The sequence below is a fragment of the Nicotiana sylvestris genome, chromosome 5 (genome assembly GCF_000393655.2).
Source record: "Nicotiana sylvestris chromosome 5, ASM39365v2, whole genome shotgun sequence".
Classification (NCBI taxonomy): domain Eukaryota; kingdom Viridiplantae; phylum Streptophyta; class Magnoliopsida; order Solanales; family Solanaceae; genus Nicotiana; species Nicotiana sylvestris.
In genome coordinates, this window is record NC_091061.1 from 4,780,248 (window position 1) to 4,852,336 (window position 72,089).

The 72,089-nt window shown below is 39.7% G+C and overlaps 1 long non-coding RNA gene and 1 pseudogene across 1 annotated transcript; both read right to left on the minus strand.

The window, feature by feature from the left end:
• Positions 1–26,289: 26,289 nt before the first annotated feature.
• LOC138891173 (uncharacterized) lies at positions 26,290–39,098 on the minus strand. The gene is made up of 2 exons (XR_011407497.1): positions 38,471–39,098; positions 26,290–26,561 (listed from the first exon to the last, which is right to left on the minus strand). It is a non-coding gene; the product is annotated as an uncharacterized lncRNA (long non-coding RNA).
• Positions 39,099–63,355: 24,257 nt separating this feature from the next.
• The window catches only part of LOC104241429 (S-adenosyl-L-methionine:benzoic acid/salicylic acid carboxyl methyltransferase 3-like), a 13,331-nt pseudogene continuing 4,597 nt past the window's right edge, over positions 63,356–72,089 (minus strand).

Sequence of the window (72,089 nt, forward strand, 5' to 3'; positions counted from 1 at the left end):
TACTGCTAGCTTCTAAGAGTAGAGTATCTTTGGAAGCTCGTTCATTACATTATATACAATCGGAGTCGTGCAAAAGAAGGAAAGGGATAGCCTCACATATCTTATATATACTTCCCCAATCACAAGATATGCAATTGTCACAACTCCTTAGTCTATAATAAGAAAAACGATATTATCGTTATCATTTAAGCGTCATAACTATTATGTATCGACCACAACCTATTTTATGTTGAAATGGACAGCACCTCCCCTATATATATGACTTCACACCATTCAAAAAAATCACCAATTAGCCCAAACAACATCAATAATAAACATATTGAGCCTCCCAAAACAGTCCACGCACAACCTAATTACATCATACATACGACGGCCACCGTAGTCGTGTCAAACGACCCGGAAATATTACGAATAACTATCAGCCCACAACCCTACATATATATGGTATTTATCCACACCCTTCCACCTCCAAAACTCCACAAAATAATAGTAAAACATGAAGCCCAATAGCAACACAAAACAGTCCACAAAACAGTCTGCTACAAGTGAATAACTCGAACTCACGGCTTCCGATCACCGTCCCGTGAGTTCTTACATGTATAGAATGAATTACCATGAATTCACAGCAGAGAAAAATGTATGAAAGATGGAAGTAACTTACCTTACTTTTTGGATAACTCATCCCTTCCCTTGGTTCTTCAAACTCTAGGTTTTACCGTCAAATAGAACTTGAAAGAGAGGGAAAATCGATTAGGGTTTGTATGGGATTTTTGGGGAGGAGTTGCAAGGGTTAACTTTGGTTTTGAGGGTCTGAAATATGGATGAAATAACTGAGTTAATAACCCCTTAAAAGTCCTCTCTTGGCCGACTTAGGTCTTTTAATTTTGTCCTACCATTTTGGCAAGTAGGTAATGCACTTACTTGTCATCTACCAATCTATGTAGGCTTGCAAAAATATGAATATCTCTATACTCCGAGATCGTATTTACAAACGGTTTAATGCGTTGGAAACTAGATTCATAGATCTTTAATTTGGTGAGTAGATAACCCCGTAATTCCTTGTAAATTAGAAGAAAATCTTAGAAACATTTAACCTAATGTTTAAGTAAAATTATGAACCTAAGTTGCGACAACATTTGTTGACTTTTGTTTCATAACTCGTTTGACTTCAAGACTTATGATACGGATATTATATGATTCAAATACCTTAATATATGACCTCTTGAGTGTATTAAGAACCTCTAGGTTTACCTGAAAATACGAGTTACAACATCCTTGATTCGTTTAACTTCTAATACTTGTTAATCACCCTTATACACCCTTGTATCACTTAAGACCAATAGGATTAACTTCTTATCATCTCAAAGGTAATTCCTTCTTGGATTTATGTTAACTAATATATGGCATGAACTAACGCGTGTGGATATGGGTTGTAACATTGTTGATGTTATTTTGGTGATTTGATTGCACGAGCAAGTCCGTATAATGTTTTTAGGTTGGTGTGCATGTTTGGTTTGGAGCCCTGAGGGCTCGAGGTGAGTTTTGGATAGGCCACAGGGTGGATTTTAGACTTGAAAAATTGCAGGCTTCAGCTGTTTCATTGCAGGCCTGCAGACTTCGTATTTGTGAAGCCTGGCTCGTAAATGCGAGTTCGCAAATGAGAGGGCTGAGTCGCAAAAGCGAAACAGCCCAGGACAGCCCTTCCTCACAAATGCGAGATTTCCCTTCGCAAATGTGATGCTCCCCATTTGGGCCTATTAGCGCAAATGCGACTGTATTTTCGCAATTCCGACTCCGTAAATGCAAGCTTAGCAGAGCCTGGGTTCGCAATTGCGATACCTGCAACCTATAAGTTCATAACTTAGATGCATTTTCAACCATTTTTTACATCTTCTCAAAACATAAACTCTCTAGGGCGATTTTTCACAGGCAACTTCTCTTCTTAATCGATTGTAAGTGATTTCTAACTAGTTTTCTTCAATCTTTAACATCTTTTCACACGATTTTAACTCAAAATCAATTATTTTCATGGGAAAAATTGGGTGTTTTGGGTAGAACCTAGGTTTTTCAAAAATAATTGGGGATTTGGACCTCGTTTTGAGGTCCGATTTCAAAATAAACTATATATTTGGGTTCGTGGGGGAATGGATAATCGAGTTTTGGTTCGAACCTCGAGTTTTGACCATGTGGGCCCGGGGGCCATTTTTGACTTTTTGGGTAAAACTTTGGAAAACTTATTTTCATGCATTTAAATCTATTCATTTAGCATTTATTGATGTAATTAAGTAACTTGTGGCTAGATACGAGCGAGTTGGTGGTGGAATCAAGAGGTAAAGCGATAGTTGAGGCTTGAATTGTGTTCATGGCATCGAGGTAAGTGTTTGTTCTAACCTTAGCTTGAGGGATTAGGAGTCAGTCCTATTTTTTATGTGGTATTTGTTGAGTATGACGTATAAGCATGGTGACGAGTATCTATACGTTGGTGTCAAGCATGACCGTGAGTCTTATATTGTGATTATTATGACTTCGTTGTATTATTCATGCTTTAATGATGATTTCTATTGTTGGGCAAAGTTTGTGACATTTGAACATTGAGGAGCATTGGCTCAAGTTGTATAATGAAATGTGAAAGTATAAGTGGTAATTGACCCTTTTAGAGCATTGGCTCAAGTGTGAAGTAAGTTGTGAAGTAAAAGTAAGGAAGAGAAGAGAATCATTATGTTGCCTCCCTTGCTGGGATATTGTTGCTTTTAATTCTATCTCTCTTGCCGGGATGTTGATGTTCTTTTGATGTTGCTCCCTTACCGGGACTTGACTGTTGAACTATTGTTCCCTTGCCGGGATTCTTATTGTAATTTCATTTATTTTCTTGCCCTTATTTCTTGTGATTGTTGTTTGGGTGAGGAAGAGCGATAAAGCACGAAGGGTGATGCCGTGTATGATTTTGTGAGGAAGAGTGTAATGCATAAAGGGTGATGTCGTGCCGCATGATGTACAATTCCGTGCCAATTATATTGATTCTTGGTGAGGATGAGAGTAAAAGCACGAAGAGTGATGCCATGCAGTTTATATTGATTCTTATGGGGAGGACGAGAGTAAAAGCACGAAGGGTGATGCCGTGCACTTGTCCTTGATTTTCCTCATTCTTGCTGATAATAGAGTTATGTTGTCCTTGACGTTTACTTACGGATTTTCTGTTGTTGCTTGATTTTATTTGATGTTATAGATTCCCTAACCCTATTTGCTTTGTGATTGATGCTTGGGTGAGGAAGAGTATTAAAGCACGAAGGATGATGTCGTGTATTGTTTTGGTGAGAGAGTGTTAAAACACGAAGGGTGATGTCGTGCACTTGCCTTTGATTTCCTGATTTTATGGATAACTGAGTTACGGTTTCTCCACATTTAATTGTTGGTTTCATGTTGTTGCTTATTGTACCCCGCAACATAATTCCCCCTTCCTTTTTTCAATTGAACTGTGGTGATCCTCATATTTATTTGTTGTTCTTCTGTTATTAGTCGATGTCCCCGCAGCATGTTATCGCCCCTCCCATACTTAACTGTACATTACTGTTCTTCTTTTCTGTTGTATATGATTTAACTGCACAGGTTTAATTGGTAGTCTAGTCCTAGCCTCGTCACTACTTTGCCGAGGTTAGGCTAGGCACTTACCAGCACATGGGGTCGGTTGTGCTGATACTACACTCTGTACTCTTTTGTACATATCCCAGTGCTGGTCATTTCGAACCGCAGTGAGATTGTTGTTTCTTGTTCATCAGGCGACCCGAAGTAGTCCTACAGGCGTCTGTGGGCCTTGGCGTCTCCTTCTATCTACTATTCATGTTTCTTTCATGTATTTTCAGAGACATTATTGTATTTATTTCTTGCAGACCTTTATTTGTAGTACTCCTAGACAGTTTGTGAAGTTGTGATACCGGTCTTGGGTAGATTTGTTATGGATTGGTATTAGCAGTATTATTAAATCTTTATATGTAGTCTTCCACTTATTCAATTCTGTTGTTATCTAATTGTTGGCTCTAAACTGTTATCGGATTAAAAATGGAAACACGGTAAATAGTTTAGTTGGTTGGCTTGCCTAGCTTTCACTAGTAGGCGCCATCACGACTCCCGATGGTGGAAAATCCGGTCGTGACACATGCACTCTCTCTCTCTCTTCCTTCTTTCTCTCTTCGAGCAAAATACATGCTTAGTTTCTACATCGGATATTGCAATGGATTTGTATTGCTTAGTTTCTATGCCGGATATTTGCAATGGATTTGTATTGCAATATTAGAAAGAAAGAGACTATGGATTTCTTCTACGCCGGATATTGCAATGGATTCCTCTACACAGATACTACAATATTTTTTACGTCGGAGAAGATTCGAGGGTCGGAATTTTTGTTCGTCTCCATTTTTAGTTTTAATACAATGTATACAATATTTTTCTTGGCCGAAAAACGGCATCTCCGACGAACTTTCTTCTCTACTTTGCTATTTTGTCACATACAATGTTACAAATACATTGTATTATGTACAAATTCATTCAAATACATTATATTTTTATATAAACACATTATTTTTTTGCTTGTATTTATGTATTTCGAAGGTTTGTATTTTTTCAATACAGCTGAATACATCATATAAACATTGAAATACACTGAATACAAACATTAAAATAGAACAAAATATAAATAGTGAATACATTTAATTTTAAAATACAGTAAAATATAGTAAATACACTGAATACAAATAGAAATACAGTGAATACAACCAATGAAATATACTAAATACAACAGTAATAACATATATTAGGAATAACTAAAATACTGTTAATACAAATACATTTGAATACACTCAATGTAAATACAAAAGTTAAATATTGAATCTAATGAATGCAACATCAAAAAAATAAATTGAAACACACTAAATACAAAAGTTAAATACAACAGTTATATACAACTGAAAAATTATTCTAATTAATTGGGTTGATAATGAGGCATGTTAGAATTGATTTTGTTGAGTTATATTAGGAGTGGATATGCTAATTGATATTATTTCCGTTATTAGACAGTTGGACATACCTATTTTTAAGGTGATTGCCGTTATTATATTCATGAATACATGGCCCGGATACATGTGAATACATGCTCGTACAACTGAACTGTCCTGATTTTAGGTACTTTTTGTTGCTGTATTCATGACTACAACAATGCAAATACAACGAATACACTACCGTAATAACTGAATATTAGCTATAAGAAGTAATTATGTATATAGTAGTTATAGAAAGTTAATATCCACTAAGGGGTGTTTGTTATAACGAAAAATATTTTTTGTGGAAAATGTTTTCCAAGAAAATATTTTCTTGAAAAACAAGTAGTAATCTTACTCATTTTTTGGTGTTTGGTACGCAAATTAAGGAAAATAACTTCTCAAGAGTATTCATAAATAATTTAGATACAATAAATATGAATCCATAAACTTTCAAACTAATAACCTTCCGAACCCACAAATTTCATAAACTTCCAAACCGCTAAACATTCGAAATCGCAAACTTTCGAACCCGTAAACTTTATAATTTCTAAACCCATAAACTTCTAAATACATAAACCTCTGAACTCATAAATTTGGAACTTGTATAATTTCGAACCTGTGAACCGAAAGATAAAAAACTAAAACTGAAAATATATAAAAAAAAAAAAAAAGAGGGGAGAGGGTGTGTAGAAAAATGAAAAAAATCAAAATTTAAAATTATAAAGTAAAACTTTTTTTGTGGGGTGGAGGGTGCACGGTGGGTGGTGACGGAAAAAGAAACTGAAATTTGAAAAAAAATCTTTTTGGAGAGAGAGGGTGGGGTGGGTGGGTGTGGGGGTTTGGGTTGGAGTAGGAAAGGTTGAGAAGGAGTTTTGGAAAATATTTTTCCTTCTCTTGATGATACTATAATCTTTGCTTCTGCAAATCCTCCATCCTAGAGCGAGATTATGGCAGTGTTGGGGAACTATGAGAAGATATCAGGCAAGATGATCAACAAAGATAAGAGTTCATACTACATGTATTCAAAGATTTCTAATAGATTATGTCAGGTGGTTAGCGCTATTACAGGATTTGCAAAAGGTAAATTCCCCTTCACATATCTAGGGTGTCCTATTTTCTACACTAGAAGGAGGAAGAAATATTATGAGGATCTTATCAAGAAAGTAAAGGCTAAATTGCATTCATGGAAAGCAAAACTGCTGTCATTTGGAGGAAAGACAACACTCATGACTAGTGTATTGCAAAGTATGCCAGTCCAGATGTTATCAATCCTGCATCCACCAAAAAATGTCCTGGATCATCTTCATAAGATTTTTTCTAGGTTCTTTTGGAACACAAAGGAAGAAGGGAGAAGCAGATATTGGGCCTCATGGCAAAATCTTTGCCTTCCTAAAAAGGAAGGGGGCCTAGGTTTTAGGTCCTTACATGATGTGTCGATGGCACTGTTTTCTAAACTATGGTGGAGGTTTAGGAACACAAAATCTTTGTGGTCTAATTTCATGTAGAATAAGTATTGCAAGAAGGAGATACCAATGGTGGTGCAGTTTAGAAGGGGGTCTAATGTTTGGAGACAAATGCTGAATGCTAGGGAAGAAGTAGAACATGAGATCCTATGAGAATTGAAGAGTGGAACAACTAATATTTGACATGAAAATTGGACTGGATTGGGTGCACTTTATAATGTATTACCTGAAGACTTTCCAATCAATGAAGATCTTCAGGATGTGGCAGAATTACGGCAAGGTGAAACATAGGATGATCAGCTGCCAGATCAAACCTTCAATGAGGAAATTGCAGAACAACATATAAGGCTAAATGTGCATTATGAAGGCAGTGAGGGATACTGGGATAGGCCATACTGGATGCCAACTCCTTCAGGCAAGTTCAGTGTTAGTAGTGCTTGGCAAATATTAAGGCATATGGCTGATCCTAATCAGGAATTCAAGTTAATGTGGATTAAAGGATTACCATTTAAGATATCGTTCTTCTTGTGGAGATTGTGGAGGAAGAAAATATCCACTGATGACATGTGGAGGAGGCAAGGGAAAATGGTAATGTCTAGGTGTTGTTGTTGTCAGCAGCCCCAAAGAGGAGTCTATTTAGCATATATTTATCACACGTACTACTGCCACTAAAGTATGGAACTTGGTCATGGGGGCTACTGGAATTACTGTACCATTGATTCAATTTAAGCAGGTTATAAGGCATTGGTGGTATGCTCAATGTTGTCCAAAGCTAAGGCCATTGTTTCAAGCAATACCAGACGGCATCACTTGGGAATTCTGAAAGAGAAGAAATGTAAGTAAACATGGGGGTTCAGTGTCGGCAAATAGGGCGATTCATGAGATTAATAGGATATTGCATCAACTGGCAAGAGTGAGGTATGCTTGGATGCCTAATATTCCATTGTTATGGCCAGCCATAATTCAATATTTTGAAGGATATAAACCTATATTGATCACAACAAGAGTAACATGGCAACTTCCTTTTCATGGTTGGTACAAATGCAATACTGATGGAGCCGCAAAAGGAAATACTGGTCCTAGCTCATTAGGCTTTGGTGTGAGGAATTATGAAGGTGATGCGGTGTATGCAAGGGCAGTAGACGTGGGGATGACAACTAATGTGGTGGCTGAAGTTAAGGATATTCTTCAAGTATTGGAATACTGTGTGGAGCATGATCTTTACCCTCTCATATTGGAGGCTGATTCATTAGTGATAGAAGGGGAATGAGATCCTCCTTGGATAATTACAAACGATGTGAAGAAAATTATATAGATGAAGGGCAACTTCAATGTGACCCTTCAACATGTGTTCGGAGAAGGCAATTCAGTGGTGGATTTTATAGCTAACATTATTTTTTCTTTTGCAGGTACATCTGAGTTTCACTCATTCTTTGAACTGCCTAGTGCAGGGAGGAGGTTGATTAATTTAGAGAAGTCTCAAACTCCTAACCTTAGGGTTAGAATAGCAAAGAGAAAAGCCCTAGACTGATGGCTTCACAGGATTGGAATCTGCACATACCTGCGTGTTTCTTTTTTGTCTCATTCTATATGCTATTAAGGTACTTTCCAGTGGTATTAGCAAGGTCACATTCTTATTCTGGGGGTGTTTTGATAGTGTACATGACCAATGTGATAAGCAGGTATTGGATGATACAATTTAGTCTACTTCTGATATGTTCAAATGTTAAGGAGAAGGTTGAATATGTTATGTGGAATTTCTGGAGATTGTTGAATTATTTCTTAGTGGTATTAGAATGTCTTCATGCTCAATCTGAGGATGGTTTAGCAATATTTAGAATGAATTCTACATTAAAGGTTCGGGAAGAGAATGATCTGAGCTTACAAGAACATAAAATCACCCAGCTCCACAGATGATACCCTGGTGTCATCAGCTTAAAGCCAGCCCTGGCCTGGCTTTTGCCTTGCAAAGCCTGCCTAAAGCCATCCCCAACCTGGCTTTTGCCTTGCAAAGCCTGCCTAAAGCCAGCCCCAGCCTGGCTTTTGCCTTGCAAAGCCTACTTAAAGCCAGCTTCAAGACAGGTGTAGCCAGGCTCTTTTACATGATAATATTGGTGATCGACCACATGATTTATACTTGGATAGAGTCAGTACACTGCCTATGGAGATCATATTGTAGCAACACTAATGATTGGAAGACTATGCTGGCTTTAATTCTATGGTGGAGATGTTTGGAATTCATTCTAGCGTATGTACTGGATACCCTGGCGCTTGGTGAGAACTTGATAGGCGTTGCTTGGTATTTGCCACTGGCAATTGGATTCACATACACTGACAGGAGAAGGAAGCATTGAGTGGACAATGTTATAATAGCTAGTTCATTAGACTTTAGCTTTTCTATCTTTTTAGTAGCTAGTAGCTTCATGCAACTTCTATTTTGGTTAGGACATCTTGTAAGCTTTGGACCCGTTTTGGGATTTTATTTATATATTAGCTACTAGGCCGCCTGCCTAGTGGTATATTTGCTTAGAAAAAAAAAATATTTCCCTCCAATTGGAGAAAAATGGGCTCATAAGGAAAATGTTTTCCAAAACCTTTAAGCCAACCAAACATGGGAAAATTGAAAAATATTTTTTGAAAAATATTTTCCTTCGTATCAAATATACCCTAAATAATAGTGGTTTATGAAAATTTCTCTACCGCTTATAAGAGATTTTAAGTAATTTATTTTGTCTTTCTCGATGTACCAAAAAGAAGGGCATGACAGTCGATTTTGGAATCTCTATTTAAGACACAGTTCAAGTTTCTAAAAATTTTGTAAAGTTTAATCGTTTCAGAACAACTGTAGACATATGCGCCTAAAGCTCTGACTCTTGCCACCAATCAAAACAGATTCCTATTACATGTCAAGCGAATGAAACTCAAAAAGTGTGAAATAACAAAAGGGAATATAATAGGGTCAAGCATAAGCGGAGTTAAGATTTAAAAGTTTATTGGTTTAGGATTCTAATTTATTTATGTTATTGAGTTCTAAATTAATAATTCATACATATTTAATAGATTTCTTAAAATAAATATATATTTGGACCAAAATTATTGGGTTCGACCAAACCCGTAAAACATATATTAGCTCTGCCGCTAGGGCCAAGGTGGTAAAGTATCAAGTATCGATTCGGACGAAACCCATCTATTTATATATTCTACTTATATAGAAGAGCGCAGAAGCAGCTCTCCATCGACATCCATGCTTGCCGACGGAAGGCAATTGTGTATTTGCACTACCCTATATTAGATAAAATTCCTGTTGTATCCCTGTACTAACTGATTTCTGTTGTTCAGGGAAAGACTACTTAGGTAATTTTGCAATCCACTGCCACCGCTTAATTTTGCTCTGGTTTATCATAATACCATAATTTTGATCTCCTTCAACCTCTTCCTATAGTATTTGGTTTGAGTCTTAAGTTTCAGATATATTTGCCTTCTTATTAAAGCTTATAGCCTTAATCATTTTCTTCTTAACTGAAGAGAATTATCTGTGCCTGGCTCTCTAGATTCTCCTGATCCAACTTTGAAAATGTTTCTTGTGGCGGAAAGTGAGAACAGTAGCCAATACGGAGAGAAATAGTAGTTTTTTCCTCTATTGTACAAAGGTCGACACCAATATTATTGTTCAGCCATAGGGATGCCCATATCCATCGTGGTATTAGCACAATTTTACTGCCTGAGCAGGTAAAAACACGCTATAACCTTGAGTGTTGGGCCCGAGCTTGCACATGCCAATTCCATCGGGAGAAATTCAAAAATAGCCAAATTTACAACTTGTCGTTCAAAAATAGCACAGTTTCAAAAGTAATCAAAATTTAGCCATTTTCATGTAAAGATAAATTTGAGCGAAAACACTGTTCAAAACCCGAAAAATATGTCAGTGTATTATACTGGAATTCCAGCATAAGTATGTTTGAACTCCAGCATGTTATACTGGAGTTCCAGGATAAGTATGCTGGAACTCCAACATAATATGATGGAGTTCCAGCATAAGTACACTAGAACTCCAGCATAATATATTGGAGTTCCAGCAAGTATAATTGTCCAACATAATATACTGGAGTTTGGAGCACCGATGCTCTAGTCTCCAGTATATTATACTGAAGTCAGCAAAGTATACCGATCCAGTATAATATGTTGGAGTTCATAGACAGGTGCACCGAACTCCAGTATATTATGCTGGACCGGTCTCTATTGCAGCAAAATAGTGGCTATTTTTCATTGACTTCGTAAACGCTAACTATTTTTGAATGACCAGTCCGAAAACTAGCTATACCGTGTTATTTTTACAATCCCATCTAGTTAAGAGTAGATGGGTTGTGCCCGTGCTATCGTATGCCCGACGTAGTTTGTGTTATTTGTGTCATTAGTAGTCGTATTAATTACACATACCTTTGAAAAGATTCAACAAACAAGATTTCATGATTACGAAAAATCTCAATACAGGGAAAACAACCATTTCATATATATCTAAACTTACCAGGATGACTATGAAATGGCACTACTATATTACCTAATTTATCAATAAATTGGCAAGATTTAAAGATAACTATTGAGAGTCACGGGCGTTACATGTGGTCTGCTTAGCTGGATAATCAGTTAGCTGAGCTGTTAATTAGGCGGTTAATAGTTGTTAAGTTAAAGGTAGATTAGTATTTTCCTTCTCTTCTTCTTGTGTCTTGTACATATCGACAATGTTCAGTTCAATAGAACAGTAGCTCATTTCCTTCTTCTGAATGCTCTGCCTTTCTTATTGCATTCTAGAAGTTTCCTCCATTAGAGCTCCTCATTCATCTTTGATTTTTGGCATGGTATCAGAGCAACGTACCTGGAGCAAAGTGCGCTATATCTCTGAACTTGTCTGTTAGTTCTATTGTTGATTAATTGAGTTTTTTATTGAAGCTCGTTGAAGCTCATTCATGGCGGAAGAAGATTCGTCAGTGTCGGAGATGGCGATAATTGATCACAACCATCCGTTATACATCGGACCGTCTGGTACTCTTAGCTCAGTCGTCGTGCCGATGAAACTCACAGGTTCCGAGAATTATGGACTCTGAAGAAGATCGATGAGAATCACACTCTTAGGGAAGAAGAAATTAGGGTTTATTACTGGGAGATGTAACAGAAGCGCATATGAAGGTGAGTTGCTGGAGCAATGAGAGGCATGCAACGTTATTGTTCTCTTGTGGATTATGAACAACGTAACAACCAGAGCTTTTATGTGGAGTGGTGTATGCATCTGATGCACATCTAGTGTGGGAAGACCTACGAGAAAGGTTTAATAAGGCAAATTGCATTAGGATTTTTCAATTACATCACAAAATTGCCACATTATCTCAAGGAACTAGTTATGTCTCAGTATACTTTTCAAAATTGAAGGAATTATGGCATGGATATGATGTTTTGGTTCTATTTCCTAATTGCTGTGAGAAATTGAAAGAACATGTAGAGAATTTTCATCAACAAAGGGTTATACAATTCCTATCTGGTTTGAATGAGTCGTATGATTAAGTTAGAAGACAGATTCTCATGAAAACTAATGCACCTAACCTAAATCAAACCTATGCTATGATAATACAAGATGAGAGCCAACAAAAGATAGGGGTAAATGTTGTGACTTCTGATAGTGTAGAACCATTAGCTATGCAAGCAGGACAAGGAAGAGGAATGAGACAATACCTACAGTGTGATTTCTGTCATCTCAAGGGACACACTAAGGAGAATTGTTATAAGCTTGTTGGTTACCCTGCCGATTTTGCCTTTAGAAGAAGATATGGTAAAGGGATGAGAACTCAAGGTTACTGACAAATAGAGTTCTGGTTATGAAAATCAAAATGGTTGGAATAGGATAAACAATGGTAAGCCTGGATGGAACAATTTTAATGCAGGTAAACAAGATGGCAATGGTTGCAATGCTGGTAAGTCAGCTGGATGGAGAAGAGAGTCCATGGTTTTGATTAACAATGCAGATGCAGGTGTACATTCTATGCAGAATATGGATGATGGTTCCTCTAGAACTGCTGAGCACAAGGGATATCACTACTTCACAAATGATCAATACAATCAGATTCTGAACCTCTTGAACAAGGAGTCAAATTCTGAGTGTAATATGGCAATCATGGCAAATGTAGGAGCTGAAACATGTGAGGTTAATTGTCTGATGAGTAAACTCACACAAGAATCAAAGGAGAAGGAGTGGGTTGTAGATTTCGGTGCTACCCACCACATCACTTCTGACTTAGAACTGTTATCAGATGTTATGTGCATAAAGAAAACTAATAGGGATAAAGTGAATCTTCCAACTGGAGAACAGGAAGACATTACTCACATTGGAAATGCAACTTTATTAGACAAAAGAGAAATTAAGGATGTGATTTATGTCTCTAGCTTCAAGTTTAATATGCTATCAGTAGCAAAACTAACAAAGGAACTGAAATATAATGCAAATTTCTTCCCTGATTTTTGTGTATTTCAGGATCTTTGGAATGGCAAGGTGAAGAGGATTGATAGAGGAAGAGGAGGCCTATATGTTCTTAGAGAATTAGTCAACAGAATAAAGGCACTCAATACTATAAACAGGAGAAACAGCAATAAGAGCACTGACATGTTGCATGAAAACTATCTCATGTGTCCATTAACAAAGCAGACTAGATTGAAGATTTCTTTGAGTAATTCAAGAGCAGAAGTAGCATTTCATCTTGTACACATGGATTTGTAGGGCCCTTATAAGATTGCTACTTTTGATAAGAAACAGTATTTCTTAACAATTATAGATGATTACTCAAGGTATACATGTGTATTCTTTTTGCAACTAAAATCTGAAGTAGTAGTGATGATAAAGAATTTTATTACCATGATTAAGAATCAATTTTGAGTTATAATTAAAGTAATAAGATCATACAACGGATCTGAATTTTTTAATGCTCAATGTTCTAAGTTTCTTATAGACCTTGGTATAGTTCACCAAAGTAGCTGCCCTTATACTCCACAACAGAATGGAGTAGTTGAGAGAAGGCACAAGTACATACTTGACACTGCAAGGGCTTTGAAAATTCAAGGATCAATCCCAGTCAGATATTGGGGGATGTGTGTAAATCAACAATATACTTGATTAATAGGTTGCCATCAAGTGTTCTAGGGGCAAAACTGTTACACTCCATGTTTTCGTACATGAGAGTATTCGTAAGTCAATTGATGTAAGCTCAAAAATGAGATCAACTTTGAAAGTACATAAAGTAAGTTAATCATGTTACAATGGAGGTTACAAATATTTCAGATCATGAATACCAATTACCAAGATGGTTTGATGGCTTAGAAGCTAAATGAATTGAAGAAAATAAGTTTCATCGAAAGTCAATAAGTTGGGAATATTGTAACATGTACTTTTGAGGAGAGAATAAGGTGTTTAAAATTATAAGGAGATTATATTATGAGTTATTTTAGTCGTATGATAGACGTGTGCTATGATTTGAAGTCAAGCGAGTTGTGGAACAAAAGTTGAAAAAGGCCATCACAAGTTACATTCATAAATGTGTTGAAACTTAGGTCAAATGTAACTGCAATTTTCTCCATATATACTTAGAGTTGTGGGGTGTTCCACCCATCAAATTGAATCTCGATGAGTCTATTTTCTAAAGCATTAAACTGTTTATCAATACAACATCAGGGTAGAGATATATATGCAGTTTTGTGAGACTGCACATGTTGCTATGTGACAAGTAATTTGTTAAATGAGAGCCCAAAAAGAGGCAATTTCGGGTCAGCCAAAGAGCCCATGTAAGGGCTTATCTCCTGCAATATAAACCTCATTATATATCACAAATAACCAGACCTAAACCTCTGCAAACTTCCTCCCAAAAATTACCCACAAACCCTAATTAATTTTCTCTCCCTTTCAAGTTATAATTGGGGGTAAAACCTAGAGTTTGAAGAACCAATATAGGAGCTGAGTTATCCAACAAATAAGGTACGTTTACTTCTCTCTTTCATCTATTGTTTCTACTATAAATTCATGGTAAGTCATTCTATAGTTGTAAGAACTCACGGGACGGTGATCGGAAGCCATGCGCCTATGAGCGAGCCTAGAATTGCCGATATACAGAGCCTAGTATGGCCGAGCGCCTATGAGCGGTCCTACTATGACAGATCAGTTACACATACCAAGCCTTATAAGGCCAGACAACTATTTTACTTACTATATTGAGAGAGTTGAGCCAATATCAGCAGGTAAGCATATCTTCAGATTATCTTTGACTCCCAATTACTTTCAATTATTATATTATCAGTTCAGTTTCAGTTTTCAGTTATCCTATTACCTTAAATACTCGGTACATTATTTCGTACTGACGTCCTTTTTGCTGGGGATGCTGCATTTCATGCCTGTAGGTCCTTATTGACAGTTGGATAGACCCTCCCAATAGACAGAGTTAAACATCAGCTAGGTTGGTAAGCTCCACTTCCTCGGAGTTGCCAGGTCTAGACCTTGGAGTCCATTTTATATATACAGATTTGATTGGTAGGTCGAGGCCCTGTCCCGACCATGGTATAGTTCAGTTATCTCTAGAGGCTTGTAGACGAGTCTTGTATAGTTTGTATACCGGTAGATGTTCATGGCGGTCTCGTCAGTCTCCACAGTTATATATATATATATATATATATATATATATATATATATGAGCTTTTGGGTATATTTATCCCATAAATGAGAGAGACGTTATTTTCAGACGATTCAGAATATGGCCTCATCGGCCTAAGTTGAGGGTTACCCCTCCAAAGTCCATAGTTACAGAGTTGTACATTCAGACCGAGTACGGAACCGGGTGCCGGCCACGCCTCTTCAAGTTTGGGGCGTGACAAAAACTCTATATGAGTTGTTGCACCACAAGAAAGCTAACATCACACACTTGAGAACCATAGGGTGTTTATGCTATGTAACTAGTTTAATCAAGGCAGACAAGTTTGCTGATAGAGCCAAGGCAACCATCCTCATGGGCTATTCCGAGACACATAAAGGATACATTTTGCTTGATTTGGTAACAAGGCAGTTTTTTACAAGAAGAGATGTTGTATTCAGGGAATCAGAGTTTCTTTTTTCTAAAAAGGAGGGAATCAAATCATATGATGCACATGAGTCAATGGAGCAAGGAACATTGCAGTTCACACCTCTACACACACAGCCAGTAGGAGACATGAACCTACATGGAAGAAGGGAGAATGGTATGCAAAAGAATATGTCAAACTCGCAGGAGACAAATACTAGCAATATGTTGGAGATCCAGGAATAAGTTTCAAGTTCAAGTCTCTAACAGGTTATACAGTGAATGTGGAGCCACTGCTATTGAAGGGATCTATTAACGTATTTTTCTTCTTTCCAAATATTAACTCCATAACTACTGCGTGGGATCCCCGACAAGAATGGTGTTCGAATGCCTACATTTTGCACTTTGATTCGATATTGGCTGCAACTATATCTCCAACTTTTCATTACTGTTATAATGCTGAAAAAGACCCTTCATCCGACTTGAAAAGAGACATGGTATTACCTTGGAGACTGAACCTTCTTGTTTTATTGTTTGCCTTACATTATGGAATTATGGTATAATACTCTGATAAGGATACTTCAGTGAAATACGTACTCAAGGCTATAACAGAAGCAAGAATTTTTACTCAAGCTAAGGTATATTGAGAATGTAGAGGAACTACTTTTGTTGGGATGTATTGGCAAGTCTTCCTTATTTGCATATTCTAACTCTACGAGTAAAGTGTGGGATCCTGGACAACCATGGTGTATGAATTCCTACTTATCCAAAGGGTTCTGTGTTGACTGTAACTATATTTCATTCACGGGTCCTTTAATTATAGGGGAAGAATATAGTCCAATCTTAGATGAGTATTTTAATATAAAACATGAAATTTTGGTGGCAGATTTCAAACACATATCAGAGTGGGAACACAGTTTTAGTAATGTTGTTGACGATGTTCTAGTCAAGTATGAAGCTCTCAAGGGTAACATGGTTGTGGATACATTAAAAAAGGTGGACTTGACCGTTCTATATAGTCATTTCTGCTATGTTCTTAGTATGGTTGTGAAAAATATAGCGAGAGGTGAAAAGGCCCAGTTGACAATGAAGCCACAAGATAGCGTTGGGAAGAAACGACAACCAACCTTGAGCTATAGATGAGCAATCTCGCCTATTGCCATGTCAACAGAAATAAACTTCGGCTTGATCTCATGGAATACTATCTCAGATGTCAAGCTGACTAGCATGTTGCAAGATGGCACAAACCTCATCGAGGAGGGCCATGGCGAGGAGAATGAAGATGAGCTTTTTGAGTTTAGGAGAGATGACAAACAAGTTATTGTTGAGGTAGATAGAGTTGAGATGACAAGGAAGAAAAGTAGAATTAGACATTCCCATGTTACTGATTCATCTATTTTTGTTGAGTTGTCCATTCAAATTGTAGTAAACAAGATGAGCTTTCCTCTATTGTCAAGGAGATCAATGTATCCAAGGTTGTGGCACCAGGAGAGTTGCTTTTAGTAGCCAGGAGTTGTTGTATAACTGCATTGGTTGGACTCTTTTATACTCCCTCCGTTTCAATTTATGTGAACCTGTTTGACTGGGCACGGAGTTTAAGAAAAAATGAAGACTTTTAAAATTTGTGGTCCTAAACAAAGCAAAAAGGAGCCCAGAGTATTTGTGTGGTTATAAAAGCTTTTCATTAAGGGTAGAATTGTAAGTTTAGGCTAAATTGTTACCAAATTTAGAAATAGGTCATTCTTTTTGGAATGAACCAAAAAGAAAATAGGTTCACATAAACTGGAACAGAGGGAGTAATAGAATTACCAACTTTCAGTTGGCATCATTTGGATACCACAATAATTGGACAATTTTAAACATCCCAGCAAGCTTTAGGGAGAAAATTCAGTGTGTGATTGTGGCTGGTTTTGTTCACTTGCTACAAATTGTAGAGTTTGAAATTAAAAAGAAGGCTTCATTGGCAATCTCCAAGGCTACATCTGGTAGTACTAGTGAGTAGATCAAATACCTTAGTAGTGGTAGAGGCTTTACATATGAACTCTCACGAACATGGGTGGGGACAAATAACTTTGTTGAGACTTTTGGAGATGTGGTTATTGCATTTTCCTATGTAAACTGTTCCACGACGTTACTTCAAGCTCCATCGGTGAACTTCACCACTATGATATCATTGTCTTCGAACCTTGAGGACAAGGTTCTTTTTGAGGAAGGGAGTATTGTTATGAATCAACTCCAGTCCAATAAGGATATCAACACACAAATAGCTATTGGTCTGAGAAGAGCTATTGGGCCGAGAGCAAGCAATAAGGTCAGGCTAATTTGGGATCCGGATTGACTAGTAAGCCCATGAACTATTCTATTAAAAGAGTAGTGGCCGGTGATTTTGAGATTATGCGTATTGTTGAGAACTTTGTTCCCATCTCGTCTCCGTTCTTCTAACTTCTTCCTCTGGACTATCTCTTTCTGTTCTCCCTCGGTTCTCTCTATCATTCTTCTCTAAATTTTCTTCTTAGTTCTAATTTCCGTTATTGTAATGATTGACTCTTTGAGTTTATGAATTAAACCTATCCTTTCCTTCGTTTACTTTGTGTTGTGAATTCGGGTTCATAACTTGTATAAATCTTTAGCACAACGGAGATCTGCCTTTAATATGCCTCCAAATCAAAGGATTTAAGTAATAGGTTTTGTATCTGATTATATACAACTAGTGTTTTAAAATACTGTATGCAACTACAACAAAGTACTCAAACTTTAACATTGCGACCAGTAAAGCTGAAAGAAATATCTAAAAATTGCACGAGAAAATACCATAATGTAACGACCAGACTTGTTATTTTGAGCATTTACATCCCGTTCAACAATTTAAAGTCTTGAGCAGCTTCATAATAGATATTATGACTTGTGTGAATTGTCGTATTTGATATTCGGATGATTCAGGAACAAATTGAAAGAACAATCCTTGTTTAGAAGCTTAAATAAAAAGAGGTGACCGAAGTTTGATTTTTGTACAATTGTGACTTCGAATGGAGTTTTGATGGTTCCAATAGCTCTGTATGGTGATTTTGGACTTAAGAGTGTATCCGAATATTTATTTGGAAGGTCGTAGTTGATTTTGGCTTGAAATGGCAAAGTTGAAAATGGAAGGTTTGGAAGTTTGATCGGGAGTTGACTTTATTGATATCGCGGTCTGAATCCAGTTCTGAAAAATTTGATAGGTCTGTTATGTCATTTATGACTTGTGTGCAAAATTTGAAGTCAATCGAACTTGATTTGATAGGTTTCGACATCGAATGTAGAATTTGGAATTCGTTAGTTTTCATTAAGCTTGAATTGGGGTGCGATTTGTGCTTTAAGTGTTGTTTAATGTAATTTGAGGTATCGACTAAGTTCGTGTCATGTTATGAGACTTTTTAGTATACTTGGTTGGGGTCTCATGGGGCTCGAATGGGTTTTGGAAGAGTTTGGTGTTTTGAGCATACGCATGTAATGATCCAAAGGTCCATTTTTAGTTCTAGAGATCGAAATTTGATTTCGAGACTTCCGGGAATTTGATAATGAATTATAAGAATGATCTAGAAAGCTTGGTCTAATTTCATCAAGTCGCGATTGAGTTTTTAGCGCGAAACATGAGTTAATTTTTAACGAGCAAAATTGGTATCCCATTGAGAAAATGAGCTTCGAATTGAGTTTCGATTGAACAACTAGGTTCGAATTATTATTTGACTCATAGGAACAAGAATCGTCAAATTCTGAGTTCGTATGATGGAGTTAGAGCCCTTTTTAGTGAAAAATAAATTACTGGTGCAAACAGGTTCTGGTGCGGATCTTTAGTGACAGTAAATAAATTTTTGGTGACGGGAAATGTGTTTTTATTAAGCCGTTTTGTTTTTTAGCTCATTTCAACATTTTTGGGCGAAAGAACATGGCTTGGGCGATTTTTCAGAGAAATTTCACGGGAAATCTTGAGGTAAGTCATTTGTGATCATCTTTAGTCAATAATATTGAATTATCATCGAATATTCCGACGAGATTACGTGATTTTGAGGTGTAATTTGAGAATTTGGGCATAGGGATTTGAAAAGATTTGAGGATTTAAAGGTCGAGTTGATGTCGGAATTTGGTATGGTTAGACTCGTGGTTGAATGTGCGCGCATATTTTGTAACTTTTGTCGGGTTTCGAGACGTGGGCCCCACGGTTGACTTTTCGTTGACTTTATTGGATTTATTGTGAAATTTAGCATTTTCATATGAAATTGATTCCTACACCTCGTGTTGATTGTATTGGATTATTTGTGGCTAGATTCGAGGCGTTCGGATGCCGAATCGCAAGGAAAAGGCTTATTGGAATAAAGAATTGCATGGTTTGAGGTAAGTAACATTTCTAAACTTGGAGCTGAGGGTATGAATCCCTAAATTACATGTTATATGAATTGTTTGAAGGTGACATACATGCTAGGTGACAGGTATTTAGGCATGCACCGTAGAAATTTATGACGTAATTGATTTCGTAGAGTTTTGCAATCACATAATCTTGGCATTATCCATGTACTTCCATGTGTTAAAGAAATTTAGCTGAGAATCATGTTAAAAATTGTGCTGAGGTTATATGCCGTTATTATTGAGGCCAACAAAGGTCATATTATTGTTGAATTATTTGTTTAAATTATAATTTCATACGTAGTCATGTTCATTCATTTCATATCATATCTCAGTCTCTGTTGCTAATTATTGATACATCATATTATTATTTTTAGACGAGCTTTCATGATATTTTGAGCTCGAGACTTGAGAGATTGATGACTGAGTGAGGCCGAGGGCTTGATTTTGAGGATATTTATGGGATCGGACTACACGCCGCAGAAGGCCATACTTCTTTATATACTTTATTATTATGGGATCGGGCTGCACGCCGCAGCAGGCCAGATTGTCTTATTATAGCATATGAGTTGTTCATGCAACACGTGAGTTGATTGTACGGATCCATCTATTGATATTATTAGCACGTGAGTTGTCCGTGCGGATCTATCTATTGATATTATTAGCATGTGAGTTGTCTGTGCGAATTTATCGATTGATATTATTAGCACATGAGTTGTCTGTGCAACACTTGAGTTGTCCGTACGGATCCATCGATTGATATTATTAGCACGTGAGTTGTCAGTGCAGATCCAAATATTGATATTATAGCACGTGAGTTGACCGTGCAGCACGTGAGTTGTCCGTGCTGATCCTGACCTTGATAAGTGAGATTGAGTACTCTGAGAGTATGAGTACATGAGTTTATCACTGTGTTGTATGGCATTAGACCTGCATGCTTGATATGTAGGCATAGAGAAATATTTTTCCTCGTGCCATCTGATAATGAAATTTCTTATATGTTGTTAAATGTTTTAAGAAAAATCACAAATTTCAGACTTACTCATATTTTCGGTAATTTCGGCAAACTTGAAAAGAAAATGTCTATTTTTTTCTAGAATTGTGAACGAGTTGGGCATTTTATTATTGAGTTATTACTTTTGCTATTTTAATTATATTGATGCTACCGGTTATTAGTGTGAACTCTGACCTTGATACAAGCTCGTCACTACTTTCAACCTATGGCTAAGTTTGTTACTTATTGATTACATGTGATCGGTTGTATTCATACTACACTTCTACACCTTGCGTGCAAATTTTGGATGATGATGTTGTTGTGTATGGCGGGAGCTAGCATTGGAGATGTATATGCGTTCCGGTCATAGCTGCCTCTTGATCTTGGTAGCTTTAGATTTCAAAATTTGTTCATGTATTTTTAAACAGATGATGTACTTTATTTTACACCAACTTTGTAAATTCTGAATCTTAGAAGCTAATGGTTTATACCAGTCCTTGGGGAGTGTATTAGAGTCGATTAAATATTAATTGAATCAAATTGTTGTTATTTGGCTTACCTAGTGGGTGAGGTTAGGTATTATCGTAGCTAGTTGAAATTTGGGTCGTGATAGATAATGTATGATTATGATCATCGTCAACGTTTCCGAAGTAACATTTTACCAAGATAAGTACCCTTTATTCAGAATACTAAAGTAACACAAACTAAAATGCATTGCATCTAAAAAGAACCAACACAGTAATTAGAAGCGGTGTATTTCAAAACATGATCATCTATGATTATAGAATTTTCCATCAATGTGTAGGCAAGGGCGAAGCTATATAATCATTAAGGGTGGTCAACTGACAACCCTTAATCGAAAAATTATACTGTATATATAGGTAAAATATTGAATTTTAGATGTATATAATATATATTGAACAAATTTTATTGGAAATTCTTTTTACTTCTTTCAAGTTTGAACACTCTAAATAAAATTCTTGGTTTCTCCACTGTGTGTAGCCAAGAAGTTCCTATAAAAAATTCTGAAATGAAGGAAGCATTTTAGCAACAACGACTAAGGCACATAACTTTTCACTTTAAAGAAATAAAACAGTTCCAATTTACATTTATCTTGTTAAATTCCATTGTTGTAAAAGAGTACCAGAAGGTTAAACGAATAACCTAACAGAAAAGACTTTCAGTAGAGAAAATCCTCAATTTGCATTTGTCCTACAACTAATTGAAGTGTAACATAAATAAAGCAAACCTGAGTAGAAAAGACCGAATAAAGACTGGTCAGCATCTTTAATTTCATAAGAATTCAGATAAAGTTGTTATTCGCGACAAGGTGGGTGTGACTCCTATTGAGTATAAGATGTATGAAGCGTGACTTAGGTGGTTTAGTCATATGAGGAGGAGAAGCACAGATGCCCCTGTGAGAAGGTGTGAGAGGTTGACATTGGAGGGCCTACGAAGAGGTAGATTTAGGACAAAGAAGAGGTGGAGAGAGGTGATTAGGCAAGACATGTCGCAAATTCATCTGACCGAGGACATGACCCCTGATAGGAAGGTATGCAGGTCGAGGATTAGGATAGTAGAGTAGGTAGTCTAGAGTGTTCGTAACAGTAGTATTGACACGCAATCTCGCTTTTTGTTAGTTGTAGGATTTTATGGCTAACCGTTGTTTTCTTTCATTGTTGATCACCTTACTATCTTGTTGTTTTTATTCTGCTTTTACATGACTTTTTGGTACTGTCCCTTCTTGTCTATATTTTCAATAATGTGGTGCTTTTGCTTTCCTGAGCTGAGGGTCTATTGGAAATAGCCTCTCTATATCCTCACAATGTAGGGGTAAGGTCTGCATACACACTAGTGTAACGACTCGGCCGGTCGTTTTGAGAGTAATAGCCCCAATCCCCTATTAACTGCTTCCCTCGAATCTTTTTCTGCTTATGTGACTTACCGGGAGGTTTTATTTGTGGTTTCGGAGTGTCTTGGGACACTTAGTCCCTAAAACGGAAGCTTAAGTCTTAGGATTTTAACCATAGTCGGAACTGTGTGAAGACAACTCCAGAATGGAGTTTCGTCAGTTCCATTGGGTGATTTTGGACTTAGGAACGTGTTCGGATTGTGTTTTGGAGGTCTGTAGCTGATTTAGGCTTGAAATGGCGAAGATCAAATTTTTGGAGATTTTGACCGGTAGTGGACTTTAGATTTATCGTTGTTTTATGTGATTTGAAGGCTCGACTAAGTCCATATGGTATTTTAGGACTTGTTCAGATCTAGGGTGCCTCTGGTGTGTTTCGGATGCTCAACGAATCATTTTTGGACTTGGGAGGATAGCAGATTTTCTGGTATTTCTGTTGCAGGCTTTTCTTCATCGCATTCGTGAGAGAGGTCTCGCGTTCATGAAAGGTATCCGGGAGGCCAGCTAAAGTTGTTTTTCGCCTTGGTGAAGATGGGGCTGCGTTTGCGAAGGTCTAATGATCAGTGCATCCCAAACGTGTGAGGGGCATCGCATTCGCAAAAGGGAAACGGAGCAGCTGGGACCCCAAGGAAATTGTTCTACGCGTTCGCGTAGTTGAGATCGCTTTCGCGAAGCAGTAGGCAGTGGAACCTACGCATTCGCGAGGGGATAGTCGCATTCGCGAATGGGAAAGTTTGGTCAGTGGATTTTTGTTCAATGCGAATGCGAGGGTTTGACCGCATTCGTGAAGAAGGAATTACCTCGACAAAATATAAGTTTTCAAAAACTAGGGTTTGACCATTTTTATCAAAACTTGAGTTTGGGAGCTCAGATTTAGACGAGATTTTGATGGATTTTCAAAGACATCGATTGGGTAATGATTCTACACTTGATATTGGTTATATCCCACTAATCTATCATTAATTTCATCATTTAATTTTGGACTTGGATTGAAAAATTGGGAAAAATGGGAAGAAGTTCTTCAACTAAGATTTTAGTTTTTTATTGGGATTTTGATGTCGGATTTGGATAATTTTTGTACGAGTGAACTCGTGAGTGAATGGATGTTTATATTTTGTGACTTTTAACCGATTCTGAGATGTGGACCCAGGGAGGCTTTTTAGAGCAATTTTTGAATTTCTTATTAAAGTCTTGATTTCATTAATTAGATTAGTCTATTATAATTATATTTATGATATATAATTGCTTTTAGCTAGATTTGGGCTATTCAGAGTCGGATATTCGTGGAAAAAATATTATTACCGATTGATTGAGCTTGGTTCGAGGTAAGTGGCTTTCCTAACCTTGTGTGGGGGAACTCCTCTCAGGATTTGGTATCGTTGTGCTATGTGAGCGTCGTGTACATAAGATGACGAGTGCATACACAGGCTATTGTTGTAAAACTCCGTCTTTCATGAAGCAATAACATGTTTAACTTTAATTGAGTTATTCTAGCATGTGTAATTGTTCTGTTTAGCCTAAAATAGCATGTCTACGTATCTTAAATGCTTAACTGAACTCTGTGCAGCATGCTTAGTGAATTTCTTGCTTCTTCCTTGACTTGTACTTAATCTAAACTGTAGGATTTTGTGTTATAGCTGTTATCCCACTGCATATTTACTTTGTGACTATGGGACGGTATCTTAGGAGATCCCGCCTACACATTTACTTTTGAGACTACAGGACGGTATCCCGGGAGATCCCCTCATGCACATTTACTTTTGGGACTACGGAACGATATTCTGGGAGATTCCCTGTGGTTATTTCTGTACACTATACTGTTATCCTTGGGTGATTTTGTCCTGGTTAAATTTCAGTCTTTTACATTAGTGTGATATTTTTGTTCCGTCTTATTTTACATATATATACCAGTAGGGCCTGACCTGACCTCGTCACTACTCGACCGAGGTTAGGCTTGGAACTTATTGGGTACCATTGTGGTGTATTCCTGCTACTCTTTTGCACATGTTTTCGAGTGCAGATCCTGGTACTTCTTACCAGCCACATCATCAGTGAGCAGCGACGGTTGGATACTTCAAGGTATATTTGCCGCATCCCAGACCTCGGAGTCCCCCTCTATTCTCCCCTATGTCCATTATCTCCTGTACTTCTTTTGTTAGACTCTGATGTATAGAGACACTAGTTTTCCTTCTGTAGTTTGTGACTCATGATGTTCCGGGTTTTGGGAAGATTATGTAGTATTGAGGAGTTGGTTATTGTACATGCCTAGCGGCATGGTTTTCAGTTATGTTATTATTGTTGCAGTTATTTGTGAGTTTTCCTTCTGTTCCTATTATTTCCGTAACTGTTTAGGCTTACCTAGTCGCAGAGACTAGATGTCGTCACGACGTCTTACGGAGGGAAAATTGGACCGTGACAAGTTGGTATTAGAGCTCTAGGTTCATAGGTGTCGTGAGTCACATGCCAGTTATTTAGAGTCTCGCTAATCGGTACGGAGATGGCTGTACTTATCTTCGGGAGGCTATGGAACTGTTAGGAAAGTTACACTTCTTTGATTTCCTTGTCGTGCGAAAATTTGTTGACCTCGAAATTCTAAACTTCTGTCTTCTATTCTATCATAGATAGTGAGGACACATAGGGCTGGGGTAGAGGACGAGGACGTCCACATGGTGCAGGCAGATCACCTGCACGAGCTGCCACAGAGGAGCCACTAGTAGCTCCAGTCGGAGTGCAGACACCTGAGATGTCTACTACTACTGCACCAGCTCTTCAGGAGACCCTTGGACAATTCATGAGCATGTTTAGTACTCTAGCTCAGGCAGGGTTGATTCCCCTTGCTCTTGCCACATCTCAGTTCGGGGGAGGAGCACAAACTCCTGTTGCCTGCACCCTAGAGTAGCAGGATCAAGTCGATCAAATTCCAGAGGTTATACTGGTGCCACCGCTAGCCCCAGTTCAACCCGAAGGTAGGGCAACAGTTTCTGAGGAGGAGCAATGTAGGCTCGAGAGGTACAAGAAGTACCACCCTCCTACCTTCAGTGTTTTGGCGACAGAGGATGCTTAGGGCTTTCTGGAGGAGTACCATCGTATCCTCCATACTATGGGCATAGCAGAGTCGAGTGGGGTTTCCTTCACTATGTTTCATCTTAGAGGAGCAGCCTATTAGTGGTAGCGTGCTTATGAGATGGACAGTCCGGCTTAGGCAACCTCACTTATATGGACTCAATTCTCGGATATATTTTTTAGGGAGCATGTGTCACGGCCCATCGGGCACCCGGTACCTTACTCAACCGAGTACCAACATAACGTATCTTTCCTATTACATCATTATAGATAAGTGGGCCAGAAGGCGCGTCATGAGATAACTAGAGTAAACATGAGGGAATACCCGACTTACAACGACCCTACCTGATATAGAAACTTATACTTGTGACATACGGGCCTATAAGGCCAATGTGATCCATTATATACTTTAAATATAAGCCGACAAGGCCATACAAGTATCTGTATACATGACATCTATCGACAAGCCTCTAAGAGTACATACTTATCATAAAGGTCAGGACAGGGCCCCGCCATACCAAAGAATACACGTCTAAATCATGACCAAACAAGCAACTCCGGAGCAAATGGAGCGTACCAACATCTTCCGTTGAGCTAATAGCCTACTTGGAGGGCTCTCGACCTATCTATCAGGACCTGCGGGCATGAAACGCAGTGTCCCCAAGCAAAAAGGGACGTCAGTACAAATGATGTACCGAGTATGTAAGGAATGAAAATTAGTAAATAATAGATATGAGAGAAACATGGAGTAAAAGACTCGACATGTAAGTCTGAATAACTCTGTGAATCATTTAATACTTATAATGTCATGCATATGCATATAAATATCATACCATGCATGGGTATATGCGTTCATAACATCATCAAGCCTCTGAGGGCATCACATCATATCATCTTGGCCACTATGGGTAAATTATCAATGTATACCAGCTGATCAGGTGGTGGTGTGTATATAACGCCATCTGGTCATGGGTCAATGTACATGAATGCAATGCGTGAGAAGTATGTCAATAAAATCTCTTGCAATTGTCATAAGACCATTATGCCTCTGATTAATATCATGAAGTAAACTTTATCAATCTATGTATTTTCTGAGACCCATGAACAAATGATAGAATAATAGGACACATGGGGAGTCAAGAACATAAGCATCTCTAGCATTTCTATGAATAGAGTCCTTTATGGAAGTTATGCATTTGCTCGTTTCATTTGTATCGTATGGATCATGCCAAAAGAAAAGAAGGGATTGTCTTACCATTCCTGAGCCGATTCTCTTGACAATCCCTCTAACATACATCAATTGCGACAACACGTAACGACGGATCGAAGTAGGAAAAAATCTGTATGATATCCCTGAGAAAGATTGTACTGTGCTTACATAGAATTGCATCTCACACATAATAGGATCTTGTATGAATTTGTTGAAGCCTCATCCGCACTTTGTAGTCATAAGCCTTTTTAATTTTGTGAATTTTAGAGAGCCTCTCACGTTTGAAGCTATTAGGAAACCAAAGAAAGTAGGGACCAAAGTCTTTAATATTTTGCTGAAACCTTCTTTGATGGGTAAAGATTAGAAAATGAGTTAGAGAGGTTCTCTTAACCCTTAGGAGTGGGCCCCACTTAGTGGCTTAGTTGGCCAAAAACTTCTCCAAATTTTGCAACATTTTATGAGAATTTAAGAGTCATTTACTTGATCAATCTTGCTGCCATGTTAAGGGTCATTAAACCTTATCCAATTATTTGAATTAATTAGTTAATCTCCCACTAAAAATTATTAACTACCCAATTATCCACATATTTAAGAATTATCTCAAATTACTTAAAATGTTACTCACTTTTGACATACCTTGTACACCTCACTATCATGGTCGTGTGGTGCCTTGTATGGCACAAGTCTATAAATACGTGGTATTGTAGCTTGGACTGTATTTTATCTCCAACTTCGACGAAATTTATTTTCTTCGATTTGCTTACCCTCTAACCTTCACGAATTTATTCATCACTTGTTTGAAATAGCATAATGCTTATAATCTCAAAATAATCTCATTCCCAAACTTACATCAATTTACTTATGGCGTACTTTCACGTACGAAAACATGGGGTATAAAATCATGTTCCCTAGAGCCTCAGAGATGCATGGCATGCCAAGTTTGAGCAATTACGCCAGGGTGCTATGACGGTGTTAGAGTATGCAATTCGTTTCAGTGATTTGGCTAGACATGCATCGACCTTGGTTTCTACAGTTCGAGAGAGGGTCCGACGTGTTATTGAGGGACTCCATCCCAACATCAGGACTAGCATGGACCGGGAGTTAGAGATGTATATTTCGTATCAGCAGGTTGTGAATATTGCTAGGAGAGTGGAGGGCATGCTTGCTTGAGAGAGAGAGGAGAGAGAGGCCAAGAGGTCTCGAGAGACTGGTTCTTACTCTAGTGCTTGTGCCCCAGCTACAGTTCGACATGGTAGGGGCTACGTGAGTTGCCCCGTTCATTCAGCTCTTCCAGCCGCCAGTGGTATTCCAGCTACTTCTAAACCCCACGAGCCTTATTATGCACCGCCAGTATCTAGTGTGTCCCCTACACGGGGTGTTTCCAGCGGTCAGCCCAGCAGACCTGGCCCGATCCAGCCATGGCAGCCACGCCCTCCTAGAGCTTGTTTTGAGTGTGGCGACACTTGCCATATGGTGATGGATTGCCCCTGACTTAGGAGGGGTGCACCTCCACAAACTTCTCAGCCACAACGTGCTCCCCAGGGTCCTCAGGCTATGATTACAGCACCAGCTACCACTCCACCTACTCAGCCAGCTCGAGGTGGAGGTCAGGGAGGTAGAGGTCGCCTTAGAGGGGGAGGCCAGGATAGATACTATGCCCTTCCTGCTCGTATAGAGGTAGTTGCTTCTGACTCTGTCATTACAGGTATTGTTCCGATCTGTTACAGAGATGCATCGGTTCTATTCGATCTAGGCTACACTTATTTCTATGTGTCAACTTATTTTACTTCGTATTTGGGCATATCCCATGATTCTATGAGTTTTCTTGTGTATGTGTCTACACCCGTGAGAGATTCTATTGTTGTTGACCGTGTGTATCAGTCGTGTTTGGTTGTTATTAGTGGTTTTGAGACCAGAGTCGATTTGTTATTGCTTAGTATGGTAGATTTTGATATTATCTTGGGCATGGACTTGTTATCGCCCCATTATGCTATTCTTGATTGTCACGCCAAGACCATGATGCTGGCTATGCCAGGCTTACCGCGGTTAGAGTGGAGGGGTACATTAGATTACACTTCCAGCAGAGTTATTTCATTTCTTAAAGCTCAACAAATAGTTGGGAAGGGGTGTGACGCATATCTAGCTTATGTGAAAGATGTTAGTATTGATACCCTTACAGTTGAGTCAGTCCCAATGCTGACGGATTTCTCTGATGTGTTTCCAGCTGATTTTCCGGGCATGACACCCGACAGAGATATCGACTTTGGTATTGATTTATTGCCGGGCACTAAGCCGATCTCTATTCCTCCATATCGTATGGCTCCTCCTAAGTTGAAGGAGTTGAAGGAACAGTTACATGAATTGCTTGATAAGGGCTTCATTCAGCCTAGTGTGTCACCTTGGGGTGCTCATATCTTGTTTGTGAAGAAAAATGATGGTTCTATGCGTATGTGCATTGATTATTGCCAGTTGAACAAAATTACAGTGAAGAACATGTATCCTTTGCCTCGTATTGATGACTTATTTGATCAGTTACAGGGTGCTAGAGTGTTTTCCAAGATTGACTTGCGTTCAGGCTATCATTAGTTGAATATTCGGGAGCCAGACATCTCAAAGACTGCTTTCAGGACTCGGTATGGTCATTACGAGTTCCTTGTGATGTCATTTAGGCTGACCAACGCCCCAGCAGCATTTATGCATTTGATGCACAATGTATTTCGGCCATATCTTGACTCTTTCGTCATTGTGTTTATTGACGACATTCTGGTGTACTCCCAAAGTCGAGAGGAGCACGAGCAACACCTGAGGACTGTGCTTCAAACCTTAAGAGAAAGAAGTTATATGCGAAGTTCTCAAAATATGAATTTTGGTTAGATTCCGTGGCATTTTTGGGGCATGTAGTGAGGGGATCAAGGTGGATCCAAAGAAGGTGGAAGCAGTGTAGAGTTGGCCCAGACCGTCCTCAACCACAGAGATCCGGAGCTTTCTTGGTTTGGCGGGGTATTACCGTCGATTTGTTGTTCTCATCTATTACAGCACCTATGACCAGGCTGACCAAGAAGGGTGCTCCGTTCAGGTGGACAAATGAGTGCGAGGAGAGCTTTCAAAAGCTCAAGACAACTTTGACTACAGCCCCAGTATTAGTATTGCCTACAGGTTCAGAGTCTTATACTATTTATTATGATGCGTCGTAGATTGAACTCGATGCGGTGTTGATGCAAGACTGTAGGGTGATCGCCTACGCGTCCAGACAACTGAAGGTGCATGAAAAAGAATTATCTCGTCCATGACCTTGAGTTAGCAGCCATTGTTCATGCCTTGAAGATTTGGAGGCACTAGTTGTACTGTGTCCCTTGTGAGATTTATACTGATCATAGGAGTTTGCAGCATCTGTTCAAGCAGAAAGATCTTAACTTGCGTCAGCGGAGGTAGTTAGAGCTGCTTAAGGATTATGATATCACTATTCTATACCATCCCGAGAAGGCCAATGTGGTGGCCAATGCATGAGTCGCAGGGAGGGGAGTTTGGGGAGTTTAGCATATTTGCCAACAGTAGAGAGACCATTGGCACTGGATGTTTAGGCCTTAGCCAACCAGTTTGTTAGATTGGATATTTTTGAGCTGAGTCGAGTTTTGGCTTGTGTGGTCTCTCAGTCTTCTCTTTATGATCGTATCAGGAAGCGTCAGTATGATGACCCCCATCTGCTTGTCCTTAAGGAAACGGTTCAGTATGGTGATGCTAAGGAGGTCACTATTGGAGATGATGGTGCAGTAAGGATGCACGGCAGGCTATGTGTGCCCAATATAGATGGATTACGTGAGTTGATTCTCTAGGAGGCTCACAGTTCGCGGTACTCTATTTATCTGGTTCCACGAAGATGTATCAGGACTTGAGACAACATTAGTGGTGGCGTAGAATGAAGAAGGATATAGTGGAGTATGTAGCTCGGTGCCTAAATTTCCAGTAGGTGAAGTATGAGCATCAACAGTCGGGTGGATTGCTTCAGAAGTTAGAGATTCTGGAGAGGAAATGGGAGCGGATCACTACATATTTCGTTGTTGGACTCCCACGGACTCAGCGGAAGTTTGATGCAGTTTGGGTGATTGTGGATAGACTGATCAAGTCAGCTCATTTCATTCCTGTGATGACTACCTATTTTTTCGAGCAGCTGGCTCGAGTTTATATCCGCGATATTATCAGGTTTCATGGCGTGCCGGTATCTATCATCTCTGACCAGGGTACACAGTTTACATCACGGTTCCGGAGGGCGGTACATCATGAGTTAGGTCACCCTCAGACGGACTGGCAGTCCGAGCGCACTATTCAGATACTAGAGGATATGCTTCGTGCATGTGTGATGGAGTTTGGAGGTTCTTGGGATCAGTTCTTGCCACTTGCAGAGTTTGCCTATAACAACATATCAGTCCAACATTCAGATGGCATCGTATGAGTCTTTATATGGCAGGCGGTGTCCGTCTCCAGTGTGTTGGTTCGAGCAGGGCGAGGCTAGATTATTGGGTACAAACTTGGTTCATGATGCTTTGGAGAAGGTTAAGGTGATTCAGGATAGACTTCGTATAGCCCAGTCCAGACAGAAGAGTTATGTGGATTGGAATGTTCGCGATGTTGCATTCATGGTTGGAGAGTGAGTCTTTCTCCGGGTTTCGCCTATGAAGGGCATTATGAGGATTCGAGAAGAAGGGCAAGCAGATCTCAAGGTTCATTGGCCCATTTGAGGTGTTGCGGCGAGTTAGGAAGGTTGCTTATGAGTTTGCCTTACCTCTAGTCTAGCAGGAGTTCATTCGGTATCCCACGTTTATAGGCTCCGGAAGTATCACAGTGATCCGTCTCACGTGTTGAATTCTAGCTCAGTCCAGTTGGACAAGGATTTATCTTATGTTGAGGAGCCAGTGGCTATTTTAGATAGGCAGGTTCGAAAGCTGAAGTCGAAAAACATTGCTTCAGTGAAGGTTCAGTAGAGGGGTCAGCCGGTCGAGGAGGCGATTTGGTAGATCGAGCAGGATATGCACAACCGTTATCCTCATCTTTTCACCACTTCAGGTATGTTTCTATGCTCGTTCGAGGATGAACGATTGTTTTAAGAGGGGAGGATGTAACGACCAGGTAGCTTGTTTTGAGAGTAATAGCCCCAATCCCCTATTAACTGCTTCCCCCGTATCTTTTTCTGATTGTGTAACTTGTTGGGAGGTGTTGTTTGTGGTTTCGGAGTGTTTTGGGACACTTAGTCCCAAAAACGGAAGCTTAAGTTATAGGATTTCGACCGTAGTCAGAACTGTGTGAAGACGACTTCGAAATGGAGTTTCGTCGGTTCTGTTAGCTCCATTGGGTGATTTTAGACTTAGGGGCATGTCCGGATTGTGTTTTAGAAGTTTGTAGCTAATTTAGGCTTGAAATGGCGAAGGTCAAATTTTTGGAGATTTTGACCGGTAGTGGACTTTTTGATATCGGGGTCGCATTGGATTTCCAGAAGTTGGAGTAGCTCCGTAATGTTGAATTGACTTGTGTGCAAAATTTGAGGTCAATCAAGCATGGTTTGATAGGTTTCGATTTCGGTTGTAGAAATTTGAAGTTTCAAGTTCATTAAGTTTGGATTGGAGGGTGATTCGTATTTTTAGCGTTGTTTGATGTGATTTGAGGGCTCGACTAAGTCCGTATGGTATTTTAGGACTTCTTGCTATGATTGGTTGAGGTCCCGAGGGCCTTGGGTATGTTTCGAATGCTCAACGGAAGGCTTTTCTTCATTGCGCTCATGAGAGAGGTCTCACATTCGCGTAAGGTATCTGGGAGGCCAGCTGAAGTTGTTCTTCGTGTCATGAAGATGGGGCCGCGTTCGTGAAGGTCTAATGATCAGTGCATCGCGAACGCGTGAGGTGCATCGCGTTCGCTTAAGGGAAATGGAGCAGCTGGGACCCCAAGGAAATTGTTCTATGCGAACGCGAGTTCAACGCGAACGCGAGGGTTTGACCGTGTTCGCGAAGAAAGAATTACCTGAACAGAATATAAGTTTTCAAAAATGAGGGTTTGGCCATTTTTATCAAAATTTGAGTTTGGGAGCTTGGATTTGGATGAGATTTTGAGGGATTTTCAGAGACATCGATTGGGTAATGATTCTACACTTGATTTTGGTTATATCCCAATAATCTATCATTAATTTCATTATTTGATTTCGAATTTGGGTTGAAAATTGAGAAAAATGAGAACAAGTTCTTCAACTAAGATTTTGGGTTTTGATTGGGATTTTAAAATCGGATTTGGATAATTTTTGTATAAGTGAACTCGTGAATGAATGAGTATTCATATTTTGTGATTTTTACCCGATTCCGAGACGTGGCCCCTGGGAGACTTTTTAAAGCAATTTTCGAATTTCTTATTAAAGTCTTGATTTTATTAATTAGATTAGTCTATTAGAGTTATATTAATGATATGTAATTGCTTGTGGCGAGATTTGGGTCATTCAAAGTTGGATATTTGTGGAAAAGGCATTGTTACCGATTGATTGAGCTTGGTTCGAGGTAAATGACTTGCCTAACCTTGTGTGGGGGAACTCCCCTTAGGATTTGGTACTGTTATGATATGTGAGCGTCGTGTACGTGAAGTGGCGAGTGTGTACATGGCTATTGTTGTAAAACTCCGTCTTTCACTAAGTAATATTCTATTTCACTTTAATTAAGTTATACTAGCATGTGTAATTATCCTGTTTAGCCTAAAATAGTATGTCTACGTCTCTTAAATGCTTATCTGAACTCTGTGCAGCATGCTTAGTGGATTTCCTACTTCTTCCTTGACTTATACTTAGTCTAAAATGTAGGATTTCGTATTACAGCTATTATCCTCCTGCATATTTACTTTGGGACTATGGGATGGTATCCCGAGAGATCTCTCCCTGCACATTTACTTTTGGGACTGGTGGACGGTGCCCCGGGAGAACCCCCTGCATATTTACTTTAGGAATACGGGACGATATACCGAGACCTGCACAATTATTTTTGGGACTACGAGATGGTATCTCGGAAGATCCCCTGTGATTATTTCTGTACACTATACGGTTATCCTTTTATGATTTCTTTCTGGTTAAATTTCAGTCTTTTATATTACTGTGATATTTTTTTCCATCTTATTTTAAATATATATATACCAGTAGGGCCTGACCTGACCTCGTCACTACTCGATCGAGGTTAGGCTTGGAACTTACTAGGTACCGTTGTGGTGTACTCATGCTGCTCTTCTGCACATATTTTTGTGTGCAGATCTAGGTACTTCTTACCAACCGCGTCATCAGTGAGTAGCGACAGTTGGAGACTTTAAGGTATATCTGTCGTATCCGCATACCTCAGAGTCCCCTTTATTCTCCCATATGTCCATTATCTCCTGTACTTCTTTTGTTAGACTCTTATGTATAGAGACACTAGTTTTCCTTCTATAGTTTGTGACTCACGATGATTCGGGTTTTGGGAAGACTGTGTAGCATTGATGAGTTGGTTATTGTACATGCCGGGTGCTTATGTTATTATTGTTGTAGTTAGTTATGAGTTGTACCAAAGCTATCACATATTATATAAGTAAAATCTATTAAATATGTATAAATATTTATTTACACACTCAATAACAAAAATGAACTATGGATCCGGATAATACAAATCATAACTTCGCCTCTGCCCTAGTTTCTTTTAACCAAGGAAACACTGACATTTATGAACATAGTCTTCTCTTTTTCCATGCAATTATTTGCAATGATCTCTCTAGTGGAAGAATTGATCTATATTCAATTCATCACTAAAATGGCTAACAAGCAAAGGTTCAGCCACAGATCTAAAACTTTGTACCATATTATACTTCTCATCAGAAGAATAATACCTTGGGATTTCTGAAGTTTCCAAGCAATCAATGGCAAAAGATCCTTCTTTCTCAACAACATACATCACTTCTGCAGGAGATGGATTGTATGCAGGAATATTGAATGCATCCATTTTTTCCTCCTCTATTGATCCATGCATTCATTATTTTATTTAGTAGAATTAACCCGATCAGCCACCCGCTCAATCGTTTAAACTAAAAATAATCGCCTTGGAAAGTAAACAAAAAGATCTCTATATTTTTGTTAAATCTTTATCCTATGATGCTTGCAATATCCTAGCAAGCTTAGGCAATCAATGTGTCCTTAGTGTCACAAATTATGAAGGTTATGTCGAAACACTAAGTAGTTTTTAATATAATATTTACGGTTTGCTCAAAAAAAAATATTTATAGACGGTTGGTACCGAATTTATTCTCAATTTTCCAATATTATTCCTCACAAGTCAAACTAAATATATTAAATGATTTTTCCTTGTTAGGAGGTTGGTTGAACAGTACAGAGATAGGAAGAAAGACCTGCACATGGTGTTTATTGACCTAGAGAAAGCATATGACAAGGTTCCTAGAGAAGTTCTCTGAGAAGCTTGGAGGCAAAAGATGTGTCGGTTCCCTACATTATGACGATTAAGGACATGTATGATGGGGAAAAGACTCGGGTTAGGACAGTAGGAGGCGACTCTGAGGATTTTCCTGTTGTCATGGGGTTACCCCAAGATTTTGCACTCAGTCCATTCTTATTCGCCCTGGTAATGGATGCGTTAACACACCACATTTAAGGGGATGTGCCATGGTGCATTCTATTCGCCGATGACATAGTTCTGATTGATGAGTTGCGAGCCGGTGTTAACGAGAGGCTGGAGGTTGGAGACAGGCTCTTGAATCTAAGGTTTTTAAGCTTAGCTGGATGGAGACAGAATACCTGGAGTGTAAGTTCAGCGTCGAGCAGGGGAAAATGGGCGTGGATGTGAGGCTTGAATCACAGGTCATCCCAAGTAGAGGCAGCTTCAAGTACCTTGAGTCGGTTATCCAGGGGGAGGGAAGATCGACGAGGATGTCACACACCGCATTGGGGTAGGATGGATGAAGTGGAGGTTAGCATCTGGAGTATTGTGCGACAAGAGAGTGCCACTGATACTCAAAAGTAAGTTATATAAAGCGGTGGTTAGACCGGCCATGATGTGTTTGAGGTGTGTTTTGTCGTTCCGATATTGTTATGTGTGATTTGAAGCCTTGAGTAGGTCTGTGTCATGCTATGGGACTTGTTGGTATGTACGTACGAGGTCCCTAGGGGCTCGAGTGAGTTTCGGATAGATCTAGGCTGTGTTGCACTCGTTTTTCTTATGTTTCGTCGTTGTTTATTCAAGCATAAATGCTACCACATTAAACAAATGAGCTCCGATTTTTGTTTCAATTAAAGCATTAGATCTATATCGTAATAACGGAGCCATAGCAAAAAGAACCGTGAATTTTGGACAAGTATGAGGATTTTATGGTCAGTTTACTAAGAATTGGGTTACCAGATTTTTTAGATTAATTACGAAATTGCTAATGACTTTTTATTTAAAAATCTGAGCTGTCACACCTCTTTTTTTTACCCCGAAAAGGGTATAGGGGAGTTTTTTCAATTAAAGTGATAAAAATGAACGAGATTATTTATTCAAAATCAGAGTCGCCACTTGGGATAATTTATGGTGTCCCAAGTCACTGGTTTAAAATCCCGAATCGAGGAAGTTTGACTCTTATTTATGGTTTACGAACACAAAAATCCGGGTAAGGAATTCTGTTAACCCGGAAGAAGGTGTTAGGCATTCCCGGGTTCCGTAGTTTTAGCATGGTCGCTCAACTATTATTATTGGCCTAATTTCTGATTGATTACATGTTTTATACCTATTGTGCATTTTTACCCTTTGCTCGTTTTAAATATTTATGAAATTATTAAGGAACAAGTTACGATTGTCGTACACTTGTTTGTTTGGTATACATTGCGAATCGTGTCACGGGAACCGTACCCATGATTTACAACATGTTTAAATTATTAACATTATTAGTTGTTGAGCCGGGTCACATAAATTTACCCCGGATTTGGAAATTATGTATCACAACTACGTCACGGGAACCGTACACGTAGCTATGATAATTCTATTATAATGCGCCTAAAGCAAAACTACGAAAGTTCATGGTTATTCTTAAAAGCTAATTTGAGATTATTGCAAGGTCATGAATTATGAATATGAAATTATTGTGGAAGAAATGTATGATTTTAGCTATTGTGAAAAGACGGGCTAGCTATTGAAGGGATTAATTGTTCAGGCCCAAAGATTATGAGTATTCATACAACAACAAGAACAACAACAAAGTTTCGGTGGACCTCGGCCCCAAAAAAATTAACAGGCATGAACCCCAATAAATGACCACTTTGAAGAAATGCCAACAGATATGAATCACCAAGCAAAGTTATAAAGACACCTAGTAGAAATTAACCAAAATATACGAAACAAACAAAATAAAAAAAGCCAATCAAAAGAAATGTAGAAAAAAACAGAAAGTGAATGTGTTCAAATTAGAAAATTAACAATAACCAACTTCTGGGCACTCAATAAAAAACCTGTAGATCAACACACACATATGAATAGTAGTAAGCATCTAGACAAATATTGCATCCTAAGTATACACTGTGAGAGAAAGGAACAGATTGAGCTAAAATATATATAAGCCATGCAAGACATAAACACCCTTGAAATACTACTGTGCCATTTCCTAGATATTGTTACTACATGATGCTTGTAAAACTCGTTTAAGCTAATCCATATAATCTCAACAATGAATATGGGCGGAACTGTAATGCAAAGACAAATCAGACACCCTCCAAATACGCGGACTACTCTAAAGGGGCAAAAATAAACTAAGAACGTATTAAAGATGATGCAACTAGCTTAGGCCACATTCAGAAAGCGTGCTTCACTATACATCGGCACAGAGAACGGGTCTGCAAACAAGAACAAGCAACTTATCTCATGAGAAAATTGATTTTTTCTGATTTCAACATGCGATTATGTCCCAAACTATCTCTAACGAGACGACAAGATAATCTGGTAGCTCAATTAACATATGAGGAGAATAGCATTTAGAGACATTAAACAAAACAGCGAGTTTCACTTTCGGATCGTTTATCCGGGAAAAATGAAGTGTCAATTCAATCTCAAGGTACAAGGAACTCAAGTTGATTTAAGTCCAAAGGAGAATCCGCTAGGCCTCAACGAAACGTTAACTATTCAGCCATCAGTTCAAACGAAGCTAATCGAGATTAATGGCAATAAAGCATAGACAAACCAAAACTAATAATCCACTGGCCGAGCAAACGAATCAGCAATTCAGAGCATTTTTCACCTAGCAAACGGGGCATTCAGTCACATTGAACTTCAATATCAAAACAAGTAAAAAGGAAGAAAGAAAAACAGACCTGAAATTAAAGCTTCAATTAGCTGAAATTTTCAGCAATTACACAGTCATAATATAGTGCCAAACGACGAAATTTCGAACTCGAACAAGACACAAGCAGCGACAAGATGAACGAACTTCTAGAGATTCGGTGAAAGCTGGACAAAGAACTTTGAACCTGAACCTCGAGCGACGATCCCACTTGAAACCTTTCTCCTTCTCCCTCCTCTTCGAATTTTCGCCTCTCAAAACCCCTTTTTTCGTGAAGATTTGAGGAAAGGGGGGTGGCGGGTAACTGCTGTGAGGTGAGGAAGAAGGAGATTGGATGTTTGGGGAGAGATGACTAGTTTAAGCGGCTGCTGGGACTCAAGACTAGGGTTCAGAGGTGGTGGGCGTCATTTTCCGACGGGTTTCCGGCTCTTGAGCGGCCTATGGAGGTTGGAATGGGGTTGAGAGGTGACGGCTAGAGATGGTCTCTTGCGTGTGTGTGTTTGTTTGGTACTGATGGAGAAGAAGGTGAAGAATAAAGAGGTCCTGCGGCTGATTTTGTTTTTTCGTGAGAGATCTAGAGCTGCTCCTAGGTCTTAGGGTGTTTAGAAGATGATGCCTAGGGTCTATTTTTCCAGAAACGGCTAGTCCTATGTCCAGGAAATTAGGTTGTTTTTAAGTATATTTCTAAGATTTTATAGGTATTTGGCTTGGATTATTATGGGCAAGATCCGAATTGGACAAGATTATGGCCAAATTTACCTTTAAAATTGGTCCTTTAACTCTACTAGATTAAAAAATATTAATTCCTAAAATAATGACTATAAAATTATGATTTTTTATTTTTGTATTTTCAAATGTTATAATACTATAAATATAAATATAATACTTGACTTTAAACTTAAAAATAAAAAGTATTTTCATAATTTTTATTTTTTGTGATAAAATAAAGTAAAAAGAGTCAAAACTATTTAAAATAGCGATATTAAACCTAAACTCAATATTTAGGCTAACATGTATGAAATCTTGGGGAGGGTTAAAAAATTACATGTCTACAACTGCCACTCTTTGACTGAAAACGCGAAGAGTTTTCAGACAAAGAACGACGAGACAGGTTTTTTGACCCGACCCTTATTTAGAGAGACCAAAAACTAAAAGAAAGGAGAATGTGACCGAGCCCTGGTATCTGAGCTGCCTACATATCCTTGGCTATAAAGGAATTAGGCCATGTGTAGTTCAGAAGTAGGAACAGTAATGGAGTATACCGAGGTGGAGAGCCGATTGAGGTGCTGTTCCGTCGAGGTTCCGGTCTGCGGTCGTGTTATAACATCAAAAATCAAGATTAAAAAGACTAACTAAGCCTATGAGCTACGAGTTACAAGATTCCTATCTATGAGTCTTCTAAAGCTTGATTTTGAGCCTTGGTCGGTTCTTTATGAAGACTCTGATTCGAATTTTGATGCTTGCTAGCTGCAGGTGCTGGCTCATTATTCCACGGCTTCTTCGGATCAAGACCGGACACGTAGTGCTCGTGACTTCAGTCATGTCTTGAGCAACTCACATTCCACGGCTTCTTCGGATCAAGACCGGACACGTAGTGCTCTTGACTTCTTCTATATTTGGAATCACTTCCCTCTTTTTTCCTTTTCTTTCTTTTTTTCTTGGATTGAGACTTCTTCTTTGGTCATCTCAAACCCTCGTGCCTCGAGATAAAAACCTTATTCTTGAAGCAACTCGTGCTACCTCTGATTTGAAACTTGAAATGAATTCTGAAATGACTTCCCTCATTCTCCTGGTGGGTGTCTGCTACTGACTAGAGACATGAAATAAATTTCCTTGTTTTCCAGGTGGGCGCTTGATGCTTAAACTTTGAGATGAAGTCCCTTGTTTTCCAGGTGTCACGACCCCAGTTCGCCCTCCGTGAACTATCGTGACGGCACCTAGTCTCTACGACTAGATAAGCCTAACAAATGCGAAAAAGAAATAATTTGCGGAAAGAAAATAATATAAAACCAAAATAACAAAATAAAATAGTATTTAAGATACCGCCTGGCACATAACAGTACAAGAATATCAACCTAGCACTTCCCAAAATCCGGAACCCCATGAATCACAAGCTAAGAGATACATAAGAAGCACTAGCTCCAGAAATGTCTAACAAAAAGGAAATACTGAAGGGCTATACGATTACAGAAAGATAGAAAGGGACTCCTCGGTCTGCGGACGCGGAAGATATACCTCGAAGTCTCTACAGAAGCGCCATGCATCAAGGATGATAAGACTAAGTGGAAGTACCTGGATCACACATGATAAACATGCGCAGAAAGGGCATGAGTACACCACAACGGTACTCAGTAAGTGTCAAGCCTAACCTCGGTCGGGTAGTGACGAGGAAAGTCAGGGCCCTACTGTGGTTAAATGAAATACAAGGTATAACAGTGTAAAAATAAGACAGTATAATAAGTGCAACAGTAAGGAGTAGCACAGAATAGGAAGAACAACATCAACTACTACAAAGCAAAGTAAACACAGAGAGAAATATAACTCAAAAGAGAAATAACAACCGGGGATCTCCCAGGATACCGTCTTGTAGTCTCAAATATAAATATCCAGTGGATCTCCAAAGATACTGTCCTGTAGTCCAACTCATAATGCGAGGGGATCTCCCGGAATACCAATCTGTAGTCCCAAATGTAAATACTCAGTATAGGGGAAATCTACTGGGTGCAGTCCCGTAGTTCCAATGTAAATGTGAAGGGGGATCTCCCGAAATACCGTTACGTAATCCTGAAGTAAACATACAAGGGGATCTCCCGGGATACTGTCCCGTAGTCCCAAAGTAAACACACAACAACAACAAGAAGAATACAAAGTTCAATTCAAATTCCATACCAAGGTAAAATATGAATTTCTAGTATAGCATGTTGCACGTAATCCAAATAAGGCAGTTTGAGCAAGTAAACCAATTAAGTCAATTAGACATGCTTCCCTAAGCTAACAACAGGCTTAAATTGCAAGTAGTATAAACAGGAAAAAGAAACACAATAAAATTACTTAAAGGAAAACCAGATATTTCAACTATTAGCACAAGTACACACTCGTCACCTCACGTACAAGGCATTTCAAGTATCAATAATACCAAATCCTAAGGGGAGTTCCCCCACACAAGGCTAGGCAAGCCACTTACCTCGAACCGGATCAAAATCAACCTGAAACCACATTCTTGCCATGAGTACTTGACTCCAAATGGCCCAAATCCAATCGATATCTCTTTAAAATCCCTCAAAACCTTGCTCAAATCCGAGCTCCCAAGCTCTAGTTTTCACAAAAATGGCTAAACCCTCGATTTTGAAATTAAACATTCTGCCCATGTGTGTTCTTGTTGGCGAACGCGATGCACTAAAGTTCCACTGGCTAGTCTCCCACTTCGCGAACGCAATGCCCTAGCCGCGAACGCGATGATCATTTCTCTTCTCCTACGCGAACGCGAGACTGCCAAGTGAATGCGTAGCCACAAGGTCCTACAGCCTCGCAAATGTGGGAGCTCCTTCGCGAACACGAAGCGTAAATTCTTCACCGACCCCAGCTCCTCTTCGCAAATGCGAGACCCCAGTCGCGAACGCGAAGAAGGAAACCAGAACCGACTGCTGCAACATTTTTCTGCAATTTCTAAGTTCCAAAAATGACCCGTTAAGCATCTGAAACACACCTCGAGGCCCCGGGGCCTCAACTAAACATGCCAACCAATCCTAAAACATCATTCAACCTTGTTCCAATCTTCAGAATGCTCAAAACAACATCAAAACACCAATTAAACAATAAATTCAAGCCTAAGAACTCCAAAAATTCTCAAATTACGCTTTCGATCAAAAAGTTTATCAAACCTCGTCTGAATGACCTGAAATTTTGCAAGCAAGTCAAATTCAACACTACGGAGCTACTCCAACTTACGGAATCCCATTCCGACCCCGATATCAAAATCTCACTATCGAACCAGAAACTTCAAAAATTTAACTTTCGGCATTTCAAGCCTAAATAAGCTACGGACCTCTAAAACATAATCCGAACACTCTCCTAAGCCCGAAATCACCCAACGGAGCTAACGGAACCGACGAAATTCCATTTCGAGGCCATCTTTACACTTCTCCGACTACGATCCAAATTCTAAAGCTTAAGATCTCATTTAGAGATTAAGTGTCCCAAAACACTTCGAAACTCAATACCAAATATCTTGGAGAATCAAAATAGTAGAAACAAACACAGGAAAAGCAGTTAATAGGGGATAGGGGCATAAATTCTTAAAACGGTCGTCCAGGTCGTTACACCAGGTGGGCGCCTGCAACTTAAACTTTGAGATAAATTCCCTTGTTTTCCAGGTGGGCGCCTGCAACTTAAACTTGAAATGAATTCCCTTATTTTCCAGGTGGGCGCCTGCAACTTAAACTTGAAATGAATTCCCTTATTTTCCAGGTGGGCACCTAATGCCAAAACTTGAAATGAATTCCCTTGTTTTCCAGGTGGACGCCCGATGCCAAAACTTGAAATGTATTCCCTTGTTTTCTAGGTGGGCGCCTAATGCCAAAACTTGAAATGTATTTCCTTATTCTCCAAGTGGGCGCCCGATGCCAAAACTTGAAATGAATTCCCTTGTTTTCTAGGTGGACGCCTAATGCCAAAACATGAAATGTATTCCCTTGTTTTCCAGGTGGGCACCTGATGCCAAAACTTGAAATGAATTCCTTTGGTTTCCAGGTGGGCGCCTGATGCCAAAACTTGAAATGCATCCCCTTGTTCTTCAGAAGGGCGCCTGATGCCAAAACTTGAAATGTATTCCCTTGTTTTCCAGGTGGGCGCCTGATGCCAAAACTTGAAATGTATTCCCTTGTTCTCCAGGTTGGCGTCTGATGCCAAAACTTGAAATATATTGTCATGTTCTCCAGGTGGGCGCCTGATGCTGACTTGAAATGAATTCCCTTGAAATTTTCAGCAATTACACAGTCATAATAGAGTTCCAAACGCCGAAATTTCGAACTCGAACAAGACACAAACAGTGACAAGATGAACGAAGGTGGGCACCTGATGCCAAAACTTGAAATGAATTCCTTTGGTTTCCAGGTGGGCGCCTGATGCCAAAACTTGAAATGCATCCCCTTGTTCTTCAGGTGGGCGCCTGATGCCAAAACTTGAAATGTATTCCCTTGTTTTCCAGGTGGGCGCCTGATGCCAAAACTTGAAATGTATTCCCTTGTTCTCCAGGTTGGCGTCTGATGCCAAAACTTGAAATATATTGTCATGTTCTCCAGGTGGGCGCCTGATGCTGACTTGAAATGAATTCCCTTGAAATTTTCAGCAATTACATAGTCATAATAGAGTTCCAAACGCCGAAATTTCGAACTCGAACAAGACACAAGCAGTGACAAGATGAACGAAGTTCCAGAGATTCGGTGAAATATGGACAGAGAACTTTGAACCTGAACCTCGAGCGATGATCCCACTTGAAACCTTTCTGCTTCTCCCCCCTTTTCGAATACTCGCCTCTCAGAACTCCTTTTTCGTGAAGATTTAAGGAAAAGGGGTGACGAGTAGCTGCAGTGAGGTGAAGAAGAAGGAGATCGGATGTTTGGGGAGAGATGGCTAGTTTAAGCGGCTGCTGGGACTCAAGACTAGGGTGCAGAGGTGGTGGGCATCATTTTCCGGCGGGTTTCCGGCTCTTGAGTGGCCTATGGAGGTTGGAATGGGGTTGAGAGGTGAAGGCTAGAGATGGTCTATTGTGTATGTGTGTTAGTTTGGTTTTGATGGAGAAGAAGGTGAAGAAGAAAGAGGTCCTGCGGTTGATTTCGTTTTTTCGTGAGAGATCGAGAGCTGCTCCTAGGTCTTAGGGTGTTTAAGAATATAATAACTAGGGTCTATTTTATCAGAAACGGCTGGTCCTATGTCTAGGAAATTAGGGTTGTTTTTAAGTGTCTTTCTAGGGTTTTAGGATTGGGCTTGGATTATTATGGTCTAGATCTGAATTGGGCCAAATTTTGGCCAAATTAACCTTTTAAATTGGCCCTTTAACTCTACTAGATTAAAAAATATTAATTCCTAAAATAATGACTATACAATTTTGAAATCATTCTTAATAAAATAAATTACTAGAATAAAATTAAATACTAAAAGTGAAATTATTATTTTTTGTATTTTCAAATGTTATAATACTATAAATATAAATATACTACTTGACTTTAAACCTAAAGATAAAAAATATTTGTGTAATTTTTATTTTTTGTGATAAAATAAAGTAAAAAGAGTCAAAACTATTTAAAATGGCGATATTAAACCTAAACTCAATATTTACGCTAACATTGTCATGGGCTGCTTTCCAGACATGCCCCATGACCCCTTGGCCGCGCCCCATGGCGGCCTAGCAAGCCTCACAATGCCTAGCGCCATGGTCGGCCCCGTGGTCTTGGCTGCGCCAAGTGACAAGCGCGCATGCGCCTCTGTCGCCCCACCGATGCCTCTCGCCAGCGCCCAAGGGCTGGCCAATGACAACAGCGCCGCGCGCCCTGACAATGCCGCGCGCGCAGATCCTGATGCCTCGCCAGCGCCCAGCTGCAGGCCCATTCCAGCAGCGCCTCGCGCACAGACCCTGATGCCAAGCACCAGTGCCCAGCCTCAGGCCAGCACATCAAGTGTCGCGCGCGCCCACAGCAACGCGCGCGCAGACCCGCAAGACAAAGATGCTGCCATCGGACTTAGTTTTTCCTTGTAATAATCTAAGTCCTTTTCATTGTAATCATAGACTAGTTTTCATCATTTTCATTTCAGTGTGCTTCTACAGCTTTATTAGGACTAGTCTTGTAATGTTGGTTTATTTTTTTTAAGCATTATTAAGGGGGACCAAACAATCAAACATTTCAATCAGCATTTTCTGGTGTCTCTCCCCCTCGACACCACATCATTGTAATCATCATTTTCAGTCATCAATAAAATCATCATCAGCATTCAAAACCCAATTCTCTCTCAGCTTCCGCAATTGCTCACGACATTGGTTTTCCCGCACGGCACTGACAATCTAGTCTAGCGTGCGGCGAGGACCTCATTGGCGGACAGCAACCGCACTGACATCGGTTGCTTAGCCTTACGTTGCCCTTCCAAAGATCATCAGGAAGGCGTTGCGTAACAGTTGGTATCAGAGCCTAGGCTCGACATCGGACGAGGGAACACATTTGCCATCATCACCATTTCTGACCATGGTGAATCATGGGGAGCGTCTAGCATCCCTAGAAGAGACGGTTGACCGATTACGACCCATCGTGGATACGGTGCCTGATCAAAACAACAACCTAGTGCAAAGGTTGGACGACCTGGACCGCCGAATGCGGCAGGGGAAAATGACATTGCAAACATCAGTCGTGACTCCGACGAGGACCGACAAATGGCAGCCATTGAAACTGCCAATATTCATGGCAAATTTGAGGACCTCCAACAGGAGCGTGCCGACGATTTAGCCCATCAGCAACATGAGGCAGACAGACTAACTGCCATGCAGCAAACCATAAACGACTTGACTGACAAGCTCAACGTTGTCAATGCTGCCTTACAGAGCCTACTTCGAGAAGGCGACCATCACATCAGGGGTGCAGCAAACCTCACCCCCATTCCACAAAAGCTTAAGATACCGGAGCCAAAGCCATACGACGGATCCCGGGATGCTAAAGAAGTGGAAAACTTCATCTTCGACATCGAACAATACTTCGATGCCGTGGGCCATTTGGAGGAATCCAAAAAGGTAGCGACTGCTGCCATGTATCTTCAGGGCGATGCCAAACTTTGGTGGCGGGTCAAACACGAAGCCATCAAGGCCGGTGAAGATACTCTTCAGACATGGGACGAATTGAAGGTAGCCATACGCCTGCAGTTCTTTCCCGAAAATGTGGAATACAATGCAAGGAGAAAGCTACGGGACCTCCGCCACACCAGATCAGTGAGGGAGTACGTGCGCGAATTCTCCGCACTCATGCTAAACATACGCGACATGGGGGACAAAGACAAACTCTTCGCATTCATAGAAGGTTTGAAACCTCATGCCCGTATGGAACTACAGCGACAACGGGTAGACACCCTGCCCAAGGCCATTCAAGCTGCAGAATGCCTTGGCGATTATCATTTGGGAACTCAGAACGACAGGCCCCAGCCGTCTGTCCGAGGGGGATTCAACGGGCACCATCCCAGCAATGGTGGCCCAAGCAAAAGTGGGGGAGATCGGAGTGCATCCAAAACTAAGACTCCTCCCTCCAACAGCAACAGTGTTGCATCCATCAACAACAATCAGGGGAGAAAGCCTCCCTCAGAATGCCGTCATTGCGGCGGGGCACATTGGAACAATGAATGCCCAAACATCAAGGTCAATGCTCATCAGACTGTCGAGGATGAGACAGATGCATCAGACACATCTGAAGACAACCAGGTAGGCGCCTTCAATGCAATTGTTGGCTCTATCCCTCATGCCTTAGCGGGGACCAGTGCATGTCCTCCTAAGAAAACATCAGTCCCGATCACCAGGAAAGGGAAAGAAAAGATGGACGAAGGACCTCCTAAGCAAGCGAGGACCCTAATGTTCGTCGAATTGAAAGTGAACGGCAAGCCCCTTCACGCATTGATAGACACGGGTGCCACCCATAACTACTTGTCATCAACGCAAGTAGAGCGCCTAGGTCTTGTGGTACAAAAGAGCAAAGGCCGCGTCAAGGCTATCAACTCACCACCTCAGACATTGGGTGGAACAGCTACAAATGTCCCAGTGAAACTTGGCCCATACAAAGGAAGCATCGACCTGCGCATCGCAATCATAGATGACTTCGACATCATAGTGGGTTTGGAGTTCATGAGGCAAACCAACACCATTCCAGTACCATTTGCCAACATGCTCCTGATGATGGGAGAAAACGGGGCCAAGCCCTGCACCATACCATGCTTTCCCATAAAGATGGCCGCTGAAAACATCTCGGCCATGCAGTTGGAGAAGGTAGTCAACAGACATGAACCTCAGGTTCAGGCTACCCTTCGCAGCAACAATCAGTCATCATGTCATCGGCCTCAAAAGACTGGTGACGCTCATCATCGTGTGGAGACTTGTCAGCCATGCCACAAGGACAAGTCGGATCACTCATCACAGCCGGGACCCTCGCAGCCATTACATGTCCCTCAGAGACCATGGGAAAGTGTTTCCCTCAGATTCATCACGGGATTGCCCCAAGTCGGCAATCTTGCATCCATCATGGTTGTCATAGATCAGTTCTCAGACTATGCAACTTTCATAGCAGCCCCGCAAAACATCTCAGCAGAAGATACAGCTCGACTCTTCTTCTCGCACATTGTCAAACATTGGGGCCTGCCCAAAAACATTGTTAGTAGGCGCGACTCACGCTTCACTAGCAACTTTTGGACCCATCTCTTCAGGTGCTTTGGGTCAACATTGAGTCACAACACAGACATCCATCCACCATCGGATGGCCAGACAGACCGGTTCGATGACATGCTGGAGGAATATCTCCGCAACTTCGCAACCGGATCACAGAAGCATTGGGTGAAGCTCCTGGATGCTGCTCAACTGTGTTTCAATTCTCAAAAGAGCCATCATACAAACAAGAGCCCTTTTGAAATTGTTACCGGACAGCAACCGCTTCTCCCGCAAACGGTGAATGCCTCAACCATGCCGAAATCTCCTCGAGCTGCCAACTTCTCGAGCGAATGGGAGCGCAACATGGAGATAGTGCGGAGCTATCTCATCAGGGCCCAAGAGCGGGCAAAAAGGTTCACCGAACAAAAGCTTTGCTTTGCCCAACATCAACCAGGGGACAAAGTAATGCTATGCATCCCAAAGCGGTACTTGTTTGCAGAAAGGACCCATGACCCTCGGCTGCAACAAAAATACATCGGGCCCCTGCCCATTGAAAAACGCATTGGGAAGTCCACATACCAGGTGAGAATTCCATCCTGGTGGAAGATCCATCCAGTCTTCCATGTCAGCCGCATGCAATCATTGCTTCGCTACAACAGCAAGCTCAAACAACAGAGGGGCGCAGACCTCCCATCCAACAACCATCAGAATCATCATCATCATCATCATCATCATCATAAGGCTCCGAGGACGGCGCCAACTCAGGTGGGGGAGAATGTCATGGGCTGCTTTCCAGACATGCCCCATGACCCCTTGGCCGCGCCCCATGGCGGCCTAGCAAGCCTCACAATGCCTAGCGCCATGGTCGGCCCCGTGGTCAAGCGCGCATGCGCCTCTGTCGCCCCACCGATGCCTCTCGCCAGCGCCCAAGGGCTGGCCAATGACAACAGCGCCGCGCGCCCTAACAATGCCGCGCGCGCAGATCCTGATGCCTCGCCAGCGCCCAGCTGCAGGCCCATTCCAGCAACGCCTCACGCACAGACCCTGATGCCAAGCACCAGTGCCCAGCCTCAGGTCAGCACATAAAGTGTCGCGCGCGCCCACAGCAACGCGCGCGCAGACCCTGACCCGCAAGACAAAGATGCTGCCATCGGACTTAGTTTTACCTTGTAATAATCTAAGTCCTTTTCATTGTAATCAAAGACTAGTTTTCATCATTTTCATTTCAGTGTGCTTCTACAGCTTTATTAGGACTAGTCTTGTAATGTTGGTTTATTTTTTTAAGCATTATTAAGGGGGACCAAACAATCAAACATTTCAATCAGCATTTTCTGGTGTCTCTCCCCCTCGACACCGCATCATTGTAATCATCATTTTCAGTCATCAATAAAATCATCATCAGCATTCAAAACCCAATTCTCTCTCAGCTTCCGCAATTGCTCATGACATTGGTTTTCCCTCACGGCACTGACAATCTAGTCTAGCGTGCGGTGAGGACCTCATTGGCGGACAACAACCACACTGACATCGGTTGCTTAGCCTTACGTTGCCCTTCCAAAGATCATCAGGAAGGCGTTGTGTAACAACATGTATGAAATCTTGGGGAGGGTCAAAAATTACATGTCTACAACATTATTTCACAATATTGAAACTAACATATCTCCTTCATTGTAAGGTCAAATGGAGTAATTCAAAAGCCTAACTTGATTGGAATTTCACAAGGAATCCGCTACAGGCATCAAAAGTAAGTTTTGGGATCATTTGACATAAAAAAATGAGGCAGAATAGCTAGACAAAAATACTTAATATCGAAGGTTTGTTTATTTGATCATATTTTGAGTTGGAGAGCTCGGATTTGGACAATTTTTGGAGGCGATTTTAACCATATGAATTGGAATAAGTGTTCTATACTCGATTTTGGTTATATTTCATTAATCCATCTTCGTTTTTGGCATTTAATTAATGATTTCAAAGTAAAATTTGGGGGTTTTGTCTAAAATTTTATAAAGTGAATTTTTGAGTTTTGAACATTGATTTAGATTCGAATTTGAGTGAAACTAGTATGGTTGGACTCGTAATTGAATGGGTTGTCAAATTTTTTGAGTTTTGTCGGGTTTCGAGGTGCGGCCCGTGTTTAACCTTTTAATCGATTTTGGGATTTTGATTAAAGATTCGACCTTTATTGATTGTATTTGTTTCCTTTGGCATTATTTGATGTATTTGAGTTGATTTTGGCTAGTTTCGAGCTGTTCGGAAGTCGGTACGCGTGGGATGTCATTTTTGGAGCATTGTTTCGCTTGCTGGGTATTGTATTTGGCTTGTTCGAGGTAAGTAACACTTCTAATCTTGGTGCTGAGGGTATGAAACCTTGAATTACGTGTTATGTGTTTGGTACTGAGGTGACGCACATGCTAGGTGATGGGCGTGTGAGCGTGCACCATGTGAATTCTGACTCCGTTATTTTTGTGTTGTTGTGTAGTTACCTGATCTTATCTATAACCATGAAATCTCTACGTACTAGATCCATTGAGCTGTGATCCATGTAAGAAACCATGTCTAGGCTACATGCTTATTCTGTTGGGACCCATTGAGGTCATATTGTTGTTGAATTACTTGTTTAAATTGTAATTTCATACTCAGTAATGTTCATTAATTTCATACTTAGTAATGTTCATTAATTTCATATCATATCTCAGTCTCTATTGCTATTTATTGACACATCATATTATCATTTTGGGCTAGTTTCATAGCATTGTGAGCCCGAAAGACTAGAGAGAATGATGACTGAGTGAGACCGAGAGCCTGAGTGTGAGTGATATTATGGCATCGGGCTGTACGTCGTAGCATGTTATATTGATTTATGCCCGGATCTATCTTATTATGGCGCTTGATCTGAAGGAGCCCCTCCGGAGTATGCACATACCCCCAGTGAGTGTGGTTGATTATTTTGAGGGATGGATCTTCCCTGGACATGGATCTTGTCAGAAAAATTTATATACTTGGGGATGGATCTTCCCCACGGACTAGATTTGGCCCTACTCAGTACTAAGTAACTGATGGCCAGTTGATGTATATATTACGGGATGGATCTTCCGGAGTTTGTCCATTCCTTGTGAGTGCAATTACCTATTGAGTGCGATTGTTTAGGGCTGAGAGCCGAGTGAAGAACTATTAAGAAAGACCGAGTGATTGTTGCCTTAAGAGGCTGTATTTGCTTTCATTATTGTTGCACATAATTGCTATATGTCACTGTTTTGAAACTTCTGAGAGATTATATCCGGTTTTTACTTGAACTTGGCATGTATAAAATTGATTTGACTTAAATTGCCGAATTTGAAAGCATTGAGATTACTGAAAATGAACTATAAATATGTAGCTCGTCACTATCTTTCAGTTCCTTATTTACTATTGTTACTTACTGAGTTGGTTGGACTCATGCTATACCTTACACTTCATGTGGAGATCTAGGTATTTCCGGACACAGTGAGCGTTGATATCGTGCACGGTTGATCTTTGGAGATTACGAGGTAGTTGGTCGACGTTCGTAGTCCTTGTTTCTCTTTTCTTATCCTTTCTTTATTTGTATTTTGATCCAAACTTTCATAGACATTTTCTTTTCTAGATTGGTGATGTATAAATGCTCATGAGCTCTGTGACACCCTAATTTGGGATCTATTTTCTGCATTTGTGTTTTGGGTTTTTACCCCATTTTATGAAAACTCTATTTATTCAAAATTTCTTAATTCATTTTTTTGTTAAATGTTAGAAGTATTTTGGAAATGTCGGCTTGCCTAGTACCACGATATGCGCCATCACGACAGGTTAGGATTTGGGTCGTGATAAGTTGGAATCAGAGCCTAGGTTACATAGGTCTCACAAGTCATGAGAATTTTTATTAGAGTCTTGCGAATCAGTGTAGAGACGTCTGTATTTATTTTCGAGAGGTTGTCGAACCCTTATGAAAACTTCACATTATTGAATTCTTGTTGTGCAAATCTATTGATTCTGGTAACTAAACTTCTGTTATTTTATTCTCTCACAGATGGTGAGGACACGTACTATTGGACAAGATGGATGGCCACTAGTACCACCGGCTAGGGCTGTGAGAGGTCGAGCTTGCAGTAGAGGTCACGATAGGGGCAGAGGCACAACTTGTACACTTGTAGACCTACCAGTCGCTCCAACGTAGGAGTAGGTTCCAGATATAGTTAAGCCAGTGGGCCCAGCTCAGGCACCAGTTGTGCCCATCGTGATTCCAGGCCTTCAGGAGGCCTTAGCTCAGATTTTGATTGTGTGCACCAGTCTTGCTCAGGCAGCCATAGTTTCAGCCGTAGCAGCCACTTCTCACGTCGGGGGAGGTACTTAGACTCCCTCCACCCACACGCTAGAGCAGGTGATTCAAGGACTCCATACACCCGGGGGCATTACCAGTTCAACCAGTTGTAGCTGCTCATGCCCATATGGTTCCTATTATGTCTGATGATGAGCAGCAGAGATTGGAGAGGTTTGGGAGACTCAAGCCTCCATCTTTCAGTGGTATAGAGGTGGGGAATGCCTAGTGTTTCTTGGACAGGTGTGAGAGCATTCTCCGTACAGTGGGTATTCTGGAGACCAGTGGGTTCTCGTTCACTACTTTTCGATTCTCTTAGGCTGCCTTTAGTTGGTGGGAGGCTTATGAAAGGCGTAGGCTAGTCGGTGCAGCACCACTTACATAACAAGAGTTCTCCGTTCTCTTCTTGTAGAAGTTTGTGCCTCAATCCTACAAAGAGGAGCTACACAAGTAGTTTGAGAAGCTTCGTTAAGATGACATGTCTGTGATGCAGTACGATATGAGGTTTTCTAAGTTGGTATGTCATGCAGTTTGGTTGGTTCTCACTATTAGGGAGAGGATTAAGAAGTTCATTGATGGCCTCACATATCAGTTGTGGTTGCTTCTAACTCGAGAGAGTGTATCTGGCGCTACTTTTGATGAGGTGGTAAACATTGCTTAACATATAGTTATGATCCGCAGCTAGGAGCGGGTTGAGAGGGAGGACATGTGGCCTCATGGATTGGGTGGTTTTAGTGGTGTTCCTTCTGGGGTTCAGTTCCACTACGACATGGATCGTCCTTACAGGCATGCTCAGATGACTCGACTAGCTCATCATGGTGCATCAATTAGCCATTTCTCTTACATTGCTCACTCAGGCCAGTATTCATTTAGTGCACTACTAGCACAGAGTTATCACCATGCCTCGTCTGCTCAGGTGTTAACGGGTAGTTCCTCGGGATATCAGGAGAAACAGTTCCAATAGAGGAGGGATTGTTTCGAGTGTGGAGATATTGGTCATATCTAGAAAGATTGCGCTAGGTTATTGAGTGGGACTCACAGCAGAGTTCCCAACCAATGATACCAGCACCAGCAGCTACACCACCTATTCAGCCAGCTCGGGGTGGGGCTCAGTCAGCTAGAGGTCGCCCTAGAAAGGGAGGATGATTAGGTGACGGTCAGGCCCGATTCTATTCTCTTCCTACCAAACCATATGCCTTTGCTTCAGATGCAGTGATCACATGTATTGTCTCAGTTTTCCACATGGATGCCTCTGTATTATTTGACCCTAGTTCCACTTATTCGTATGTATCATCGTATTTTGCTCATTATCTGGATATTCCCCATGTGTACCTAGTTTCATCTGTTCATGTATCTATACTGGTGGGCGATACTATTATTGTGGATTGTGTATATTGGTCGTGTGTAGTGACTGTTGGGGGATTGAAAACTAGAGTTGATCTCTTGTTGCTTAGTATGGTTGATTTAGATGTGATCTTAGGTATGGATTGGTTGTCTCCGTGTCATGATATTCTAGATTGTCACACTAAGACCGTGACGTTGGCGATGCCGGGATTGCCATGAATTGAGTGGCGAGGTTCTCTAGACTATGTTTTCCCGTAGAGTGATTTCCTACTTGAAGGCCCAACAAATGGTTGGGAAAGGTTGTTTATCTTATTTTGCCTTTGTGAGGGATGTTAGTGCTGAGACCCCTACTATTGATTCGGTTCCGGTGGTGCGAGATTTTTTCGATGTGTTTCCTGCAGACCTACCGGGCAAGTCGCCCGATAGGGACATTGACTTTGGTATTGACTTGGTGCCGGGCACTCAGCCCAGTTCTATTCCTCCATACCGTATGGCACCAGCTGAGTTGAAGGAGTTGAAAGAGCAGCTTCCAGAACTCCTTGATAAGGGGTTTATTATGCCTAGTGTATCACCTTGGGCTGCACCAGTTCTGTTTGTGGAGAAGAAAGATGATACTATGAGAATATGCATTGATTATAGGCAAATGAACAAAGTCACAATCAAGAACAATTATCTTTTGCCGCGTCTTGATGATATATTTGACCAGCTTCAGGGAGCTAGAGTGTTCTCTAAGATTGATTTGAGGTATGGGTATCACCAGTTGAAGATTCGGGACTCGGGTATTGTTAAGACAACTTTTAGAACCTATTTTGGTGATTATGAGTTCCTTGTGATATCTTTTGGTCTGGCCAACGCCCCAGTAGCATTCATGCATCTAATGAACAATTTGTTTCAGCCTTATCTTGACTCATTTGTCATTGTATTCATTAATGATATTCTGGTGTACTCTCGTCGCAGGAGGAGCATGCCCAATATTTGAGGATTATGTTGAAGTGGTTAAGGGAGGATAAACTTTATGCCAAGTTCTCCAAGTGTGAGTTTTGGCTCAGTTCAGTGGTATTCTTGGGACACGGGGTGTCTAGTGAGGGTATTCAGGTGGATCCGAAGAAGATAGAGGCGGTTTAGCATTGGCCCAGACCGTCCTCAGCTACGGAGATTCAGAGCTTTCTTGGTTTGGCTGGTTATTACCATCATTTGTGCAGGGTTTCTCGTCTATTGTATTGCGATTGACCAAATTGACCTAAAAAGGTGCTCCTTTTAGGTAGTCGAATGAGTGTGAGGAAAGCTTTCAGAAGCTCAAGACTGCCTTGGCCACAACTCTAGTTCTAGTTCTACTATCAACTTTTGGTTCCTACACAGTATATTGTGATGCTTCTTAAATCGGTATCAGGTGTGTTTTGATGCAGGAAGGTAGAGTGATTGCTTATGCTTCGCACTAATTGAAGACTCAAGAGAAGAACTACCCTTTTCATGATTTAGAGTTGGTTGCTATAGTTCATGTTTTGTAAATTTTGAGGCACTATCTCTATGGTGTGTCTTGTGAGGTATTTACTAATCATCGAAGCCTCCAGCACTTGTTCCTACAGAAAGATATAAATTTGAGGCAGCGGAGATGGTTGGAACTGCTAAAGGACTATGATATTACTATTTTGTATCATCCGGGAAAGGTCAATGTGATGGCCATTCCCTTGAGAGACCTTGGCCAACCAGTTCATGAGATTAGATGTTTCAGAGCTAGTTGGGTTCTAGCCTATGTGGTTTCTCGGTCTTCCTTATTTGACCGCATTAGAGAGCGCCAACATGATGATCCTCATTTGCTTCTCCTCAAGGACAAGGTTTAACACGGTGATGCCAAAGATGTGACTATTGGAGATGATGGGGTTTTGAGGATGTATGGCCGAATACGTGTGCCCAATATGGATGGGCTATGAGAGTTGATTCTTGAAGAGGCCCACAGCTAGTGGTATTCCATTCATTCAGGTTCCGCGAAGATGTACCAGGACTTGAGACAACACTATTGGTGAAAGAGAATAAAGAAGGATATAGTTGGGTTTGTATCTTGGTGTCTTAACTATCAGCAGGTGAAATATGAGCATCAGAGACCGGGCGAATTGCTTCAGAGGATAGAGATTCCAGAGTAGAAGTGGGAGCATATCACCATGGATTTCGTAGTTGGGCTCCCACGGACTTCGAGGAAGTTCGATGCTATTTTGGTGATTGTGGATCGCCTGACCAAGTTGGCACACTTCATTCTAGTGGATACTACTTATTTTTTAGATCGGTTGGCTGAGATTTACATCCGAGAGATTGTTTGCCTTCACGATGTGCCAGTTTTCATCATTTTATATAGAGGTACACAGTTTACATCGCAATTTTGGAGAGAGACGTGCAGCGAGAGTTGAGAACTCAGGTTGAGTTGAGTACAACATTTCACTTTCAAATGGACAGACAGGCCGAGCGTACTATTCAGATACTGGAGGACATGTTACGCGATTGTGTCATTGATTTCGGGGATTCATGGGACCAATTTCTGCTGCTCGCGGAATTTGCTTACATTAATAGCTATCTGTCGAGCATTCAAATGACTCCGTATGAGGATTTGTATGGGAGGTGGTGTAGATCTCTGGTGGGTTGGCTTGAGTCGGTTGAGGCTAGGCTATTGGGTACTGACTTGGTTTAGGATTCTTTGGACAAGTTTAAATTGATTTAGGAGCGTCTTTGTACAGCGCAGTCTAGACAGAAGAGTTATGCCGACAAGAAGGTTCGTGATGTTGCATACATGGTTGGGGAGAAGGTTCTGTTGATCCCTCGGTTTATTGGGCCTTTTGAGGTACTTCAGAGGTTAGGGAGGTGGCTTAAAAGTTTGCCTTGACACTTAGTTTGTCGAGTGTGCATCCAGTATTTCATGTTTCCATGCTCCGAAAATATGTCGGCGATCCGTCTCATGTTTTGGATTTCAGCACGGTTCAATTGGATGGTGATTTGACTTATGATGTAGAGCTGGTGGCCATTTGGGATCAGCTAGTTCGAAAGTTGAGGTCAAAGTTTATAGCTTCAATGAAGGTGCAGTGGAGACGCCAGCCCATTGAGGAGGCTACTTAGGAGACCAAGCGGGAGATGCGAAGAAGATATCTACACCTATTTGTGACTCCAAGTATGCTTCTAGACCCGTTCGAGGACGAACTTTTATTTAAGAGGGGGAGGATGTAATGACCCGGCCAATCGTTTCAAGAGTTGTAGCCTTCTTCCCTCATTTTCTGCTCCTTTTGTGCTCTACAACTATTATATGACTTACTGGGTTGGTTGGTTCGGGTTTGGAGAGATTTCTGAATGAATTGAGACACTTAGTCTCATAATTAAAAGTTTAAGTTAGAAAAGTTGATCGGATGTTGAATTATGTGTATATGACCTCAGATTTGAATTCTGATGGTTTTGTTAGCTCGGTTAGGTGATTTTGGACTTAGGAGCGTGTCTAGATTGTGATTTGGAGGTCCGTAGTAGAATTAGGCTTGAAATGTCGAAAGTTGGAATTTTGAAAAGTTTGACTGGGAGTGGACTTTTTGATATCAGGGTCGGATTGGTTTTCCAGAAGTTGGATAGGCTCGTGTTGTCATTTGTGACTTGTGTGCAAAATTTGAAGTCAATCGGACGCGATTTGATAGGTTTCAACGTTGTTTGTAGAATTTGGAAATTTCAAAGTTCATTAGGCTTGAATTGCGGTGCGATTTGTGTTTTTGATGTTGTTTGAGGCGATTTGAGAGTTCGACTAAGTTTGTATTGTGATTTAGCACTTGTTGGTATGTTTGGTTGAGGTCCCGGGGGCCTCGGGTTAATTTCAAGTGGCTAACGGATCAAAGATGGATATATAAGGATTGCGGAAGTGTGATTCCTGCTGGTGTAATCGCACCTGCGGATAGGGAACCGCATGTGTGAGCCCGCAGAAGCAGAAGGGAAGCCGCAAAAGCGGGCAAATAGGATTTGGGCAGAGGCTGCAGGTGCGAGGTTTCTTCCACACCTGCGAGGTCGCATATGCGATCCATGGCATGCAGAGGCGGAGGCAGCTGGGATTAGTGACCTCCGCAAAAACGGATTTTTCCTTGTAGAAGCGGGATTTTGGCTACAGGTGCGGAAGGCCTGGGCAGAACCTATTTAAACAAAGGTTCCGAGATTTTTGCCATTTCTAACATTTTGAGCTCGGATTTTGGAGGTTTTTGAGAGGGTTTTTGAAGAGATTCTTGAGGTAAGCTCCTTTTGTTTATTTTTCTTCAATAATTATGTTTCCCCACTAATTTTCCACTTAGTTGGTGTGTTTTTGAGGTGAAATTTGGGGGTTTGAGGCTAGGGATTTGGAGAGTTAATTTTCTGGATTTGAATGGTCATTTGGTATCGGATTTTGATGAATTTGGTATGACTAGACTTGTGAGTGAATGGGCTTTTGGGTTTTGTGACTTTTGTCGGATTTCGAGACGTGGGCCCAAGGGCCGAATTTTGGCTTATAATTTTGTATGTTTCCTGTGGAATGGATTCCTTTAGCCTGTATTGATTGTATGGTACTGCTTGTGGCTAGATTCAGGATATTTGGAGGCCGACTTACGAGGAGAAGGCATATTGAAGTAGATTTTTGCTTGGATTGAGGTAAGTAGCAGTTCTAAATCTGGTTATGAGGGTACGAAACCTTGGATTTTTTTGTTATGTGATTTGTTTGGAGGTGACACACATGCTAGGTGACGGGTGTGTGGGCGTGCACCGAAACAATTGTGACTTGGTCCATTCCGTGAAACTGTAAAGTTGAATAACTTGTTGTTAGCTACATGCTCTCCATGTGTTACATAAATTTGACTATAAATCATGTTCGAAATCATGTTTAGGCTATGTGTTGGTACTGTAGGGACCCACAGAGGTCGTGATACTTGCTGAATTACTTGCTACTTGCTACTTGTACTCAATCATAGTCTTACATACATATTTTACCTGAGTCTCTGTTATTCCTTGTTGATACGTTATGTTACTTCTGTCTGGGCTGATTTTCATGATTTACTGAGAGCCCGTGAGACTAGAGAGGTTGATGACTGAGTGGGGCAGAGGGCCTAATTGTGAGAATTTGATACCATAGCACGTGAGTTGTCCGTGCGGATCCAGATATTTATACTTTAGCACATGAGTTGCATGTGTGGATCCTGATATGATACTATAGCATGTGAGCTGTCCGTGCAGATCCTAATATGATATTATATCACGTGAGTTGTTCGTGCAGATTATAGCGCTTGGTCTAAAGGAGCTCCTCCGGAGTCTGTACACCCCCATTGAGCGCAGGTACCTATTGACTGTGAGTATTGAGGGCTGAGAGCTGAGTGATGAGCTATTGAGAAAGATTGAGTGACTTTTGCCCTGATAGGCTGTATTTGCTTTCATTGTTGTTGCACATAGCTGATATATGTTACGGTTTTGAAACTTCTAGGAGTTATATCCGGTTTTTACTTGAACTTGGCATGTATAAACTGATTTGACTTAAATTGCCGGATTTGAAAGCATATCTACTTTCTTGTTGAGATTACTGAAAATGAACTATAACTGTGTAGCTCATCACTATCTTTAAGTTCCTTATTTACTATTGTTACTTACTGAGTTGGTTGTACTCATGCTATGCCCTGCACTTAATGTATAGATCCAGGTGTTTCTGGACACGGTGGGCGTTGATATCATGCACGGTTGATTCTTGGAGATTACGAGGTAGCTGCCTGGTGTTCGCAGTCTTTGTTTCTCCTTCCTTATCCTTTATTTATTTGTATTTTGATCCATACTTTAATAGAGATTTATTTTCTAGACTGGTGATGTATAGATGCTCATGAGCTTAGTGACACCCCGATTTGGTAGCTATTTTCCGCATTTGTGTTTTGAATTTTTACCCTGTTTTACGAAAACTCTGGTTATTCAAAATTTCTTATTCATTTTTCTATTAAATGTTAGAAGTATTTTGGAAATGTCGGCTTGCCTAGTACCACAATAGTCTCCATCACGACAGGTTAGGATTTGGGTCGTGACACTTCACCCCGACAATAACAAGCTCTTCAGTTTTGGAGTTTAAGGCCGACTCCAAATTATTCAATCTTTCTGGAAAGGCAACCTCGCGATCGGATGTAGTAAGAAAGACATTATGGATTTCAACAAATTTGGCCCTAGCCTCTTCAAATTGAGCCTTCAATGGGGTAGCTTCTTGGCTAAGAGTCACTACTTCTTGCTCTCTTTGCTGCAACCAAGCCTTCAACTCAACGGCCTCAATAGCTCGAGCTTCCAATTCTGAGAGGCGAGCATCAATTTGGTCCCTCTTGGCCAAAAGTTGATCCCACTCACAGGTAAGTTCCTCCTTATCACGAATCAGCCTTTGAAGTCCCTCGGAAGCAAGGAGGTTGGCCTGTAAAACAAGAATGCAAATTCTAAACCTTTCCATAAGCAAGTAAAGGAAACAACATTCTCTCTCGAGAGTTTGTATCTTTTCCCAATCATTTGAAACAACATTCTCCCGAGAGAGTTTGTATCTTTTCCCAATCTTTCTCTGAAGCCAAGGGCTTCAGATATAATTAGCAAGTTCCAACGGCCGGGACAATAGATTTTATCTAGTGGAAACCGAGAGGGTGGCTCTCCCCCTCCTTTGGGGATCTTCTAAGGGGGCAGCATAATTTTGCTCCAGGTTCTGGGACTGGAGAAGAGGGACATCCTCCTCTCGGGCATCTGCGGCTAACAGAAATGATGTTGCAGTTGCTGGTGGCGAAGGCAGAGTTGGAGAAAAGGGAGGTGAAGCATATGGCATTATAGAGTGAGAAGCATCTGCAGCAGGTGCAGTGCTGGTTGATGGTTGCTCATTAACCAAATGCGGAATAAGCCCGGTACTTAACCCAATAGTACTGGGTGCGGTAGCTGGGACTCGGAAGCATGAGTTGGCATATTCCACCACATTAAACTCCCCCCAAAGTACCAAGGCATCATCCTCGATTGGTGTAGATAACTCAATAGATTGAGCATTCTGTTGAGTTGATGAAGGTCATCATTTTCTATGTAGAGAAGCATCATCATTACTGGCTTCTCCATCATTATCAATCACCATGGTTTTGGGGATCGACATGGGCGCGACGCTCATCACCACAATATCCAAAGATGGCTAAGCCAAGGGAATCTTTGCCTTTTTATTTGTTCCCTCAGTCGCGGATGAACGACTCCTTTTTTGTTTCTTGTTCTCTGTCGGGGACTCCGAGAAGAAGCACTTGCACCAGAAGCAGGCTCGGAGACACTTGTTCGTGTAAAAGCCTCCTCCAGCAACCTTGCCGCGTTAGCAGGATTAGCCAAAACATCTTCCTCGGGATCGACAACTGAGCCCTGGGGTAGACCTGAATTCAATAAGAAATAAAGATTAATCCACTTCCTTATACGAAAAATAACGACAAAGTGAATTCAATTTACCATGATTATTGGCCTTCCTCCCATATTTATGGGCCAGTTCTTTCCACGTACGGGTCTCGGGCTTAGTGACATCCAAAATCTTTTGGACCCACTGGTCCAAGACTTCAACATATGCTATAACCTAGCAAGTTGCTGAACAAATAAAGGAAAAATAATTAGTAACATCTTGGGCGATCCTTAACTAGAAGAAGAGACAAACGATGAACTTACGAGTACAGTTCCATAATTCTGGAAAGGATAAAGTCGTGGCCGGAATGATGTCACTGATGGCGATCACAGCAAACCGTTCCATCTACCCAATGTCGTTGTCATCATCCATGCTAGATAGAAGTGCATGGTGGCCACACTTGCTGAAATTTATCATTCCCCCGTGGAAGATCTTGGGGGAATAAAGGTTCATCAATCGAGCTAAGGTTAGCTCATCTCCCGTCTCCTGGCACAGACTCCAAAGACAAGTGACTGTCCTCTACACAAAAGGACTTACTTGTGTCAGGCATACCCAATAGTAGATGTAGAACTCCAAGATGATGGAGTCAAGATCTCCACTCAAAAAACTCCCCAAAGTAAAGGGATACGTATACAAATACGTATAACCCTTCCTGGGGAAGGTTACTAGCTCCGCCAGATGAGGAGTGATAATGTCTAAATCTTGACAATGGTAGTTTCCTTCACAGCAGGAATCCGGTAAGGACGGATGGAAGAAGGGTATATGCTAACAGACCATGTATGAGTGTTAATGGAAGGATACTTTTCTTCGAAGTCCTTACTCGTGACAAGACTCTTTGGAATGATGGATCTCACCGTATCAGGAGCAGCATCATTAGCTTTACCTTTGTTCTTTGAAGAACTAGGGTTTTTAGAGGAAGAGGCCATTTTTTATAAGAAAAGAAGGAAGATTTTTTCTCAAAAAGGAGGTTAAAGAAAGGTTGAAAAACAAAGTACAAGTTGAGTAAATAGAGTTGGAGAGAATTTGAAGAATTATGAAGTGTAAATAAAAAAGTTTGATGTGTATAGGTAAAGGAATAGACGGCTAAAATCGTGGCTATACTTACCTCGATAACAGGAAAATATAATGTTGAATCATGGGATGACGTGTGTTGGGGGCATTAAATGCGGAGGGACGTGCGTCTAATCAATCGACAAAAACTTTTCAGAGGGTGTCAGAGAGTTTCCCGCCAAGAAATCTCTACCAGCTTTTCGATGACACAAAGTATGTCATTGGAAAGCAGGGCGACTATTTGTATGGGTTAAAATATGTTCATCTTTAATGATCGCATGAGAAAGCGACACGTTGAACTGAAAATAGAAGATAGCCAAACCCAAAGGCAATGATTTCGCCTATCATCGGAGAGAATGACACTCATAAAAATAACATAAAAGCTGTCATCCGGTAGCATTCAGTATAGAATATTCTACAACATTAAGTGCATGATCCATTATAGAGAATATGACATTCACTGCCCACCGTTACATATTCTTCAATGGCTCGCATAATTGCCATTGAAGAGAATCTTAATCCTAGGACCTTGTTCCCTAGGTGTAACTATAAATAGTGAGCTCTATCACCATTGTAAGGACACGAATTTTCTGAAAAGCATACACTATATTCTATCAAAAGCTCAATAACATTTTACTTTCTTGCTTTTTTGCACTGTTCTTATTGCTCCCGGTAGCTCTGCACCCGAAATCGACATATCTACTGTTTATTTCAATCTTAAGGCTAAGTCTTATATTTCTGTCTAATTCATCTGTTATTTTTGGATCAAATTAATTCGCTTGTCTATAAACCACGTATATATTTAACTCTACTGTTTTACGGGCAAATAGTAAGGATATCTTAATGGTATGAGAGCTTGTGGAAAAAATCATACGGGCTTGACCCAAAACAGACAATATCACACCATATTAAGAATATTCATGGGCTAGTTTAGCCAACATCTGGTTGAATCCGAGCTGGGATATATAGTGGCACAAATTCTTAACTAGTTTCGTCCGGTCATGCTGAAGGGAGCATCCTTACGTAGTGATATGTCTACTAGTTCACGCAAACCCAAAGGAATTCTTGCCGGAAATTCAAAAAAAAAATTATACTAATCTGATCCCCACCTTTCTCCTCCCTTGATTTAATTGTTGCCATAGTTGTTATAGACTTATAGCAGTTTTAATTCTACTATTCATATTGGATTTCTTCTTAGGTAATTTAACACAAATAGCGGGCTAGATTTATTGTTTACTTTTACTAGACGGTGTATATTGAATATGCAATGATTATACACAATTATACACCAATAATATATGAATTATACGTATATTATACATCCATCGACTATTTTTATTTTAAGCGATTAAGTGGATGCTTGTTTGGGTTTATTCTTCATGTTTAACATAACCAAATTAAGCCACTATCTCCTTAAATTAAAAGTGCGAAATAACAAAGGGAGAATATAGCCCTTGTTTCTTTTGGTCATGAAGATAATGACATTTGTGAATGCAGTCTTCTCTTTCTCCATGCAATTAACAAAGATTTCTATGCACTTATTGAACACTTGATCCATATTCAATAGATTACCAAAATGGTTGACAAGTAAAGGCTCAGCCAAAGCTCTCAAGCAATGTGCCACATTGTACACACCATCGCTGCAATCTTGGGATGCGATATTTTCTCGAACCTTGTGTGAATATGAGTCGTTTTGTACACTGGACTGACCTTTATTATTGTCGTTTTCATCCGAAACATCAATATGATGTTCCAAAGTTTCCAAGACATTAATAGTGAAATTAAGATCCTTCATTTTCAACTACATACTTCACTTTTGCAGGAGAAGGATGGTAGGTAAGAATGTTGAATGAATTTACTTTCCCTTCTTCTATTAAACCCTGTATATTAATAATGCAAATACACTATTATATATATATATATATAAAATGATCGCTGATCATAATAAGTTGGATATGCAATTTGAAATTCAAATGTTATATTCCTTCTGTTCTGCACTATTTTACATGATACTATTTTTCTTTAAATTTTCACAAATAGTAAATTTTTAATATTTAAAAGTAATTTAACTTTAAACTTTTCATACCATTACTAATATGCAAAGATGGATTTAGGATTTAAGTCTATGGGAACCTACACGGTTACAACGACCTCAAGTTAATATGTCATAATAGTTGAGTTCACAATCAGATATTTATAAATATTTAGTGAATTTCTTAATATATATATTACCTTTGAAAAGACTACTGAGCTCACTAAACATATACAACCTAATAATGATATGCTCTTATAATTCGAGAAATATCATGGCATAATCAAATTTTCCACATAAAATAAAATAAATTAAGCAGTAGTATAAAGAAATATATATAATTAATATTTTTATAGTTTTTTCAAGATATATGCAATTTATGTTTAATAAATTTGGTATTTAATTATATGTCTATGATATGTATATATTAAAATTTGTTTGGTTTTACCATTGCAGCTAGCTCCTTGAGGGCCATGGCCAGAGTCTCCCACACGTAGTGACACCCTTTGCTGTAGAGATCTTCATTTTTCCTACCTAGCATTGTCAATATCATACGTCCACCTTTCACCAATTCCTTTGAACGATACTTAAGAAAAGTTACAAAATCTCTTTCATATTGCTCATAATATGCTTTAATCACAGTTGGTGGACTTGTTCTTGACACGTAAATATTTCCCTTGTTATCCTCTATACCATCAGGCACCTATATATCACAAGTCATGAATTCAAATCATATATTAGCGCGTTGTTTAGAATAAATATGATCTTATTGTGTATATATTGGACCCCAAAGTCATTTAGTTAAACATGTAGAACCTATATCCTGGATATGCTTCTGAAGCCTATATATACAAATGATTTCAAATAATAATTTAAAAAGAGAAAAATTAAATATTGAAATTACAAAAATAATCCAGTGTAATATGAAAAACAGGTTCTAAAAAGGATAATGTATATGCAGTCGTTACCCCTATTCATACCTATGAAGATAGAGAGAAAATTTCGTTCAACATAAATCTGTTAAAGTGGTTGGAAATAGCAGCTGACAAGAATGACATACCACTGAAGGGTTGGGAGAGGAATCTTGTCCTTAACCATGATTAATTAGGTCAGAAATATTTTTTGCAGTTCAAACGTACTCAACAATTCATGCATGCTCCTAAGCAGTTTTGCATGGAGGGGAAGAGTGGTTAGATACATTTAGTGGTGGCAAAATGGTTAAAAGAAAATAGTTATCCATTGATATTATTCATTAAAAGCTAGGTTGGATAATGAACTATTTTAAAAACAGGTCAAATATAGATAAGAAACATATTATCCGCTTAGAAAATTAAATGGATAAGCCTTTTTAAAAAAAAATTATGACATTTTTTATTACTATTATTTATATTTCCTATTTTACTCATGAAAAAATTTATAAAAAGAGTATTTTATTATTTTGCAAGAAATAATAAAAGTGCAAAATAATAAAAGAAAATAGGACATAGTGCATATCACAAAATGGGACAGTCATTATTAAGAGTGTAAAATGCAACAGACCTGAAATATTTTTATCTATATCAAATATTTGACCTGTTAAAACCACATGCAGCCAAGTGAAAAGAAGTTTGTACGTGAGATTATATGTATTTGTTTCACTAAAGAGGGTTGCTCCGATGGTAAGCGCCCTCCACTTCCAACCAAGAGGTTGTGAGTTCGAGTCACCCAAGAGCAAGGTGGGGAGTTTTTGGAGGGAAGGATGCCGAAGGTCTATTGGAAACAGCCTCTCTACCCTAGAGTGTTAGAAAATAATAAACAAAATTGGCTTTGAGGCGTGAAAATCGACTGTCCTTAAAGAGTTATCGCCTGTATACTAATTTAGGGAAAATACAAAACGATTCTCTTCAGGATACAACAAAGCCTGCAATAACACTTGTGATTTTCTATATCCACTTCGTTGGAATTCTTGTGTATTTATAGGCAACCAACAGACCCTTTCAGAAAAGATGTCTTGTTTCACAAACAGACACGACTATTTATTCGAATTTTAAATTTAAAATTCAAATAAATTTGATTTTTCTGTTAAAAATAATTAACTCTAGGATCTCGTGCCTGTTGAGTCAATTTCGTGCCTGTTGAGTCAGTCTCGTACCTGTTGAGTCAGTCTCGTGCCTGCTGAGTCAATCTCGTGCCTGTTATGTGCTATTTCATAATGATCAGTTCCGAGGCTAACATGCACGGTACGAGTAAGGTCGGTCCCGGGGGTGTTTCACATGACAGGCACGAAACTTCTTTCTTCCGATGTGGGAAGAATCTCACTTCCAACTTGCCAATAACAAACTATCTTACAATCCCCCACTAGTTTGTTATTTCACTTCATAACACTTGTGAATAATTGAAAGTATCTTTTACAGATTTGAACTTTCCTTTAGTGTAAGTATATTAAAGTTTTGACGAAGTTAATGGTATCTTAAGATTTGAACCACAAATCCTTGTGCCAAAACCGAAAATACCACACACACAGCGTTATCTAGTAGCTTAGAAAATCCAGTATTCGCTTTAGCACGTTTACGGCCATGTGCTCATCCTGAATTCATGAATATTTACAAGATCAACCCTTTAAATCTTGCTAGAAGCGGCACCACTTCAATATTCATATAGGTGGAATTAGTTACTATGTCCCTGTTACTCCAGACATTAATAATTCCATTAAGATTAATCAACCTCTTCATGTAACAGTATGCACTTTGGAGTTTGTCTTTATGCCCCTGTTATAACAAGCATTTAACAACTCCTTAACTCCTCATATAACAGTAAGTAGTACAATAGAATTAGGGCTCCTAAAGAGGAGATCAGTGCTTAAACAATACAAGTAACTTGTTATTACCCATTGAACTTATATTGTTAGAGTGTATACTAACTCAAAGTGGGGTTCCTATTCCTTGTATTTAATTTAAGGGTCTCAGCCCCATCCCTCCACAAGTTTGTTGTACTACATCTCTACCTAATGGCTTCGTAAGTGGATCAGCCAAATTCTTATTTGATCTCACATATATTATAGCTATAGCTCCATTTGTAATTAATTCTCTTATATAAGCATGTCTCAAGCTTATATGTCTCGATTTCCCATTATATATTTTATTGTGAGCAACACACATTGTAGTCTCACTATCACAGAATATGGAAATGGCTGGCATAGGTTGTGGCCACAACTTTATATCAAGTAACATATTCCTCAGCCATTCTGCTTCTTTTCCAGCAGCTGCTAATGCAATAAATTCAGATTCCATAGTAGAATGGGAAATACATGTTTGTTTCTTGGATGCCCAACTAATGGCTCCACCGCCTAGAGTAAATATCCATCCTGATGTGGATTTATTATCATTAACACTTGTAATCCAACTTGCATCAGAATATCCCTCTAATACATTAGGAAAACCATTATAGCAAATGCCTAAGTGCTTTGTATATTTTAAATATCCAAGTACTCTACTTATTGCTTTCCAATGATCATTACCTGGATTACTGGTAAACCTTGAAAGTTTACAAACAGCAAATGCAATGTCGGGTCTAGTGCAATGCATTGCATACATCATACTACCTATCGCACTTGCATACTCCAACTGTGCTACTGCTCTTCCAGTATTTGCAGTTAGCTTAACACTAGAATCATAAGGAGTATTATACCCCTTTATTCCTAAATGACTGAATTTAGTAAGGATTTTATCTATATAATGTGCTTGTGACAAAGTCACTTGCTTGTTATCTCTTTTGACCTTGATTCCCAAAATAGTATCAACTTCATTTAAATCCTTCATTTTAAAAACTGAGGTTAGATACTTCTTGGTCTCGGTAATTCCTTTGTAGATTCGTACCAAAAATCAGCATGTCATCGACATATAAACAAATTATTACTCCATATTCTTTTGTAAATTTAGAGTAAATGCACTTGTCTGCATTATTATGTACGAATCTGGTTGATAGTATTACACTATCAAATCTTTCATGCCACTGTTTAGGCGCTTGTTTAAGACCATAAAGAGACTTTATCAATTTACAAACTTTCTTCTCGTTTCTCGGAAGAACAAAACCTTCAGGTTGTTGCATATATATTTCTTTACTAAGGTTCCCATTTAAAAAGGCTGTTTTAACACCCATTTGATGTACGTAAAGATCATAGATAGAGGCCAAGGATAAAAGGACTCTAATGGATGTTATTCTTGCAACAAGAGCATATGTATCAAAATAGTCTATGCCTTCCTTTTGAGTAAAACCTTTTGCAACTAATCTTGCTTTGAAGGTTTGGACAGAACCATCTGTATTGTACTTTCTCCTAAAGATCCACTTACAACCTATAGGTTTTGATCCAAGCAGAAGATCAACCAAAACCCAAGTGTTGTTGGATATAATTGAGTCCATTTCATCATTAATGGCCTCTTTCCAAAAAGCAGCGTCTCTAGAAGACATTGCTTCTTGAAACGTCTTTGGGTCTTCTTCAACATTTAATACAATTGGAATTTGATTACAAACGTTTGTCCTATCTCCTTCAACAAGAAATACTATAGATTGTGAAGAAATAAAATCAGAACCAAGATGTTTTTCCTTTCTTATTCTTTGGCTTTTCCTTGGTTCTATCTGCATATCATCACTTCTTTCCTTAGTTTTAATAATTTCAGGAAGCGACAATTTATTAGCATCAATACGTTTTCCATTTATTTCAGTCATTTCATCAACATTGTCATTTATAAATCTATTTTCAATAAATTCAACATGTATAGATTCTATAATGACATTAGATTCTAGATCTAGCAGTCTATAAGCTTTGGAGTGTTGTGCATATCCTACAAAAATACTTTTAATTCCTCTAGGACCCAATTTTGTTCTTTGATGGTCAGGTACTCTATAATAGGATATACACCCCCACACTTTAAAATAATTTAAATTTGGTTTTCTACCATTCCAAAGCTCATAAGGCGAAATATGCATACTCTTTGAAGGCACTCTATTTAAAATATAACATGCAGTTAGTAGTGCTCACCCCATAAATTATGTGGCAAATGTGCATTAAGTAACATAGCATTAACCATATCCACCAAAGTTCTATTTTTTCTTTCCGCTAACCCATTTTGTTGAGGAGTATAAGGGGCACTCATTTGATGTATTAGGCCATGCTCTTCACAGAACTTATTAAATTCGTTAGGAAAATATTCTCCGCCTCTATCACTTCGAATAATTTTAATTTTCCTACTCCTTTGATTTTCCACAACAGACTTGTATTCTTTAAACTTTTGAAAAGCTTCGTCCTTAGTTCTAAGTAGGTAAACATATGTAAATCTAGAGAAGTCGTCTATAAAAGTAATAAAATATCTTTTGCCTCCTCTAGTTAATTCTCCATTTAATTCACACAAGTCTGAATGTATTAAATCTAATAGTTCTGTGGATCTTTCAACTTTACGAAATGGTTTCTTTGTCATCTTTGCTTGTATGCAAATTTCACATTTTATATGTTGAGTTTTACATGAGATATAACCATTTTTGGACATATAATTCAAGGAGCCAAAATTTAAATGTCCTAGTCTAGCATGCCATAAACAAGAATCAGACTCAACGATGTAAGCAGAAACATAATTTATTTCATTAATACTCAATTTGAACATGCCGTTACAGTTATAGCCTTTTCCAACAAAAACTCCATTCTTAGACACTATTACATGATCAGACTCAATAACTATCTTGAAGCCTTTCTTTGACAGTAAAGCAGCGGACATTAAGTTTTTCTTCATATCAGGAACATGATACACATTCAGTAACGTCAACTTCTGGCCAGATGTGAAGTTAATCTCAATACTTCCTTTTCCAGCAACATCTGCCGCAACATGGTTTCCCATCAAGACTTGTTCAGAATCCTGCACTTCTGCATATGTCTTGAACATCTTCTTGTCATAACAGACATGAATAGTAGCACCCGAATCTAGCCACCAGTCTTGAGTATTTGTAGCAGCGGTAGCCACATTCAACTCTGTGACCATACCAATTTGCATTGCGGAAACCATGGCAACCAGTCCTTGGGCAGAATATTCCACTACGTTTGCCTTTTTAGAATTTCCAGATTTTTTAATCTTTCCAGACTTTTCGGTATTGCCTGCATTGAAATTTATTCCTGCCTTTCTATATCTGCAGTCCCGAATCATATGGCCTTTCTTTCCACAATGATGACAACTAAAGTTCTTTCTCTTTTTAAAAGAAGACTTTTTGGAAACTTTCAGATGTTTGTTCCCACTTCCTGAATCATTCTGACTGACAAAATTGACTGCGGAACTCGAAGGCTGACTAATAGCATCACGAGCACGGGTCTCACTTTCAATCTGAATGTGAGTACGAAATTGTTCCACAGTCATTTTATCCATAGAATGTAGGATTTTCTTTCAATAGTCATTCCAAGAGGAAGGCAATTTCGAAAGAATAGCACCTATTTGAAGTGCATCAGGAATTTTAACTTCAAGATCACTTAATTTTGATACTAAGATTTGCAGTTCATGAATCTGATCCATTATAGGCCTAGTATCAAATACTTTAAATTCAAAGTACTGTAGAGCCAGGAATTTGTCAATACCTCGTTTTTCATTCTGGTATGTAGTTTGTAGAGCAGTCCAAATCTCTCTTGGCGACTTCAGATTGCAGTAAAGATCATAGAGTCGATCTGTCAAAGTATTCAGAATATGGCCACGACACAACAATTCATCATGTTCTCGTTTCTTCCTTTCTTCCTTGACTACGTCAGAATCTTCTGCTGTGGGCTCAGGCATCGTAGGCAAGGCAGAATCAAGAACATAGTAGATATTGAGAGCGGACAACAAGAATATCATCTTGTCTCTCCAACGGGTAAAGTTCATTCCATCAAAGCGATCAAGTTTGATGAACTCCTTCGGATTCTCAACAACAGACATCAATTTCTCCATAGCAGAGTAACTCTTTAAGATTGTTAGAAAATAACAAACAAAATTAGCTTTGAGGCATGAAAATCGACTGTCCTTAAAAAGTTATCTCCTGTATATTAATTTAGGGAAAATACAAAACGATTCTCTTCAGGATACAACAAAGCCTGCAATAACACTTGTGATTTTCTATTTCCACTTCGTTGGAAATCTTGTGTATTTATAGGCAACCAACAGACCCTTTCAGAAAAGATGTCTTGTTTCACAAACAAACACGACTATTTATTCGAATTTTGAATTTAAAATTCAAATAAATTTGATTTTTCTGTTAAAAATAATTAACTCTAGGATCTCGTGCCTGTTGAGTCAATTTCGTGCCTGTTGAGTCAGTCTCGTACCTGTTGAGTCAATCTCGTGCCTGTTGAGTCAGTCTCGTGCCTGTTGAGTCAATCTCGTGCCTGTTATGTGCTATTTCATAATGATCAGTTCTGAGGCTAACAGACACGGTACGAGTAAGGTCGGTCCCGGGGGTGTTTCACATGACAGACACGGAACTTCTTTCTTCCGATGTGGGAAGAATCCCACTTCCAACTTGCCAATAACAAACTATCTTACATAGAGTAAGGGTAAGGTCTGTGTACACACTACCTTTCCCAGACCCCACTTCTGGGATTATACTAGACAAAGTGCAGACTCTTGGAAGGGAAATGTCTAGTATAAAATGAACCAACAACTTCAGTAACAAAGCAATTAGGATCAAATCTATCTCTCTCTGTTTCCGCAAATCTTTGTAGAATGCCGGCAACGACCGGAAAATGGTATTGAAATCATTTCCGGGAAGATCATTCAAGAAAACATGAAATTTCGGCGACTGTTTTTGGCCATTGCTTTTGCATTCTTCATAAATAGTTTTAACGAGTCCGGAAATTGCGAGAAAAGTGTTAGGTCCAGAGGAACAACCTAAGTGCGCAATACAAATGATTTCTGGGGAAAGGCTGCGGTAGAGTGCAGTTATGGCTTCATCTCCTATTGACTTTGTCATTAGGATCACCTTTTTTGCTGTATACAAATGCAATGTAAATCAGAAGGTTTTAATTTTTTTGTCGTAGTTTAAATTGGCACAAAATTTAATAGATAGAGTAAGACGTTTGAACTTTTATTTGTGTGGCTATAAACTTTGTAAATCAATAGAT